Here is a 54631-nt window from a genome sequence, read left to right on the forward strand (position 1 = left end):
GGCTAATTACATAATATGCATTGAAATCCCAGCCACAGAACTGAGAGTCCTATAGGTTAACTTCATTCCCTTGAACATTAACAGTATGTCTACACTGCACAGCTATTTTGGGATCCTGGAGGTATCCTGAAATAGCTTCTCCACATCTACACAAGCTGCCCGTTATTTCAAAAAAAATTCAAAATAATGGGTGCGCTATTTTGCCATCCCAGTAAACCTCATTGCATGAGTGTTAATTGATGGCTCAAAATAGTGCGATATTTCAAAATCTGGAACTGTGCAGATGTGCCATATTTCAAAACAAGGTATTTTGAAATAGATTCAAAATAAGATATGCAATTTGTGTAGCGCAAATTGGGTATCTTATTTCAAGTTTAGGGTGCTGTGTAGATGCACTGAAACTAGGTTCTGCTAGTAGAGATCCTGAAGGCAATGGACCCCCCCCCCCCCCCCCAGTTTTACAAAACAATTAGAATACTCAGGCCTGTAGACAGGAATTTCTGTGTGTGGGGGAGGGGTGCTTTTTTTTGTAAATGTGGACCACATTATTTTTAAATATAAAGGAGTACAAAATAGTCATGCAATGAGTGTGCATAAGAGAGGTTAATGAAAAATGTGAGTGGAAACAGTGATTGGTAAAATGATTTTGTTATAAGATACTAAAAATTTATACAGTAATAAAGGTTTTTTGAAATTACCTTTTGGGATCTTTCTGTAATATCATAAGTGAAAAACAATATTCTAAAATATTCCAGTCTTCATCTTCAGAGTTTTTCACTTAAGACTGTATATATAAATGGACAACGAGTTGGGTCCAGAGTTGAGCAGGAGGAGGAGGTCGGGCTGGATTGCCTTTGGGAGTCTGCATAGTGTTTTTGTCGATCCTAAACTTTCCACCACCGTGAAAGCCTTTCTTTTTAACACCAGTATCCTTCTGGTAACGCTCTATGGCTGCGAAACCTGGAACACGACACTTACAGAAGAATTAAAGCTGCAAATCACCCAAAGAGCAATGGAAAGATGCATGGTGGGTGTAGGTAGGCTACAGCATGTTACTATCTATGATCTGCGCACAAGAAGCAGTGTCAATGATATCATCCAAGTTATGTATGATCAGAAAAGGAGGTGGGTTGGCCCTGTAGCACGACTGAGAGACAACAGATGGACAGCATGTATACTTCATTGGTATTCATGAGACATAAAAAGAACAAGAGGAAGGCCTCCAGCATGTTGGATGGATCCTTTCTGGAAGATTTATGGAGGGACATGGACAAGAACTGCTCAAAATAGGATGGTGTGGAAAAGTTGTGATCTGCATCAGTGGCGAGACTATTCACAACGATGAAATCACGGATCTTCCAAGTATCTATCTATCTATCTATCTATCTATCTATCTATCTATCTATCTATCTATCTATCTATCTATCTATCTATCTATCTATCTATCTAGGATAGAAGCAGTGACATAGATTTTAGGTCACCCAATGTCTGTGAGATGCCCTGCAGGGGCCAATTATATCCTATATCTGGGGTGTCCAAAATGTTGATCGCGGTCGACCAGTTGATTGCAAGCAGTCAACTGGTGGATCATGAAGCAGTCTGGTAGCTGCTTCCCCAATCTCCCAGGAAGGCTGGGGGCAGAATCAGCCCCTGTCTGGCTGGGCTGCAGCTGCATAGCCTGCCCTGAGACATGGGAGAGGCTGATGGCTGCTCTGCTCCTGCCACAGCAGCTTGGCCCTACCCTAGCCCATGGTCATGCTCCTGGGATGGGGAGGCGAATGAAATCAGCCCCAGCCTTCCCCTGGCTGGGTGCAGCATGGGGGAGGGAACCTTGGGCAGTGCGCTGCTCCTGCCTTCCCTCAGCCAGCCGGAGAATGGGGGAGGGAGGTTGTAGCCAGACAGGAACCCCCCCCCCCCCCCGTAACATCCATCTTTGCTTGCCTGGAAGCATACAGGGCACACAGAGCAGTAAGATCAGCATAGTCTTTGAAGCCCTGACAGGAAGCCCGGATATGCTGGCTGCTGTAACCCTGGATGGCTGTAAACAGATACGCCAATTGTTGACCTCGAGGCTGTGAGAACTGCCTTGACTGAAACCCATACTGATACGAACACACACTCGTCCAGGGGGAGGAATCTCTCACCCAGTAAAGAATGTCCAGTACTCACAATTTAGTTATCTTTCTTACAAGTGTAAATTAAGTTGAAACTCCCTTGTAAGAACTGGTGTCACAAAGACAGACCAACACAATTTGGCATCTTAGATAAGAAAGAGGATACGGGCCCCTATGAGTATAAAGATGGGTCCGGCAGCATACTTACTCTGAGCGTCAATCTACCATCTATCTGCTGGTTGGGTTAGGTGATTGGCCTCCCGAGGTTCCACGGGGACGCCCACCTCGTATTCGTCTTTCCTAAGAATTGAGGGACCGGACCTGGCCTGGTACACTGGAGTCGAGAGGCACAGAAGGGGGTAAAAACTGTACCTGGATGTGTCCTTTGTCTTAAGTGTACACATAGACTTAGAGCTCTTTAAAGATTAAGCTGTCACTTGGTACCATTATTTCTATTTTCTATCTTTATTTTCTTTGTAACCATTTTTTAAAGATCTATACAGTATTTGCTAGCAGTTAAGAAATAGAGCAATAGCCATTGTAGCCATATAATTTATAAGTTTCTTTAATAAACCTGTAACTGTTTAAACTTTAACCTGACTCCTTGGCTGTGTCTAGATTGCACCCCTTTTCCGTAAAAGGGATGCAAATTACACACAGCGCAATTGCAAATGAAGCGGGGATTTAAATCTTCCCCGCTTCATTTGCATAAACATGGCTGCCGCTTTTTTCCAGCTTGGGGCTTTGCCGGCAAAAAGCGCCAGTCTAGACGGGGATCTTTCGGAAAATTAAGCCTTTTCCGAAAGATCCCTTATTCCTCTTAAAATCAGGGATAAAGGATCTTTCGGAAAAGGCTTTATTTTCTGAAAGATCCCCATCTAGACTGGCGCTTTTTGCCGGCAAAGCCCCGAGCCGGAAAAAAGCAGCAGCCATATTTATGCAAATGAAGCGGGTAAGATTCAAATCCCAGCTTCATTTGCAATTGCGCTGTGTCTAATTTGCATCCCTTTTACGGAAAAGGGGTGCAATCTAGACACATCCCTTCAGTTGCTGTAACAGAACCAAGCACAATTTAAAAGAACTCCAGCTGGTCATAAGGGACAGATACAGACAGAGCTGGGCATTTGGATCGTGTCGCTTCCAGGGGACAGATCCGTAGGGGCATCTCTCAGCCTTCCCTAGGCTGCCCTCTGCGAAGGGATCATGTTTCCTAGCAGTCAAAATCTGAGGTGTAATAAGCTCTCCCTGTAAACTCTGGGGCATCTGTCAGCCTGTTGGCTGCCCACTGCGAAGGGACCTGGTCCTAGTGGTCAAAGACACGGACATTAAACTTCTCGGGGTGCCCGTCAGCCTTCCCTAGGCTGCCCGCTGCGACGGGACCTTGTGTCCCAGCAGTCGAAAACTCGGGTGTAACACCCACACATACGCACTGCCCTGACCATCGGCTTACAGAGGTTTGGGCAGCACACCACCCCAGTCTTCTCCAGTCCATCCAGAATTGGTCTCATGGGGGACCATGGAGGACCACGGGGGTTGCATTTGCACCCTTCACACCCCCCCATGTATGGGCCTGATATTACATCAGTATAGTCTACACAGCTATGCAAATAGTAGGGGGATCATTTGCATAAATTACAGAGTAAAAGTGTAAAGCTTTTAGACTGCTATGATGTAATGCTGGCTCCTCTGATGTCAATGTCAAAAAATCTGTTGACTTTAGTGAGCTACTATTTCATCCTTAGATTTGGGGAACATAATAATTGGAAGTAGATGAGGGTTTTGCAAGGATCTAAGCCCAAATTTCCAGTCAATGTTCATGAAAGTGGCAAAAGATATGTAGCCTAACTGATCAAATTCTGATCTTATTTATGCCAGTGTAATGCTAGTCTAAATCTTTTGATTTCAGAGAAGTTAGCTGGTGAAAAAAGTAGGACCAGATTTTAAAACTCAGTGAATTGCAGAAAAACACCTGCAAAGATTCATTCAAAATAGAATGCAAAATGACTTTTGTTCATACACTCGAGTGCTTGTCTAAAGTGAATATCAAATAGCTTATCTGTCTATAAACATTTAACAAAGAAAAAAGAGCAAAAGTTTACATATAAATTGTTTGTTGCAAATATCTTGCTCAATGAATAATAAGTCAGAATAAAAGAACAGGTTAAAATCTTCTGTTCTTTTGTGTCAAGAAATATTATTGGCTTCAGATCCCTTTCTATTCTTCACTCATTTAGTCTCTACGCAAATTGTTTGAAGAGAAAGAGAGGAACAGTTCAGATCCTGATGTCCAGGCACTCTCTGATTGGAAAAAAAGTGTGACAGATGTAAATGTATAGTCCACGCAGCTATGCAAATATTGGGGAGATAATTTGCATAAATATTGTTTGCAAAGAGCAATTAGCACTTCATTTACATGCAGTGAAGTAGCAATTTGCACATTTTCAGGAAACAATTTCTTTGCCCATATGTGTAAATTTGGTGCATTGCAATTGACATGCTAATAAAAGGATGTTAATAGACCAATGTTTTTAGTTTATACTCGCAGTGTGATGAAATATTGATTTCATGTGCTATTTGTAAAAAGAAAAAAACTACAAATTTGAATTTGTTAAACTCCCTCTTTTTAAAATACCCCACCAGAATTCATTTCAGATACATGCTGTTTGCATGCTCTTAAAGTGGTGTTTTAATGGACATTTTTATCAGATAAATATAATCAGCATTACTAAATAGCATTAATAAATCCAGTCTCCTGATCTTCAGTTAAAATAAGTATATCTGCCCATGGCAGTGTGAACATAAATAGTCTCTTTTGGTTTTAATCTGGCCTTACATTCACAGTAAAAGGTTAATCAAAATAATAGCTTTCATTTATGTAGCGCCATTTGTGTCCAGAAAGCTCTCTGAGAGCCAGACTCTTCTATTGGGTGGGTCCAAGTTCTCACTGAAATCAATGGAAGCTGTAAATAGACATTTGAATGGGGAAAAAAATTGTCCTGAATATAAAAGAAGCACTTAATCCCTCACCTATGTGCAGCTACTCTGGAATGGAACCTGAAATTTTTAATCAGTCCATAAGAGTGGAACATCGGAAACATACTATATCCATTTGAGACAACTCACAGAATGAAGAAATTGGGTAAATCCTGACCTCATGGAAGCCAATTGGATTTTTTCCACAGATTTCAGAAGTCCCAGGATTTTGCCCATTGATCCATACAAATAGAAAATCATACATGTTAAAAAAAAATCGATTTCAAGTTAGTTGCCACATGTCACTTCTGCATTCTCTTTCTCAGGGCTATTTTAGATTAAAGTCTATTACTGTTTCGCCATCGGTGATGAAAGTAACATATCAAATGTAGAGTTAGATGTGATGCAGTTATTTAGGGCGGAAAGCCTTTGTCTCCTATTACCAATTTCTCTGAGCTCGCCAGGCCCAAAGTTTTATACATTAAGTTTTCTTCAGAACATAACCCAGAGTCAGAAAACAGTGACACAACACAAAGGTTATAATAAGGAAACACAAAGGAAACTATGAAATGAGACAATCACAGTACTCAGCCTGAAAAATGATAAAAGACAAAAACACCTTATCACATGTGGCAAACACTTTCCCAAAACGATCACTTCATATCTGACTTCTCAGTCTTTGTCTTCGACACTTTTAAAAGATGAGCCTAGGAGTTTAAATTAATAATTGCGACACTAAAAATCATGAACTCCATGGAAACACTGGGTTTATATAGCTCATTACAACAATCTTTAATCACTAAGGGCACGTCTACACTATACCACTTTTAGGGTATTTCTACACTGCACAGTTATTTTGGGATACTGGAGGTATCCTGAAATAGCTACTCTGCATCTACACAAGCCTCCCATTATTTTGAAATATCTTTTGAAATAACAGGCACGCTATTTCACCATCCTGGTAAACCTCGTTGCGCGAGGGATAAAGGATGTAGTTGTTCCAAATTTCAAAATAAGCTATTTCGAAATAGTTTTGAGATAAGATGCAATTAGCAGAGCTCAAATTGTATATCTTATTTCAAGTTTAGGGTTCTGTGTAGATGCATCCTTAGTGACCAGGCTGTGTTGATACAGCCCTGTTGCTAAAGGTCAGTGTGTGTAAATGCTTTTTGTTGGCACCTTTGTCAATAAAATACTTCTACCCCCAACGAGTGGGTTTTGCTTTGTAGGCAGGAGAGTGCTCCTGCTGACCAAGCAGCATTCACTCATGTACGTACTGTGGCAAAACTGTTGTTAATGATGGGAGGGGTTAAGCACTGGTGAACATCAAAAGTTTTATTGAGCAAATGCAACTCTAGACATACCCTCGCGCTCTCTTGTATTAATTGCCCACTTCATTCTGAATGGTTTCTTGCAACATATGTTAACTCCTTATGTTTAACAAGCTATCCCATCTTTATACATAGTTGGGATTGGTCCTGCCTTGGACAAGGGGCTGGACTTGATGACCTCCTGAGGTCTCTTCCAGCTCTATGATTCTATATTTAATTGTGAAACTCTGATTAACTTTCCCAGGGCTGAAGAACTCAGTAGAATTGATAGCCTTTCTCTCTCACCAACAGAAGCAGATCCAATTAAAGATATACTGTCTTGTTTCTCTCTCATATCCTGACTCCAACACAGCCACAACGCCATTGCATACAGACATGTGAAAAGGCATTTTTTGTCTTCCTCACAAGGTGTGCTGTTCTTCCGCTCCTTTGTTAATCCATCAGGACAAATAATAAAAAACATGGTATGGCCAAGATTTTCCAAACTAACTAGTGATTTGGGGGCCCTGCTTGCAACTCCTTTAAGAAGACCTCTTTGCAAGAGGGCAGGTGCTCAGTGGGCACTTAAAAAAACCAGGCACTCAAAATCAATAGTCACTGAAGTGCGTCATTAGTAACCTGAAGACGAGCTCTATTTAAGAACAAAGCTTGTCTCTGGGCAAGATGAAAAGCTTGCCTCTCTCTCACCAACAGAAGCTGGTCTAATAAAAGATATTGCCTCACCCATCTTGTCTCCCATTTCACATGCCTGTTAAAGTAATTGTCCAAAAAATGAGCTCTCGCTGTTCCTATTTTTTTAGTCTTTGTCTCTGTCACATGATAAGACATCTCAGAACTGTACTGTCTGTGACACTGCAATCCATTCTCATTATTCCAGTTGTTGTCGCTGGTGCTTTACTTTGTAGACCATGGATCTAGAACTCATCTCTAAGCCAAAGAAAATCACTTTTTCAAAGTTTTTGCATTGATCAGTGCAAAATGAATGTCCCCTTGTCATAAGACAAAACCTTCACCTGGGAACACGAACACTGATTTTCGGCTCAGGCATGAATGACTGATTCACTGATGTATTATTAATTATTATTATTCAACTTATTTTTAAAAGGCCCCACAAAACTTCTAAGCTGTCTGACACTATTTAGACTAACAATAACAATGATGTCTCTTACAGTAGCTGATTATCAGATTCACCTAATTAGGTTGTGCATGTAGCCTAATCTGTAACTGGTATTGTTTCTGTTTGTTCTCCCATGGTTAAATATATTTTAGCATGTCGTGAGCTCTCAGGGTTCAGCTCCCAGATCACCTACAGCAGGGAGGCTGTCAGCAGAAGGAGGCTCGCAACACACACAAGTGGGACAATGCACACTTCTGTTGCTTCCTTACTAGCCTTGATAAGCAAGCCAAGCCCAAATGCACAAACTCCAGTCTTGCAAAGAAAAGAGAAGTAATACAGAACATCCAGCTGTTGCATTACTTAAACCACCATTTGTGGGGCTACCTTGGAATGTGGCTCTCTTCCTGGTGTCTCCCCCAGTGCTTATGTCAGGTAAAATCTTGTATACAGGCAGTCCCCGAGTTACGCGGATCCGACTTATGTCAGATCCGTACTTACGAACGGGGCTTTTCTCGCCCTGGAGGACGCGGGCGACGGGATCCCCCAGATGCGCCGAGGTCCCGCTGCCCGCATCCTCCGGGGCGAGAAAAGCTGCTCCGCGTCTCCCTGAAACTGACCAGCGGCTGACTACAGGAAGCCCGAGGCAGAGTTTCTCTGCCCCGGGCTTCCTGGAATCAGCCACTGATCAGTTTCAACAGCAGCTGAATCTGGACGCCTGGGACAGAGCAGCTGGGGTGCTGCCGGGTAGGTCTCCACAGCGCCGCACCTCAGCACTGCGGGGACCAACCTGGCAGCATCACAGATGCTCTACCCCAGGTGTCCCCAAGTCAGCTGCTGCTGAAACTGATCAGCGGCTGATTCCAGGAAACCCTGAGCAGAGCAACTCTGCCTCAGGCTTCCTGTAGTCAGCCGCTGGTCAGTATCAGCAGCGGCTGACTTGGGGACGCCTGGGGCATAGCAGCAGGGGTGCTGCTGGGTTGGTCCAGTAGCGCCGCTCCAGGGAGACACGCCCAGCAGACCAGGGAGACACGCGGTAAAGCCACGGAGGACCCGGGCAGCGGGACCGCAGCGCGTCTCGGTCCCACCGCCCGCGTCTCCATGGTCTGCTGGGGGCGAGGGGGTGCAGCTTGTGCGCCCCCCCCCCCCAGCAGACCAGGCTTTTCTTGCGGATGCCTGTGGTAGAGCAGCTGGGGCGCTGCCGGTTGTCCTGCAGCGCCGCTCCTCGGCGCTACTGGACCGACCTGGCAGCACCCCAGCTGCTCTGCCCCAAGAGTCCTGATTCAGCCACTGCTGGTCAGTTTCAGCAGCGGATGAATCAGGACGCCTGGGGCAGAGCAGCTGGGGTGCTGCTGGGTTGGTCCGGTAGCGCCGAGGAGCGGCGCTACTGGACCAACCCAGCAGCACCCCTGCTGCTCTACCCCAGGTGTCCCCAAGTCAGCCGCTGCTGAAACTGACCAGCGGCTGACTACAGGAAGCCCGAGGCAGAGTTGCTCTGCTCAGGGTTTCCTGGAATCAGCCGCTGATCAGTTTCAGCAGCAGCTGACTTGGGGACACCTGGGGTAGAGCACCTGGGGTGCTGCCGGGTTGGTCCCCGCAGTGCTGAGGTGCGGCGCTGCGGAGACCTACACGGCAGCACCCCAGCTGCTCTGTCCCAGGCGTCCAGATTCAGCTGCTGTTGAAACTGATCAGCGGCTGATTCCAGGAAGCCCGGGGCAGAGAAACTCTGCCTCGGGCTTCCTGTAGTCAGCCGCTGGTCAGTTTCAGCAGCGGCTGAATCTGGATGCCAGTTCCAACTTCAGTACAAATTCGACTTAAGTACAAACCTACAGTCCCTATCTTGTACGTAACCCGGGGACTGCCTGTAATGTGTTACACTAATGCACACTGTATCTTATGTATTCACAATGGCTTCAACCCACTTTTCCTTGTCTGCGCACCTCACGTCTTTTAGAGTCCCTACTTTTTACAGGTTAATTATCCATTCACTTCATGTGCATTAGCATGTACATCAATTATGGCTATAGCATTGGTGCAGTCAATATTTGTGAGTTTTGGTGTTCCTTAAAATATCCTAAAATACTAATATTACAAAGATTAGAATTTGCAGTTCCTTATTTCATACCAGTCAACTGGCTTACTGCACTGGTTCATTACTATATACTTGATCCTCCATGCTCCAGGTGTAACTACACCTGAGGTATGGACCCTGGCAGGGGGAAGAGGAAGCTGCTCTGTGTGCTACCACTTCCCCTCCCCGCAGCTGGAGGAACAGCAGTGCAGAGAAGTGCTTCAATGGAGGCTTTTCCCTGCTGCTCCCACGATGGTGGGGGCAGTGCAAGGGAGAAGCAGGGGACAGAAAGCTATGTGTGCCCCTAGGAGCGGGGTGCCAGGTAAGTGCCCCACACTCATCTCCTTTATGCATTCTCCTTCCTTCCCAGACCCTGCCCCAATACCCTCCATGGTCCACAAACCTTCCTTAATCTGGCATACCCTGTTTCCCACAGTTGTCAGATTAAAGAGGTTCAAGTGTATTTCATCTTGTGATATAACACCCACTTATTTGCCATTTGTTTATGACAACTTCCAAATGAAGACTCGATTAGTCATGCTAAGCTATTACTTTACAGACCGTTCGCCTGCTGGTCTTCTACTTGCATTACAGCAATAATCAATATTACCTTACCTGTGTGTGTTACCTTACATTGTGCAGAGAATTAAATATGTGACCCTTAATATAATATATTGATTGACCTTCCCTACACTGCAAATTAATAATTCTCAGACAAGATGGGGAATACGTGACAAAACCCTTCCTTTTCAGAAATGCAATAAGATAGCATTTTTGCAAACACCCCACAATGCTGCAAGGGAGGCTAATGATAAGAAAACAATAATGACATGAGACATTTGGGAGTTATTTGACCTTCAGAAAGCCTATGGTCTTATTGATTTCAAAACTAAATAGGTCTAGGCAATTTTCTGTTGATTACCAATAACTGAATTCAGTGACAGAGGCTGATGCATATCCAATGACCACAGCTGATGAGCTATTGGATAATTTGGGGCCAGCTGACATGTGCCAGCTATCAAACTCACCAAAGTATACTGGTAGGTCCATTTAGCAAAGGGTGCAAAAATCAGGCTTTGCAATGTAGAGGGCTTTATAATTTCCCAGACTTTGTCACTGGGATGAAAATTGTATCAACCACATTTCAAAGGATGGACAGTAAACTATAATCAGGTCCTTTTTCTTATATAATGGCCTAAAGAAATGGGATACTGACCAATGCAGATTGTGGAATAGCCCCAAATGGGTTTGGAAGGAACGTAGAAGGACACAGATGAACTTCAGCACACAGACCAGTTAGTCCTAGCCCTCGTGTTCCCTGAATGCAAGGCCATCAGAGTCGAGCACTGATGGAGATGGGAAAAATTTCATAAAGGTATATAGAAGGGATAGAGTGATGCTGTGCCCTGGTGACGTGGTGCCCTGGAGAGTCTGCTGGCCCAGCAGACGGGGGCACACATGCTCCTACAGGTTATTTCTGACGTGTCTTCCACGACAGCACCCAGAGGCATCCTGTCTGCTTCAGGTCCAACAGAAGCTGCCACGGGGACCGTTCATTGGCTGTTCCCAGTGAAGTCCATCCTGTGGGCATCTGGAACATAGATCCTCCCCAGCCTCTAGACTTGCCCTTTTAAACCCCTAGTACCCAGAATTTCTCACAGCTTTCTGTGCTACTCTCCTCACTCTTTTCTCTCTCCTCCCCCATTAAGGGATAAGCCCTCTCCTTCCTATTGTCCCTGCAACCTATCCCCCGATGCACAGGACAAGAGTGAGCAGAGTCCAGTGTTACTATTATGGATTCCTTCTTGCTTTTATCCTCTCCTTAGGCCAAAGCCTCAGCTGGGGTAAATTAGCATAATGGAGCAACTCCTCTCTACAGGAGTGGAGGATTCCCTCCCCCCCCCCCCGCTTCTGAATTATGCACTTTTAGACAGAGTTTAATTTTGCAAACCAGCTCTCTTCTTGTTCTTTGCATTTATTTTTGGCAGGAAATGTTGCCTACGGCATGAGCAATGAAGACTAGCTCAGTGTTAATAATTGTCAGGGAAAATGAAGAGGCTATTTCTCACATCAGACTTTCACCCTGCATGACAAATGCTAGTTTGGGCAGATTAAAAATCAATGCATGGCACAATATGTCACACATAGAGCAAGTACACCGCACAGTAATTGGCACACTATCCATTAGCTACTGTTAGTGTTGTATCTCTGTAAATGGAACAGGAACTACTAACGACAGACAGGTCAGGTCTGCAGGTGGTGTAAACGAGCAATGCTCCACTGATGTCAGGGCAATAAGCTGATTTACACCACTGGAGGATATGGCCTCAGCTTTTGATGCAAATTTTTTTAAAGTATCATTCAGGCTCCATATAATTATAATGAACAGAGCAGGCATCTTTTGATATCCCTCCTCCCTTGCATCCTCAAACATACTTAATAGTGATGATAAATATTTCAGCACTCATTTGAAAACATTACACAGTTTACTTAAGAAAGATTGTCTTTGCTATTTTTCAGCTCACTTGATGATGGGCCTTTGATTACTGACCTTGAGACTCTCCTGGGGAAATGATTTGACCTTAAGATACAAATTAGTCAGTAGCTGTGCGTGAAGTGGATTAAAGGAGAAAGCCAAAGGCATTCTTTTTCAAAGTCCTATGAGGACTAGACAGCACCCTACTAATCTTCTGAAAAACACTAGCCTGATGGTTCAAGCCAGCCAATGAGCATTGTGTTTGCTCAACACCTCTGAAAATCAGGTCTGTGAGTTCAATCCTCAGCTGCTGTAAATCACTGGCACTCCGTTTAAGTTGATGGAGCCATGCTAATTTTACACCGGCTGTTAAGCAGGTGCTATATGACTAAAATTAACAAATTTCAACATGTGAAAAGTGCAGTATTTTTACTAAGGGTAAAGCTGGCTCCTTCCATATGGTGAAAACATCTTCTCACTATAGAAAAGCTACCATCCCAAAGTGCTTGATAAATTTTGTGTTTCACAGGCAACATCCACTATGGAAGTGAACCTACCTGTGAGGCTTGCCATTGACCTGAAAGGGGTTGGAATGTCAACCATAATATTTATTAAGTGACAATAACACTGTGCTATATTGTCTAGACACCACTACTGTAACTTTACTTTTGGGGAATTCGGTGCCACTGCACACACATGGAATTCATGCCTCCTGCAAATTTCTTTGCTTCCCTGCAGAAAAATGGCTTCTGATGGGGAAGCAGAAGGAAGCCGCACAAGTGGTCACGTGATCTTTCTGAGAAACACAGCTGTCTCATTTCAGGTGTCTGGAGCAGCTGGCAGAGAGATAAATCACCATGGAAGGGCAGGGCTGGGGACACCCCACCAGGGGCTCTTACCTTGCTCCAGACTCAGTTGCTAGTTCTGGGTAGGCTGGGCGGGGCACAAGATTGCCTCTTTTCCTGCAAGGAGTGGCCAGGGATGGGGACAGGTCAGACCCACCTCCCAGAAACCTCCCTCAGCTACAAGAAGTGCTGCATTACTTCCCCTTTCACTTCCTGTCCCCATCACTTTTCAGCTGCAAGAGCCGAAGTCATTGCATGGGCAGCTGCTCCTTCATCTGTCCAGTCCCTGTGCATCCGACCTACCTTCATACCAAGACTCCACTGTCAAGCCTCACTACCCTATACCCAGACCCCCGCACTGAGACCTCTGCATCCAATCCCCACCATGCTGAGCCTCATCTTCCTGTATTCAGAGTCCCCTGCACCTATACCTCCCTGATGAGCCCTACCCTCTACACCCAGATCCCTCTACCAAGTCTCATCCTACCTGCACCCAAAACCCCTCAATAAACTCCTGTGCATCCAAATCCCCTGCACCTGGACACCTCCCCCCTCCATGAGCCATACCTAGATGGCCCCACACAGAACCTTCTCACCCAACACTTGGATATCCCCACACTAAGTCCCTTCACACTTGGATCCTTCTGGGCTGAGCATGCCTTTCCCAAAATTGGATTGGGGAACGGAGCTGGGTGTGCATGTGAGACTCTGTCCCTCTCACTTGCTAGCTTGATGTGGCTGGTAGAGAGGGGCAGAACCCTGGGACTATGTCTACTTTATGGGGTTATGTCTACCTCCGGTATCCCAGAAAAACTCCATCGCGTCTAGGGGATGCATCTACTCTTCCACTTTTTTTTTTGAGGAAGAGCAGATGCGCTTTTTCAGAAGCCCTGTCTTCCTCTTTCCATGAGGAAGAAGGGCTCTTCCAAAAGAGGAGGCATTTCCAAAACTAAGCCCAGTGTGGATGGGCCAAATTTCAGAAAAGCCTCTTCCAAAAAAACTACCAGAAAAAGGTACGCAAATTGCGGAGCACAATTTGCGTACTTTTCCCCAATAGATCAGTGTAGTGTAGACATAGACTGGGGTATTTCTGGGGCAACCCTGGGCCTTGTACTGTGTGCAATGTCTGGGTACAACCTCACTGCCAAGTCCAGGTTGTGATCTCCCACCTCCATGCAGACAGTGGCATGCATTCCCCATAGCCATGCTGGAGCCTCCACATTTCTTTATTGACAAGTAAGATAAGCAGAATTTGCAGAATTGTAATATGTGCACAGAATTTTTAGTTTTTGGTGCATAAATCCCTCAGAAGTAATAATACAAATAGTTTGCTAGAGGGATATGGCAAATACTTTATCTAATTGAAAGTGCAAGGAAAATTTAGGAAGAAAAGAGTTACTTTCCAAAAAGCTGGAATACGACTGGAAGGCAGACACTTATGCAAAGGGCCATACAATGTTTGATGACCAGAAGGAGCTAAGATCTCACATTTAAGTCTCATCTGACAGCACCTAGAGATGCACAGAAATGTGTGAGTATTGATTAGTTCAAAGTCAGAACAAAACCTAGGGAAACATCACTGATGTTTTCAGCCTCTGTGTTTGCCTTGTCCATCTCCCACACATGTATTGACCAGATTGAGTATGTGGTACTGCTTATGGAACTGAATGTGATTTCATTGACTGCGTGACTTTGGCATGATGTTTTAGATTGAGCAGAACAAGTAAAGCTCCAGGTGCAAGATAAAGGTTGGATAATGTTCTGTTTTCATCTACAATGGGTTCTTTAATTATAAGAGCTGCAGATTTATGACTTCACTCTATCCTCAGGTTTGCCCAGTCAGAGCCAATGGTTTTACCTTCTACTGCTCTCACCTCAATTCTCCTCTCCTTCATTTTGTCCCTGTCTTCGACATTCTCTACAGATTGTCTTCAACTCTGTGATGCTGGCCTATCATTTTTCCTGAGGCCAGGAGACTCTTGGGGGTACATCAAGTACAGTGCTTGGATTTTAGTTCCATCCAGACATCCACTGGAAGACTTTGGCACTGAAAATTGACTGTTCTTGCCAGTGACCCAGCCTCCCCTGAGGCTACATTACAGAAGCATCAACATAATATGCCATTTTGGGCATGCATGTGATAGGCTCACCGTCATTCCCATGTTATTTTTAGGATACTAAAAATGTTGTTTTCCTTTACTGCAACCAGAAGCTTTAGTGTCATCCTCATTTTAGTGTGCAATGTTTGAAGTCTGTCAGTCACTCATAGCTTTTGTTTGAAAAGCTAAGAAAATGACAGAGTTTTTTAAAAAGACATTTACTCTCAGCTCAGTCTTGACTTCAATTCAGCTGTGAGTGGAATGGAAAATGTTTGTTTTCCTCACGATATCAAAACACAGTGGTCAATGCATTTGGACATGTTAATGACATTCAGTTATCTTGTGATAACAGATCCATTAATGTCAATCACCACTGCACCTTCTTAGTCTGTAATCTCCTAGAAGACAAGACAGATTTGGTTCTAGAATGGAGGGTTTTTTTCCCCCCACAAAAAGTGCAAAATGTCAAGACACTCCTAGATGAGATGTGCTGAGAGATTCATCCTATTGCAGGTAGTTGCAAAGAAAGGCATATCTGACAGGCTGGTGACAGTTAGGGTATTTTGTCTATCGACCCTCTGAACTAGTGGCTGTCACCTTCTTAAATATAGTGATTACCATAGGAACCCTATTCCAAAATGTGGCACTTATGGTAATGACACCGGTGTCAGCACTGAATGCTTGATGCTGGGATGCTTATCATAGTTATCGGAGGACAGCATTCCTGGGGCAATACTTGTCAAATGATTATTATTGTTAATAAATTAATAATATAAAAACCAGAGCAGAATCTTTATCTGTTGTGTAGCATCTAATGGGAAGGCTGAGCATTTGTGCAGTATGGTAGTGAAATGGGCAGTCCCTGTGGCTGCAGATGTTATGAGCTGTTGTGACAGCAGCAATTCTAACTCGCTCTATTTGTCTAGAATGGCATGCCCTTTCTAGATGTGCCTCTGTGTCTGATTCAACAAAACATTTCTGACCCTGAGGTGGTGTACATCTTTTAAGTGTACTGTAATTAGTTGTTTGGGCTGCAGCAACCATGTTAGGAAGAAAAAAAATGCTCACAAAAATTTACCTGATTAATTAAGTCATCAGCAATTTTTTCTGTAATAAAACATGTCTTAATGAGCTATCCGGAGGAGAGGAAATTAATCACTTATCTTACAAATACCAACTTGAGAGCACTGCTTATGTCAGATAGAATAGTTAATGACTTTAGAGGGAGCATGGAGGTGCACAGCCAAAAACGCACTCACCCATCAGTCACACTGTCAGTCCAGTTTGTACACAGTTACTTGCCCCCTAGGGATTTAGACAGGAGCAATATGGGGAAAGGGGGAATACATCCAGACCTGGCATATCTGATCTTGATTTATCCTTGTTGTTTTCTGCTTATCAAAAAGGCTTCAGCAGCAAGTGATCTCACAGCATCTTTTGTTCATGTACATTTTCTTCCAGGTAAGTGAAATGGAAATTAGAAGCTTTGGTCTTTGGTCTGAATACACCATCACCATTCCCCAGCTAAAGTTCCTCTGGAGTTTATTGCTGTTTTTAGGCAAAATTCACTTCATCTACCTAAAGTCTACATATGATTTCTTTATGTGGTTACAGAATGGAGGCGCTGGCAAGGGTTTGGCTACACAGTGCCTCGGAGCTGTAATTCTCAGTATGGGTACATGTACACAATCTAGCTCATCTTGAGCTAATGCACAAAAAGAGCATTCTGGGTGGGGGTTCAGGCTAGCCATCTGAGTACAATTCTGCCTAACCCTCTGGCGATGTCCTTGGGCAGCTAACCTGAGCCACTGTCCATGTCATGATAGCCACACTTTTATTTTCAGGTACTAGCTTGAGCTGAGACACCAAGTGTATGTCTAACCAGCTGCTGTGCAGACAAAAGCCTCGGTGCTCAGGGCTGGAATGCTGAATCCTGGTGTCCCAGTGACTACTAAGGATATGTATACACAGCAGGGCTAAAATTGAATTAAGTTACGCAACTTCAGCTACAAGGTCGAAATAGCTTAATTTGGCTTTTGGTGCTATCTACTCTTCCTTCGACTTCCCTTTCTCCTTGGAGTAAGAAGTCCACCAGCTTGACATTATTTAGAAATAAAGGCGTGTAGTGTAGATGCGCACTATGTTATTCTGGAATAACGTTAGTTATTCCGAAATACCACTGCTGTGTAGATGCACCCTCAGGGTATGTCTAGACTACATGCCTCTGCTGACAGAGGCATGTAAATTAGACTTACCGACATAGTCAATGAAGCGGAGATTTAAATATCCCCTGCTTCATTAGAATAAAAATGGCTGCCACGTTGTGCAGGCTCAGCTGTTTGTCGGCACAAAGCAGCAGTCAAGATGGGGATCGGTCGGCAAGGAAAGCATAAGGGATCAGTCGGCAAAGGCTTTCCTTGCCGATCAATCCCCATCTTGACTGCTGCTTTGTGCCGACAAACAGCTGAGCCGGCACATCGTGGCAGCCATTTTTATTCTAATGAAGCGGGGGACATTTAAATCCCTGCTTCATTGACTATGTCGGTATGTCTAATTTACATGCCTCCGTTGGCAGAGGCATGTAGTCTAGACATACCCTCAGTGTCTAGGCTGAAAAAGAAGCCATAACCTTGCTGCATTATTCGAATAGGCTGTTTGTGCCACTGAGGTTGAATAAATATGCATTCAATGCCTGCTTCTTGAGTAGTTTCCCATTGCTTCCCTCCTTGCTAACAATGCATGGGAGTTATTGTAGTGTCATCCCCCATAGTGCACAAGCAAAGTGGAGGTATATGGCATACCTGCTTCAATGGTAGCTGCCACATGGAACCCCAGATCCCTGTTAAAGTATCACAAGACTCTTTCTAAAGCAGGTAAGGAAGCAGTGCAGAAGGAACCTTGGGCAGAAGTGCTTTGTCAACCTCCCAAAGCTGGAACATGGAGCACAAGAAAAATACTAGGTTAGGAGGTTTACAACAGTGTAGATGTCTTTATTCCAATGAAACAGCATTGTTTTATTATCTCATCTTCATGTGGCAAAGTTTCAGACAGACTCTGCTTCTGCTTACAAGGAAATAATTTACACTGATGAAATGCAGATGTTCATTAGGAATTACATGGGAGCGGTGTATAAAAAAATCCAGACACCCTGCTGAATGAGTGACAATGGAAAAATCTTGTTTTGATTCTAAGTTTTTCTGCACTATATTATGTATGCCTTTGTGACGGAGAACCGGGGCTCCGCACTGGGACTACCCCGGCCTCTTGGTACAGGGGAGGAGGTGGGGACATGCCACAAAAACCCGGCCGGGGAGCAGAGGGGAGCGCAGCGGCCATAAGTGCAGGGATGCCAGATTACAGCGTCACGCAGCATGCACCGCCGAGCGAGAGGGGGTGGGGCAAGAGAGTCCGGGGGCGTGGCAGCCTCAGCAGATGTTGTGCGGCCAGTTTTAAAAGCCGGCCGGCTCCCGGAGGAGAGGGAGGAGGCTTGGGACGTCCGGGGATGGAGGGCCCAAGAGCGTGCATGGAGGAGCCCGCAAAGGGGGAGTCCCAACTGCCTGTGTCGCCCACAGCTCCAAGAGGACTTGTGGAGGGTAGGAAGTGACACAGGGCAGGGTGACGGATAGCCTGTGGGTCAGCGTGTTACAGGTGGCTGCCCCATCGACCACAGGGGAGAGAATGAGGCCGTTCTCCTCCCCTTAGGGTCCTGGGTCGGGACCTGGTTGTGAGGGTGTGCCCGGGTCACCCAACCCCCAACCCCTTTGCAATTGCATGTGAGGGGGAAATCTCACTACCCTGGGGTACAGAGCCCCCAGAAGGGTTCGAGGCCGGAGGTCAAATCAAATCAATGAGGCATGAGAGAAACCTAGAAGGGAAAACTTTATTATGCATGCATGCAGTCTGACAACTACTAGAGAACAATAGCAGTCAGCCCTGAGTTACAGGTTTTTGGATCCTTTATACAGAATGCTTAGACAGTTCAGTTGTTGATTGTTTTCCTTAACATATCAAAGTCTCAGCAGAAGTACTCTGAGACTTCTGTTCACACCAGGAGTGCTAGAAGTAAGTTTTACAAAACAAAGGCACATGAGAATGTGGAGTGAGTAGTCTTAGAAGGCAAACTGTGACAAAGATAAGAGTTTACATGATAATTTGTGACAGACTAGGAGTATCCATGAATTTGAGATAAGCATTTGTAAGAGTCTTTGATTAGAGTTTAGATGATTCCACTCTGATACAGGGAGAGAGGTCTGGAAAACTTTTAACCCTTACAGCAGTTTTCTTTTAGAGAGTTTTGATTTCCTCCAGTGTCCCCCCTTAGACACAATTGGAGTTATTTGAATTTCCCCACAGGTACTCTCACAAGGGGAAGGGGGGGAGGAACATCCCATCGTATACATTAGCCGCAAGTTAATACCGAGGGAACAGAATTACTCAACAATAGAGAAAGAGGCATTAGCAGTAAAATGGGCCGTTAACAGACAAAAGTATAACAAGGTCCAATGGCTAGAAGTTGAATCTAGACATATTCTGGCTGGAAAGATGGTGCACCTTTTTGAACAGTGAGGATAATTAATCATTGGAGCTCTTTACAAAGGGTCAGGGTGGATTCTCCATCACTGGTAATTTTAAAATCAAAATTAGATGATTTTCTAAAAGATATACTCTACTTTGAATAGTGATTTAATTCAGAGATTCAGGCCTTAGAAGCCTATGGAAATTCTCTGTGAACCTAGTTCTACGTGAAATAGAAGTTAGCAACAATAAACTTTCTGAAATATCAACCAGTTCTCTTCTATTAAGAGACCTCTTTGAAATATATGTTCCTGAGTGGCCAGTCCAGGGCTCCATAATTCATTGTGCAAAACTGAAATAAAATATTTGAAGGTCAGAAACTGTTACTGGTCAGAAAAAATGGTCTAACATGAGTCTCATCAAATAGAGACTTTTCGGACAAAGTTTCTATTCTACAACCAGGGTATTGGGGCCTAGACAAGAAATAGTCTTTCCCTGCAAGTACAAAGTAAACGATTTTAAGGTAATACTGCCTGGATATGATTCACAATATGAATGAATTAATTTATTCAATGGAAACTCAGTCAGAATGCACCTCTACTCAAAACTGATACTGTCATACACACCTAAGTAAGTAGTGGATGTATTTGCCAACAAATTCACCAGTGCTGCTTTAGGTCTGTATCAGCAGCTGAGTAAGAATAGAGAAATAACTGTATTTTGGCAAAATGGCTGCTGCATACCTATATTTGAAATTCCAAATCCCTCATCTAGTATAAGGAGGCCCACTCTTAGGCTATGTCTAGACTGCAGAGCTTTTCTGGGATACCAGAGGTATGCCAGAAAAGCTGTGTCGCATCCAAGGAATGCGTCCGCTTTTTCAGAACAATTTCAGAAAAAGCATACACATTCTTTCACCATCCCTGTAATCCTCATTGTATGAGGAAGAAGGGATGTGTCAAAAGAGGAGGTTTTTCTGAAATTTGGCCCCATGTAGATGGGCCAAATTTTGGAAAAGCCTCTTTCGAAAGAAAAGCGGAAAAAGAAAAGATACGGAAATTGCGGTTTGCAATTTGTGTATCTTTTCTTTGTAGTGTAGATGTAGCCTTAGTCTTTCCCTCCACCAAACACAAGTGACATGATGCATTGCTGTGGTGGTGCTGCTGAGATTTGCAATGAGATGGGATTAGAGATAATATGTGTTTTAGGGATGAACTGGTATTAGTGATGATCTGTGATTTGTGAGGAGTCAGGATTGGGATGGTCTGTGTTGTGGGGATGTGTGGAGATTAATAGAGGAGTTGAGATGGAGGATGAGGTGTTACCTGTGATTTGGGATGCACTGGGATTGGGGTGACCTGGGGATTCAGAAGTGAGCTCCGATGAGGGACGGGTGGGAGTGAGAAGGTAAGTAGAATGTGTACAAAGGACAGCAATGTTCTGAAGAAGAATGAAATCTCTTTACCTGTGGTGTCTCTTTGCAGCCCTAATGAGCTGTGCACTGCCCTGGCCCTCCCACTTTTGCTGGCCCAGACTTTTGCAGACTGGGTTCTCATCTGATGTTCATGGAAGCCAATGAAATTCTTTCCAAATAGGTTTTGGACACTTTCTTATGGGCTCACTTATGATTAATGGTTGCATGCCCATGCAAAGGTATGAGGAAGCCTCCTGCATGTGGTTTACTGCACTGCCAGAACCTGCATAGCAGGATGGGGGAAGGGGGGAGAGTAACTGATGCTAAGATGCTACCCGCCCCCTTTATGGATGACCAGGGGAGTGGTCAAGCAGGAGTAAAGGGCCAGTGGAGCTAATGTTTCATTCAGTGCAACTGAGCTGTCCCACAGAGGACAGTATGCTGTGTGAGGAAAGGCACTTGTACAGACAACTACCTCTCTCTGCCCAGCGAGAAGGAAGCAAGGACCAGTCAGAGTCCAGCCCTGTTCCTGAGGCAGCACAGCTGTACACTGGGTCTAAGTACCATCCCCTTCAGACTGAATTACCAAGGTACAGCCCAGAGCCCCTTCCAGTGTTTATGGTCACACTGAAGACACTTTCCTCTCATCTTAATTTTTTTTGCGTTTTTAAATTTTTTCCCCCTGGCCAGTGGTTGGGAAAGCACCTTCTATGCAACAGGGATTTATTTGGAAATCAATAGGTAATAATTCACATAATAGAATGGAGGTGCGCTGAAAAGCCATAGAGCTAGGCCCCGTTCTCTCTCACACCAATGTTGATCTGGAGTAAATCCCCTGGTGATGAGGAAACTAATTATGGGACCAGCTTCTCCTCTCCCCCACCCTACAGGGGCAGATCCTGTACCTTACTTACATCCATGTCGTTCTGCAGTAAATCGACTGGTGCGATTTCGAGTGAGCACACCCAGGACAAAGGACTGCAGAATCTAGCCTGTGATACAGGCTTGTGTCCTCTTTAATCTCTCCCTTCAAGAGCTGGCACTTTAGATGTCTGTAAGCCCCAGGACTGGTCGCTTGGCTGCCATGGCTTTGCACGCAGAGCAGTGGAGCTGTCCGGGGTGCTGATCTGAGCTTGCCCGAGAGCCGAGGCAGGGTTTCTCCTTTTCCCCCAAAGCAGCTCCCCTGTCACCAAAACGCTTCACACCCCCGGCCCTTCCTGGCAGATCAGCAACGCCAGCAGCGGGATCCTGCCAATTTTTTGGTCTTAACCCTCACCCCCAACCAGTTCCACTCTCTAACCAGAAAACAAGCGTAGCTGCTCCGTCTGGGCTACACGTCTGCCCCCGGTGCATCCCCCTGCTGACAAAGTACCACTAAAGCTCCCGTCAGGTACCTGGCTCCTGCTTGGTCCGGTACGTTTTTCTATCGCTCAGCCCCAGATGCCTGCAGCTAAATAAAGCGAAGGGGCGGCTGCCCTATGGCCCGTCCCCTGATGAAACTGCAAAACACGGTTTAAGATTTTGCTGGAGTTTTCAAGGCGAGGATGTAGCGGGGGCTGGGCTTTTGCAGCGGATCAGGAGTGTGTATTTAGGCCGTACAAAGCAGTGGCTTGTGGCCAAGATATCCGCCCCACCCATCACGGCCCCGGTGTCACCTGTTGGTATTTGCCCTTGCAATGGGATGTCTCCTGGCCAAGGGCAAGCGTGCCCTAGTGTTGCCTATTTTAGCCTGGTTACTAAAGGCCCGAGCCTGGCAAGCTTCAGCAGGCTGTGGGGGCAGAACATACGCTCTGGACGGGTCGGGGGGGGGGAGCTGGATTTTTGCTGCGGAGCAATTTCCCCCTTTGCAACTGTCAGACCCAGGGGGGGGGGAGGGGGAAGCGAGGGATGGAAACCAGAGCAAAAGTCCGCGGCGGGTCCCAAGACTTTGCGCGGGCGCGCAGGCAGCGGCGGGCCCCGCTCTCCAAGTGCAGAGCAGGGCTGGGGGCGGGCGCGGCTGGGCCAAGCTTTGCTAGGCGGCAGGCGCTGGGGGCAGGGTCCAGCGGGGCCCGAGGCTCCTGTCAGCCACAGGGGCCTGCAGGGCGGCGTGCAGACACGGGGAGGGGCGGCTGGTTGCAGCCCCGTTGCCCAGGGCTGCCCCGCTCACGTCCCAGGCCTGGAGTCTGGCGGGTGGGGGCGGCTGCGCCATCGCCGCCGTGCGCCCTATCCGAGAGGCTGGGCTGGCGCCGGCTGCGGCCTCCCGCGCTCAGCCCGGAGGAGGGGAGCCCAGCGCGCATCCTCCCGCTGCTCCCCGCCCCCCGGCCGGCTGCGGCAGGCTCCCGCCCCCGTGCCCGGCCGCCGCCATGGCGCTGAGCAACCTGCTCTTCGCCCAGTGCGTCGGCTACTTCCTGGCCTTCCTGTGCAGCTTCGTGGTGGTGGTGCCGCTGTCCGAGAACAGCAACGACTGCCACGGCCGCTGCCTGCTCTTCACCGAGGGCATGTGGCTCAGCGCCAACCTGACGGCGGAGCGGCAGCGCTTCACCGTGCAGGAGTGGGGGCCGCCGGCCGCCTGCCGCTTCAGCGTCTTCGCCGGGCTGCTCTCCCTGCTGCTGGCCGCCGCGCAGGCCTGGCGGACGCTCTTCTTCCTCTGCAAGGGCCACGAGGAGTAAGTAGCGGGGAGGGGGGAACCCCCAGAGCCTGCCCCACAAAACCTACCAGAGCCTTGCTCCTCCCCTCCTCCCCCCGAGCCTGTCTGGCCTCCTGCCAGAGCCTGCCCCCCCAAATCTTGCCTCCCTGCCAAAGCCTGCCCCCCCAAGCCAGAGCCTGCCCCCCCAAATCTTGCCTGGCCTCCTGCCAGAGCCTGCCCCCCCAAATCTTGTCTCCCTGCCAGACCCTGCCCCCCAAATCTTGCCTGGCCTCCTGCCAGAGCCTGCCCCCCCAAGCCAGAGCCTGCCCCCCCAAATCTTGCCTCCCTACCAGAGCCTGTCCCCCCAAATCTTGTCTCCCTGCCAGAGCTTGCCCCCCAAATCTTGTCTCCCTGCCAGAGTCTGCCCCCCAAATCTTGCCTGGCCCCCTGCCAGAGCCTGCCCCCCAAATCTTGCGTCCCTGCCAAAGCCTGCCCCCCAAATCTTGCCTCCCTGCCAGAGCCTGCTCTGTAGAATCTGCCCTGCAGAATCTGCCTACCCACCAGAGCCTGGCCCTCAAACCTGCCAGTTTTCCCCCCAGAGCTTGCCTGGCCCCCTGCCAGAACTGGCCCCCTAGAATCTGCCTCTTTGTCAGAGCCTGGCCCTAAATCCTGCCTCCCTGACAGAGCCTCCCCAAAGATTGCCTTCCCTCAGAATCTGCCTGCCTCCTACAAGAGCCTGGACCCCAGAATCTGCCTATCCCCAAATTCTGCCTGCCTGCCAGAATCTCTGCCCCAAAGCCTGTCTTCTCCACTAGAGACTGTCCTCCCAGAGCTGTGTTCCCTAGAACCTGTCCCCGCATTTGCCCTTGCCCATCCCTTGATGGCTGCTCCAGATCCGTGGGGCCCACCACAGAGAGGGGCTGCTCTGGCTGTCTGCTGCTTGGGGTGAGCCTGGGTATGCGCAGGCAGGGGCTGCTCCGGACACTTGGAACAGCCCTTGCCTGGGGTGGGCCCCAATGTGTCACAGACAGGGGCTGGCGCAGCCCCCTCCTTTTAATTGGTTAACCCGTTAAACATCATGTTTAACCAATTAACCAATTAAATGGGATTTTACATCCCTACCACAGACTAGAGATGTTAAAAAGTAGTTAATTAGATAAGTGTGTAACTGCTGGAAATGTCTTCTGAAAATACATGCTGCAGGCAGTGCACGCTGGGAGCCAGCTCCTGGCTGCTAGCCCCACTCCCAGGGAGCCAGCCGACTGCACTGCGGGTTCTGCTGTATAAGATTTATTCTTCAGAGCCCTCAGTGCACAGTAGCAGCCAGCTCCCCAGGAGCCAGTGTGTGCCGGAAACTAGCTTTTAAGCCAGCTCCTGCCATGAACTGGCTCCCACCTCCGACTTCGCTCCTGGGGAGCCGACTGCCACCCCAAGCTCCTGCCTCTGTATCAGAGGCAGCAGCTGGCTCCCGGGGAACCGGTGTACGATGGGAGTCGGCTTTTAAGCCCAGTGCATACATGCTTATCCGTTAACTGTTTAAACAGTTATACTGTTACATCTCTACATCAGACCCACCTCTTGCATCTGAGGCTCCACCCTTTCCAGGGCCCAGAGCTCCCCTACTTGCCAAGGAAACCGGACTTAGTGCAGGGCGTAGCAGTAAGTCCTGGCATTTACTTTCACCTCTGGTAGGTATAACTTCAGTACCAGGAAAATTGGTTAAGTTGGCACTTGATAATGGGGAATAAGAAATACATAAAGGCTATGTCTAGACTGCCCCCTCTTGCACAAAAAAATGCAAATGAGGCAAAGCGTGGAATATTGCCACACCTCATTTGCATAATTAATGAGGCGCCATTTTTGCGCAAGAGGCTTTTGTGCAAAAAGGAGCTGTCTACACAGCTCCTTTTTGCACAAACCCCTCCCTTGCACAAGAGCTGTTCTTCCTGAAACAAAGAGGAAGAACGGCTCTTGCACAAGAGGGGGTTTTTGCGCAAAAGCCTCTTGTGCAAAAACGGAGCCTCATTAACTATGCAAATGAGGCACAGCTATATTCCATGCTTCATCTCATTTGCATATTTTTTTGTGCACTAGGGGCAGTCTAGAAATAATAAAAGGGTAGTGGAAACAATAGTTAGTTATGGAGTAAATTAAGATGTACAGAGTAAGGCGAAGGCTGTGAGCTCCTGTGGCTAGGGCACTGGACTGGGAGTCAGGAGAGTGGGGTGCTGCTCCCCACTTGCTGGTGACCTGTTGTGTGACTTTGGATAAATAAATTTTTGCTTCTATCTTCCCTTCTATCCTTTTCCTTACAATCTAAGTAGACAAGATCACTGGGGCAGGGACTGTCCTGCTATGTATTGGCTGAGGGGGCTCATGGGCTGCCCACCACTGCCTTAGACTATCCAATATTAAAAAGTGCCATAACAGATCTACAATCAAACAATAGCTCGCTTTCTTAGAACTGAAGCTTATCCTATAATACAATCCTAATGTAAGAGGTTTTTAATGCACTTTGGGGAAAAAAAGTGTGTTTTTAAACAAATATCATAAACCTCAATTAACTATACATGATCACTTCCAGATGCATTTTATTGTTTATCGTTTAAAAACAGCTTATTTTGAAGAAACAGAACTAATACGATTTTTAATGGTGTATTTTGTACAAGACTTTTATGATTTTTGATCTATTTCCAAACTTGGGTATTTATTTTGTTGTGCAGTTTCTTTGTTGGGATTTTTTTTTTATGAGTAGCTGTTGAGATTCTTCCATTTCAGCTGAGCATTATCCTTTGAGTAACACTATTCATAGTTAATGAAATGTTAATCTGGGTAAGAAAGGATTTGGAAGGCTGCTATGTGTTGAAAGCCAAGATCAGACATGTTATAATAAAATACACAAGTAATAGAACCACATAATGTCAAAATGTAGTCTAATAAAACAGAAAAAGGGAAGCTCCGTGCCACACCCACATTTGTCATTGCGAAAAGCAAATGTAGCATCCAAAGTGAGTTATGCTGTGCTAACACTGAGCAAACGTCCATGAACATTTCAAACATGACTGAGCCACTGACCCTGAAAAAGGCCCTTCATCGATGTAGAAGAATTTGTTCTCTTTGGGAATCATAAACAATGATGGAAGGTCGTTCAGTAGAAGACGTGATTTAGTGATCTGAGAGCAGGCCAGAGAACCAGGGACCTCTTCATTCTAACCCTAGCTGTGTCATTGGCTTTTGTGGCTTGGTCAAGTCACTTAAATTCTTTCCCTTATTCTGCTTCGTCTCCCCCCCAGTTTCCTTCTCTGAAAGATAGGTATAAATTTGTTTATCTGCTTAACAGGAATTTCATGGGGATTAATTGACTTGCTCTTTAAAGACAAAAAGCAGTTTGTGAATGCTAAATGTAATTTATATTTTATTTTCTCATTATCACGAGTTAAAACATTTGACAATGTACATGTCCAATGACAGCTGGAGGCTCCTCCAGCCAAACTCAGTGTAAAAAGGAGTAGAAACTGGCTATAAATGTGAATGCTTCAGGAGACAGATCTTGTGTTTCTGGAAGACTTGCTATGCTGAAGTCCTTCTCCTGAAAAACCTAAAATAGCTAGAAAATATGGTGGCTCTATATCAGTGTTTCTTAAACTTTTTAAGGCTGAGGAACACCAAACAATAATTTTTTTTATGAGGGACACTGAGGATTTTTTGTTGGGGGGGAAGGAGGGAAGTTTGCCTGCCCCTTTAAGAGTGGCCATTTTGAATTCTGTAGTTCTCCGCGGCACACCTCTGACTGCCTCACGGCACACTGGTGTGCCATGGAACACAGTTTAAGAAACACTGCTCTATATTGTCCTTGATCCTCACAGACACCTGGTACTGAAAGCAATAGGAATTGCCTTTGATCTCATGGGTGAAAAATGTCATTGGTGGCAGGATTTTATCCATGGTATTGTAAAGGGCCCAGTATTTCCTAACCAATTGTTAAGGTTCACCGCCTGCAACAGCAGCAAATAGCTCATAAGGATGAAGAATCTGTCATCATTTTTTCTCAAGTGTTTTAGTATCAGTGTATGTTCTGGCAAGGACTGTCCTCGTTTCTGCAAATATGATGGGAAATAAGACACACATAGCATCGCGCAGGTCTCTGTAAAACAGCGAGAGTGGGAAAACCTGACATTTGGTCAAGTCAAGGGTGTTTGCACACACAGTGCTTGGGTGTGGGTGCAGATTTTATCACTGGATCAGGGGAGAGTTAGAAGGCTTTTATCAGCTAAATTTCATGAACTAGAAGGGAGGGATAAACAAATCAAAGGATTTCCCCTGGTTCATTTTTAAGTATGATGGGGAAGTTCCAGCGCCCATCAGCTTGGCAGGTACTGGATGCTTGCTTGGAGAATATGTTGATGTACTGCAGTCCCCCAAAGTGAAGGACCCCTATCCAAAGCATGTGCCTAGAACTGGCCATGGATTCTAAATTGTGTCATATCTGTATTCTGAAAGTGCTAACCTGCAATGTTAACCCAGATCATCAGCTGGTATAAACTGATATAGATACATTGAAGTCAACAGAGCTATGCCAGTTTACACCAGGTCCTCACCTGGCCTGGTATGCACATTGCACATATATGCAATGAGCCCTTTCCCATGCTGCTAACAGTATGGCTACATCTACACTGGCATGATTTTCCGGAAATGCTTTTAACAGAAAAGTTTTCCGTTAAAAGCATTTTCGGAAAAGCGCGTCTAGATTGGCAGGACGCTTTTCCGCAAAAGCACTTTTTGCGGAAAAGCGTCCGTGGCCAATCTAGATGCGCTTTTCCACAAAAAAGCCCCGATTACCATTTTCGCGATCGGGGCTTTTTTGAGGAAAGCAAATCTCTGCTGTCTACACTGGCCCTTTTGCGCAAAAGTTTTTCGGAAAAAGACTTTTGCCCGAACGGGAGCAGCATAGTATTTCCACAAAAGCACTGACAATCTTACATGAGATCGTCAGTGCTTTTGCGGAAATTCAAGCGGCTAGTGTACACAGCTGGCAAGTTTTTCCGCAAAAGCAGATGATTTTGCGGAAAAACTTGCCAGTCTAGACACAGCCTATAAGTTTAGCTGATTAAAATAATTATGGTTATCAGTAGTATTTTGTTTTATTTTTAGTTTTCTTTTTGTAGGCAATTTTTGTCCCAATTATCACTATAGTCATAAAATAATTTTAGCTCCAGTTACTATATAATTTAAGTTAATGACATTTATTTTAACAATGGTGATTTTCATCATTAGAGCTAATGAAAGACGTGCTGTGTGTGAGCAATCACACAACTTAGTATTTATGATTCAGGATAGGCCTCCTACATTTAAAAAAACCCCGCAAGAGCTTAAGTGATAGGCATAATAAGAACCAACATCATAATCCTTAGCCTGTCAATAGTATTAGGCGTTCTTAATTAAAGCAGATGTGTTTCAATTGGAGACTAGTATCTTTCATATGTGCCCAGTGCATGCTACTTACAGAGACTGCTGATGCTGTGTTTCAGCTGTTTATGTGTTACATTTTTCTTCCCTTTTATTGCAGCTCTTTCTTTTATGCCTTCCTGAATCTGCTGATCAGCGTCTTTGTGGTTTTTGTCATCTTTATTGCTAGCACTATAGTGACTGTAGGATTTAACATGTGGTGTGATGCTGTTACTGAAAAAGGAAGCATGCCAAATAGGTTAGTATTGAAGAAAAAATTTCCTGATTCACATATGCACAAATAAATGGAGATATTACCAAATATAGCTATTAAATGCACAGAAAGCAGATAAGGAAAGGTATTTTATACCTAAAAGTCTTTTTATAAAGGTATGGTTATTAGTTTGTGATCAAAATAATGAATAAACCTTTTGCTGATTGTCCGCATGAGAGAAAAGGACGCTATAGTTATTACATTGATGTTTCACTGCCTATTAGAGACAGAGTTGTATGGAATAGCACAAGAAAGATTTAAAAAAAAAACCCACACACATGCAACTTTTATAGACTGTTGCGGGGATGTGATAACTTTCTAGTGAGGGAGGGAATGTGGTCTTTTGATCAGAGCAGGGGACTGGGAATCAGGGCTCCTGGATTCTGAATCCTACTTCTGCCACTGACTCAGTATATAACCCTAATCAAGTTGTTTAGCCTCTCTGTGCCTCAGTCTACCATCTACAAAATTAGTATAAAATTTTGGCCTTATAGTGGCATTTACACCCAGAGATTCTCAGGTAAAAAGCATTGTATAAGTGCAGTGTTCTGAGGTCCAATATTATCTTCAGAGTTATAGAATATATAGTTAACAAAATAATATTTGGCTTCAGTGTAGGAGGCAAATGAATTTTTCAAATCAAACTAATATCAGTAAAGAGATAAGAAAAAGTGACATTTTATGTCATATGATATTGAATAACGCTACTACTAGAGCATTCATTTATGTTTCATGTGGTCATATGTTGTAAAATGCCATAGTAAATGTTCTGTTTAGGGCTGCAACGATTAATCGAATTATTCGAATATTCGGTTAAAAATTCTATCTCAATTACCACAAAAAAGCGTAATCGAATATTCGGATAAGAATCCAAGATGGTCGACACCACTGAAAAGGACAGAGAAGAGCCTTCAGAAATCAGCCAAGATATAGAAAGACATCCTCAAAATCCTGGGATTTTTTTCACAGCACCAATAAAAGTCCGAGTTATTTATAAAATCGGTAGTCAGCCTCTCTTTTATCATCACTGTATCTTCTCCTTGCTGGAGCTTCTGAAACAAAAACACCCACACAATCCCTTCTCCTGAAGCCTTCCTTGATGATGTCAAAAGGTAATGGAGGCTCGTACACTTTGTTGTGTTTAAGTGTGAAACAAACAGCTGGGGCAAATACAAATGTCTGTGCTTGTGCAGGAGGTCGTGGGGTGGGCGGTGGAAATAGAGGGTTTTAAAGCATATTATTTGCATAATGAAGGTTATGCTACACATTTCAGAAAATCAATGTTGTTCATTTACATAATTAAATATAGATTTAAAGAAATGAAATCTCTTACCTTAATGTTAGAAGAAATTGGCAAGCAGCCCAGTTCTGGCAATAATTGAAAGCTTATTTGATAGAATATTCAGCTGCTTACTATTTGAAGCTTGCTGACTTTATTCTGATATTTCCATTTAGGATAATGGAAACTGATTAGGACTATTTAACAGTTTGTTCTGGGAGTGGACATAACAAAAGAAGCCTATACTTATTTCAAGGGTAGAGGAATAATCTTTTTAATGGCAACACAGTTATATGTATGTTGTTTATAGCTATGAGCTTGCGCTATTACCTAGAAAACCATTCTAGCCATGGCAGTTCTTAAGCGGCTTTTTCATCTATACGCTTGGTCTGGTTATTTGGAATCTCTAAAGTAATTTTCTTTTCTCTCTTTCCCTGCAATGCCTTCTCATGTAGCTGTGAAGAACTACAGGATATAGATCTTGAACTGAACTTAGAAACTTCTGCCTTCTATGATCAGTTTGCTATTGCACAGGTAGGTCAGAACAAGATACAAGAATGTTTCAGTTAATTTGCCATTTGGACATGGACATTGTTGCTCAGCCAGTATCCACTGGAATCATTGGGAATGTTTCCAATGACTTCAGTAGGTGCTGGGTTGTGCCCATAGTGATGGGCAGGTTTCTTGTGTAAAAATTAAAAATAGATGGTTTCAGCTGCTGCACGGACTGCTTTTATTGCTCATTCCTGAAATGTAACTGTGTTAGCAAGGGTCAATCTTGCGAAGTGCTGAGCAGTCAGATCTAAATCCAACAAAATATTTAGTCTGGGAGGTTTTCAAGGAGCCTATGGGAACTAGGAACCTAACTTCCCCTGACTTGTGTTGGCATTTGGCTTGTGTTGGCATCTTACCTTCCTTCCCCCCACCCCTTAAACATTTCAGCCTTAAGCAATGCTTAATTTAAAGCATGTGAACAGTCCCATTGACCTGATTGAGATTTCTCTTGTGCTTAAAGTTAAGCATGTGCTCAAGTGTTTGTGCTGGATTGGACCAGGGTACTTAGCACCTTGCAGAGTCAAACCCTTAATAGCATAGGACAAGAACATATGAATGGCTATAGCAGGGGTTGGCAATCATTTTTGATGAGGGGCCACTCCAAGATTTTTGAAAGTGGTCAAGGGCCACACTCTTCCATGAACGGAGGTTGGGTGCAGAAGGGAGCTTGGGGTAAGGGACTGGGGTGCGGGACGGAGACTGGTGTCTGGGACGGAGTTGGGATGAAGCAGGCGGTTGTGACCTAGGGCAGAGGACTGGAGTTCAGGGGTTTGGGATGTGACCTATGGTAGGAAGGGATCGTGATCTGGGGCAGGAGATTGGGGTGCCAGATCTGGGAGGGAGTATGGGTGTAAGAGGGGACACAGGGTTTGGGTATGTTGAGTGGTGGTTGGGGCGGGGGGACAAAAGAGAGTTGGGGCAGGAAAGGGCTGGGGTTCCAAAAGCAAGCTGTGGCCAAGAGATTTACTTACCAGCTGCCAAACTAGCCTGCCTGCCTGCAGAGCTTAAAATGTTTCCCAGCCAGCCTGCCTGCCTGGCCATGTACTTCATGAATAATTGAGCCGAGGAGAGGGGGTTTGATTCTTCTTAGCTGTCTGTTATTCTAACAAGCAGCTCCCATTGTCTGGTTTCTGCCAGAAACCGGCCAAGGGAATGTGCTGGGGGTGGGGAGGTTCCTAAAACTCCCCCCCCTCTCCAGTTTTAAAACAGAAATGGAGCCCTACAGCTGTGTTTCTGCACTGTGGCTCCCTGCTGCCTCCGCAAGCCAAATCCGGTGGCTTGGTGGGCTGGATGTTGCTCACGGGCCATATTTTGCCCAGGCCTGGCCTATATTGTGTTAAACCAATGGTCCGTCTAGTCCAGTGTCCTGTCTTTGAAAAGCAGTTCCAGACGCTTCAGAAGGAATTAACTGAATAGGGCAATTTCAAGTTATCCATCCTCAGTCGTCCATTCCCAGCTTCTGGAACACCCAGAGCATGAAATTAAATCCTTGACCATCTTGATTAATGACTGCTAGTGGACCTATCTTCCATGAACGTACTTAATTCTTTTTAGAAATTCTTTTTAGTTATACTTTGGGCCTTCCTAACAACTTCCACAGGTTGACTGCATTGTGTGAAGACGTACTTCCTTTTGTTAGTGTATGCAAATGGTTTGCATGCTCCTGGATCAGAGATGCAGACTGCTGAGTGGAATGGACCCTGTCCAGGAGCATGTGAGCTGCTTGCATACAGTACTGCATGATTAGGGACAACTGCAGATGAGCCTGGTACCTGCCCCAGTGGGCAGGACTGGGGGCAGTACAGCAATGCAGGAGAAGCTGCCCAGCTGGTCATTGGCTCCTGAGAGCAGCAGCCCAACATCTGGCTGCTTTTGTTCCTACGGTTCCTGGTGTCCCTCTTTTCCAACATAATTGTACCCAAACTTTCAGAGGACTGGGCCTTTGAGACTGAGATTGGCCTCTTTGTCCTGCGCATATCCTAATCAGTAGTCCAAGAAAGCTCTTTAGCCATTAAATACCTCTCTAGGGCTATGTCTAGACTGCAGGCTTCTTTCGAAAGAGGCTCTTTCGAAAGCATCTTTCGAAAGAGCCTCTTTCGAAAGATCGCGTCTAGACTGCAGGCGGATCTTTCGAAAGAGCAATCCGCTTTTTCGAAAGAGAGCACCCAGCGAGTCTGGATGCTCTCTTTCGAAGACGCCCTATTTACATTGAAGAACGCCTTCTTTCGAAAGAGGAACTTTCGAAAGAAGGCGTTCTTCCTCGTAAATTGAGGTTTACCGCCATCGAAAGAAAAGCCGCGTTCTTTCGAATTAATTTCGAAAGAACGCGGCTTGAGTCTGGACGCAGGGGAAGTTTTTTCGGGAAAAGGCTACTTTTCCCAAAAAAAACCCTGAGTCTGGACACAGCCTAGGAATGTGACCAAATTATCATAAAAGGAAGGATCATTTTGGCCAGCCCACTCTTATAGTCATCTCATGAATCTGCAAAACCAAGAGTACTCTTCTGTACTGTGGGTTTTGTGACACAGCCACGTCTATATTAGATGGATCAGGTTGAACATTTTGATCTTACTGCTTTGCTATATTGATACCTCCACTTATGGAATCTGTGGGCGCTTAATAGTTGTAGTCACTCAGAATCATGCGAGTATTTCACTTTTCAACTGGGAAGATTCTTCAGCAGCTTCCTCTGCTGTGTCATAGTAGGCCTTATGGGCTTCCCCACACAAGAAAGGAACAAGGATACTGGCTCACTGATCCCTGGAGTAGGCCTCACTTTGGGTTCTTTCAAATATGCTTCATCATCACCTGTGTCATCATCTTCTGCAGACAACTGCTGGCCTTTAGGGATTGTGTTCCATCCTAGCCACCTCCCAGAGGCTATGTCTACACTGGCAGGTTCTTGCGCATGAACATCTTGCGCAAGAACTCTTGCACAAGAGTATGTCCACACTGCCATGTGCTTTTGCACAAGAGTGTCCATGGCAGTGTGGATGCTCTCTTGCGCAAGAAACCCCTGCCGTGCGTCCACTTGTTAGAAAAGAGCGTAGTTCTTGCTCAAGAAGCACTGTCTTCCGACGCTGTACTGTAAAGCAAGAGTGGGCCGGCCATGTGGACACTCTGTGGGTTCTTGCGCAAGAAAGGCTGTTCTTGCGCAAGAACCCACCAGTGTCAACATAGCCAGAGTGTCCAAGGCTTTCAGTTGTCTTACTACCTCTTGTAGGGTTGCTTAGTCCTGTGCCTCCTGGATCATCAGTATTTGATTTGTTTCTTGTTGTATTCGTATAGATTTCTGCTGAGTGGCCATTTGGACTCTGGTAGCCATTGGTTTTACCACAGTGGCTAATACCACTGCCATCTGATGAGGGCACCCATTCTTAGGAATTATTGTCTCAGCCTCTGGGTAGTCTTCTATGTCAAATCTCACTCTGACACCATGTGTGGCCAGGCACCTTCCTTGCTTTGTCAGCTTCAGAATTTCTCCATCTGGTGATGAGGGCCTGGAGTAAATCAGTCCTGCTCCAGAGGTTATTAATTCTTCGTTTTGGTTTATTTTTCCAGTATTTACAAGGTGGTCATTAGGGAAGGGCTCTTAAGCAAAAAACAATCACAAAAGAAATACATTTCCTTACCCCTTTCCTGGGGCTGTTCCCTTTTTACATTGTGGTTTACTTGTGGTTGCCACACCTTCCCCAAACAGAAGTTAATTTGGTTGTTTTCCCTATAGGAAGGAGAGCAGCCTATGACTTAGGAGAAGCCTTTTCTCCATTCTGCTCCTAACCTTGCTATAGCTTGGTTTTCATCCCTTCTGCCTCTTTCTCACTAGAAGAGGGGTTTTTAGAGGTCCCCGCCAGGCTCAGGGGTGTCTCATTAACCTGAGATAACCTCTTTTCAATTCACAGAGAAAGGATCATTCACCATTCTGGGGCTGACATGCCTGCCTTCCACCACTCTCTTATAGCTACCAGGTCTGACTTTGTCACAGGCTATAACCTATTTAAGAAAAGTGGTTAAGAAACTTGAAAGACATTCTGCCCGGCTATTGGCCTGATTCACCATTGCATTACTCAAGCATAGGCAATGCTAGACTGAACCCAACTCAAGGTCCATCTTATTCAGGATCCAGCCTCTGACAGTGACCGATATCAGATGCTTTAGAGAAAGATGTAAGAACTCCACAGTAGCTGATATACGGTAAAGTGACCTCCCACAAAATCTCCTCCTGGTGTGTAAATAGTTAGATTGATTGAAGCCCTGAAACACAAGGTTTAATATCCCTTTCAAAATGCCCATTGACATGAACTATGGTAACTCTGGATACAGTATTCTTGGCTTCCATATAAATGCCCATTCCCTTTCTGAATCTTGTCAAGGTTTTGGCCTCAATGACTTTCTGTGACAGTGGTTCCAGTTTAACCTAGACTTGTTGAATCACAGGTTAAGAAGAACAATTTTTTTCTCCCTCCTTGTAACAAGCACTTGAAAATGGTTATCATGTCCACTTGTGTTATCTTCTCCAAACTAAACAAACCCAATTCTTTCAATCTTCCTTCACAGATTGTTTTTTAGACCTTCAATGATTTTTGTTGCTTTTCTCTGGACTTTCTCCAATTTGTCCACATCTTTCCTGAAATTTGGTGCTTAGAACTGTAGACTACTGTGCAGTTGAGGCTTAATCAGCATGGAGTAGATTAGAATCACTTGTGTCTTGTTTACAACATTCCTGCTAGCACATCCCAGAGTGTTTGCTTTTTTGTTTTGCAACAGTGTTACACTGTTGACTCATATTTAGCTAGTTTTTCACAATGGCCCCCAGATCTTTTTCCGCTGTATTCCTTTCTAGGTAATCATTTCCCATTTTGCGTGTGTTCATCTGCTTCTCCTTAAGTGACATACATTGGATTTGTCCTTATTAAATTTCATCCCATTTGTCCACATCATGTGTTTTGTGAGAAACTGTTTTCTGTTCTTAGTTTTGAATTTTCCACCTTTTAATTTCACTGACTATCCTCTTGTTATTGTGCCAGATCTGCCTTCTATAGACAATTTATTAATTTACATATCCTCTCTGGGTCTTTTGTAAGAGAACAATCCCAATCTTTTCAGTCTCATTTAATGACTAGTTTCATGCCCTTGATCATTCTCCTTTCAATTTTTATGCAGAATAATTGTGTTGAAATCAATCAAGTTATGTGGGCCTAAAAGAGAAGTAAAGCAATGGGGAATCAAACCCTACATGTTTATAAAAGCGACGAGGAGTCCTGTGGCACCTTATAGACTAACTGAAGTGTAGGAGCATAAGCTTTCGTGGGCAAAGACCCACTTCGTCAGATGCATGTGCATCTGACGAAGTGGGTCTTTGCCCACGAAAGCTTATGCTCCTACACTTCAGTTAGTCTATAAGGTGCCACAGGACTCCTCGTCGCTTTTGCAGATTCAGACTAACACGGCTACCCCTCTGATACATGTTTATAATTTTCATTTAATTGTAGTAGCCTCTTAAAAGCTCATAAAAGAGTTTCTCTCTTTGCCAACTTTATCATTCATTTTTGGCCAGTATTTTATTTTGCCGTGGTTCCAGTGCAGGAAAAACAAGTGCAGGCTAGCTGCTATTATGTCACATTTATTTATTTGTTCTGTGTTCACTGCCATAGTATATGACTGGCCACTCAGGCAAAATGTCATAAATCCTGCTTCCAGGAAAGTCAGTGGGATGAGCACAGTTATGAGAACAGTGTGTGTGTGTGTTAATTTCTCAGTCAGGGATTAAAAACCACCCAAGTTGTTTATTGCTCTCAAATGGTTACTATGTTAACATAGTACAAAGTCTGATCCTATAAATACAGATTGTGCTTCATCACTGTTTCCCCTATGTAGGTGTAATTTCATCGTGTTTCCTTTGCTATATATTAGTGTCTTTACCACAGTCATGTCCAGCTTTTATGGTGTGTAGTGTTCCCCTCTCTGGCAGTGGGAGGGTTGTGAAAAAATACATGGTAGGATATCACTAAGCTAGAATTATATACCCACCTGCAGACACTGGGGGCATTATGGACAGATTATGTGCATTTGGCTATAATAGAGAACGATGCAACAAAAAATTCTGCTTCATACAGTGTTTGCCAACGTATACAGAGTTTCTGTGGGAGGAAAGTTTACTTTGGGGCTTGTTCTCCTATGCATATTACAAACAGTCTGGTCCCAATACCACTACTGACCTATCATGTTCAGCCTGTGCTGCTTAATTACTGCTCATACATTAGTGAAGAGTGAAGGTGCATTTGCCAGATTCTTTTATGCCAATGAAAGGAAAGACAGTTCCAGCCCACAGGACACAGACCTGCTAGAGTGTAAGGGAACCCTGAAGCAGAATATGTGAAAAAAGATCCAAGTGGGGAACAAAATCCTTCAGTGCTGTCTGTTAGTATCATAAGATGCATTAAACAGAGCTGGCAGGTGGGATTTTCTTTGTCCGCAGTGATAATGGTTTTAATTGTCCGGGAAAACATGGCCTGGTATAATACACTGGTGGCCCAACACAGCTGTCGTACCCAAGCACCACTTTCAGTGAATACATTGGGAATGATTCCTGAATAAGAATTACAGAGCTGGGCCCCGGGTAAACTTTGCATGAAGAAACTAACCAGTTGGATAACAATACCATTCATCTGGTTTCGCAGAACTTTCCTTTGATAATCTCTCATTAACGGAAATATGCTAGATTTATCTGGAGTCTTTCATGTTGAGTAACTCCCAAAAGACATAGAAAAGCCATTTCATGCAAATTTCAGCCTATACCAAGGCCATTTAAGAGAGAGCTGCAATTTTGATCTTGCATTAATGAAACGTATGCAGATGTGAGTCATTACTAATTAGACCAAATGAGTGTGATTTTAATATTTTCTTAATCCATATTCTTTTTATATAACTTACTGCTATTTTTAAAGACATTTTATATTGGTGGACTGAGATGCAAATAAGGATAAGAACATGCGAAAGATTTTCAAAAAGGATTTAAGAGTGTAATGTCTTTAATAAGATGAGATTATTATTATTTTTATTTGGATTATTAGGGATTAATACAGCATAATACAGAAAGAAAAGATTAATACATTGCTAATGAATCTGGAAGATAGAAGTGCAGTTGGTGAGACTCTTAAAGATCTTGTGCTTACCATGCTTGTATTTATACCTGACTCAGAGAAGTTTCACAATTTTCCCTGTATTAATTTATCCCTGTATTTAATTCATTTCTTATTTGTCTTTTCTGACACATTTTTGAAGACACCAACATGCCAATAATAGATTATATCTAGACATATTTGTAAGTTTTAATGTGAAATACACCTTAAATTCTGAAAAGTTTTACACAGCCCCTCTACAAAAACAGGACAGACATTTGCAACAGTTTCTTTGTTTTAACCATAGCATTCCAAAAGTCAGCAAGTAAAGTATCAAGAAAGTTGTTTGCCTTGCCCTGTCTCTCTAAAATGTCTCTGTATCTAACACTTCATATTTCATTTTGATTTAACATAAGTAAAGAACATTTTGAAAGAAGCTTAACTTTAATGCAATTCATACAAAAACATGTGTTTATTTTTATATATAAATGTGGTATATACTACTAATGTTGTGTATATGATACAGGGTGCACCTCTAAAATCCGGGATTTTCTGGTCTGGCAACATCCGTGGTCTGGCATAACCATGGGTGTTGCAGGATCAGAGAGTCCCAGTGCACTGCAGGTAGGTGGGGACCCAGGAGCCTGTACGCATCTCAGTTGGGCTGTGAGGAGGGAGCCCAGAGCCAGCGCGTGGCCACGGCTCAGTTGAGCTTCGAGGGAGGCTGGAGCTGGCACAGCTCAGTTGGACTTTGACGGGGGTCAGAGCCATGCATCTCAGTTGGGCTTCAAGGTGGCCCAGGCCATGTGGCTCATCTGGTCTGTGAGGGAGCCGGCACATGGCTCAGCTGGGATGGGGAGGGGCCATAAGCTAGCAGATGGCTCAGCTGAGCTGCAGGGAGAGCCAGGAAGCCGGCAGGGGCGGGGGCTGAAATGACCTCCCCTGATCTGGAAAAATCCCTTATCTGGGACCAGTCAGGTCCCAAGGTTGCCAGACCAGGGAGGTCCAACCTGTATAACACTGTAGTCTCTACAGACTTTCTCTTAGCTCCATACAGACTTTATTAGACACAGAGGGATACTAGCCGCCAAACACAGCAAAAATGCCTGAAGGCTTAGTGGACTGAGAGTATTTCACAAGCTATGGTAGTAATCCTATTACATATGCTCATCGTTGTTACCGTGAATATTTTTTCACTTTTAATTTTATAATAAATGAAAATGGGATCACTAAACTGAAAAGACCGAGAAACAATGGGTTAGATCATATGGTGTGAACTGGCAAAGTTCCATTGAAGTCCATCCAGATGAGGCTCTGGCCTTATAAGGGTTGGTTTTATCTCAACACAGCATTAACCTCTCTACCATCTCTTTTCTTGCCTAGTTTGGTCTCTGGGCTGCCTGGCTGACTTGGCTGGGAATTACCATTTTGGCCTTCTTGAAGGTTTATCACAACTACAGGCAGGAAGACCTGCTAGACAGCCTGATCCACGAGAAGGAGCTGCTGCTAGGACGCTCCTCTTCACGAACCTTTTTGCAGGATGAGAAAAGTGGCATGATCTAATGTGTAAGCCACTCAACAGCACAGGTTGTTAATTTTGTAGTTCATTGCCACTAGCTGAAATCAAGAGAATTGGTGAGTGTGTGAAATCATTGCTTTCCCAAACAGAAATTTAGTTTAGAATTACACAATCCTTCAATGAAAAATTGTCAGAAGACATATTTCTGTTAGGATATTTACTTTCCTGTACATATTGGGAGCAGAACTAAGGCTGTGAATAAAGATGGCTGTTACTATTGGGATTCTATCATGCATAAGAACGGTGCTAGCAAAACCTTGCTTAAGACCACAAGTTTAATATGGGTGATTTTAACATCGTTCTAGCTAGCACTGCTTTAGTCCACATAGTGATAGGACCTTTTCTACCCCAACGTTTTCTGTATATGTACAAAATATTGAGAACAGTGTTATAACCCCAGCTCCTCTTTGATTTGATCACTTTAGAACATGTAGAGCAATGTACCTGACTATATACTTAACATTAGAGTGACATTCATACAATGATAAGTTATTACAGTATCTTATAAAATATGCTGTATATTTTTGGAGGGATCATAGAGCCTATTTTTGTTTTTGTTTTATCTTAGACTTCAGCATGGCCAGCATTTATTACCGTGTAGTAAAATGTTATTTAACTAGCAGTAACTGTAGCTTGCATAGTAAGAGATTAATCTTAATATATTATATTAATGCTTGCTCATTCATATATGCAATTTGATCTCTAGGACTATATACTATTCAACTTCAAGCATTAGAGTTTACTTGTGCTATTTATCTCAAACAGGATATGTGAAATTATTATGAATAGCTGCTTATTAGCTGTATGAATGTCTCTATTAGTATAGTAAATGCAAAAACAGCTCAGTAATCATATAGTTGATTCTTTTATGAACTGGGTTATTCTCTCCTCCCCTTCCATTGGCCAGAAGCCTTTAATAATTGCTCTAGGGGTCAGTATTGCTACCCTGTAAAGGGAGCAGAGCTGTTAACTTTATGAAGTCCATGAGGGATTTGCGATTGCTCTTGATTTTACCTGGAAAGTGCTCAGATGCTAGGATAATGGGTGAGCTTGTAAAAACCCTAAAATAGATAAAACAATTAGGAATATAGATAACTCAGATGGCAGTGGAATTATTAATGCTTGAGGATGAATGCCTTGTTAGTATAGAGAGAAACAAGGTAGATGAGGTCATATCTTTTATTGGGCCAACTTCTGTTGGAGAAGAGACAATCTTTTGCGCTTACAAAGAACTCTTCCTCAGGTCTGAAGAAAGCTGAAGATGTGCTCTGTGTAAGCTTGAAAGAACCAACAGAAACTGATTCGATAAAAGAGTTAGCTCTCAAATATCCTGAGACCAATATGGCTACAACAACACTTCAAACCATAATTGTTAGTGTACATTTCTAGTCATCAGGTACAATAGGAATCTGAGGCCCCAGTGTAGCAAAGTGCTTAATTTTAAGTATGTGACTAATCTCACTGATTTCTGTAAACTGCTGAATCACAGTCACAAAAATCACCCAGACTTACAACAGTTCTCTTGCAAAGATTTTGTTGTATTTGAGAATCTAAGAGTCTGTGTATAGACTAATGATCGAATTGTTCCCATATGAGAGAAAAACCTATGTAGGGGATGTGAGGCTCCATGAAGTGTTCAGTCAAAGAACCCACATCTTTCAGAGCTCCAATAATTACCAAAGATCAGATCTGTTTTCACAAGGTTTCCAGAAGCAAGATCCATCTGCCCAGAGGCCCTGTGACCACGTTCTGGGTTCCTAGCCACAAAGGAACACAGTTCCTGCAAGAGCTGCACTGCCGTAGCATTCTCCAGTTGTGAATGCATATTCCCACAGGTGCTGACTGCCTTGCACCAATCCACTGTTTCCCAAAAAGAAGGGAACACTTGGCCCACAATTTTTAGTCTGGTTTTGTAGAGCATTTTTATTCTAGGAATTAATGCTCTATCGCTGTCCCATTTATTCTTCATCTCAGTAGACTAAATCTGGGATTTTCAAAAGAGACTAAGGGAGTTGCAAACCCAGTAGGATTCGGGCATCTAACTCCCTAAATTCCTTTTGACAACCCCAGCCCAAATTAATATTATACAAACAGATGAGCAAATGTCTCTATTCAACTGAAGCTTCCTGCTTTCAAAACTTATTTTTGATACTTAATTTCTCCAGGATCTTAATTTATCCTCAGTTGCCTGTTGCCAACAGTTCACTGAGTACAATAAAAGAGAAATTTTGGGTCAGAAACATTTAAGCTAGCTTGTTAAATGTGAAAAAATGCAGAAGACCACTCTAAAGCCAGCGGGCAGAGTTAATTCACATCTAAATTACTCTGGTTTCCACTCTGGACCAGGTGGAATAAATTGATGTAGCTAGTTAAGATGGTTCATTAAGGAGGGGTTTAAAAGCAAGGCACTTTTCAAGGAAAGCTCCCTAGTAGTTGGAAGGACGAGGACAGAGATAAGCAGCTATGAAGCTAGTTTATAGAAGGCAAACTTCTGAGCTAGATTATCAGAAGTAGTTTAGTTTTAATCTAGCTGAGCTTGCCTTTTTGCTTGAGAACAATTTTGCTCTAGTTTTCAGCCTGAGAGAGTTCTCTGTCAGCTCATATTCTAAAGATGAAATACCCATGCCAAACTAGTTGTGCCAAAGTGAGAGTTAGGGCAGAAAATGTAGCCTTGGAAGAGCATGCAAACTTACTCTTTTACATTTTGCAGTATCCAATTTAAACTCTTTCCAGCTGTAAATTATCAGGGCACTGTTGAGTTAGGCTTTGATAGTAATGCTCCATTATTTATGCATCACCATTCTTTGTCCTTTCAAATTCTTCTTTAATTTATATTATCCAAACCCATGCCTGAGAACCCTAGGGCTGCGTCCAGACTGGCAAGTTTTTCCATTAAAAGCATTTGCGGAAAATCATGCCAGTCTAGACATAGCCTAGTTGTTTAAGGAGGTTGTACAGTGAATGTAAACGAACTCAGTACTTTTTGGAAGGATTGTAAGGAGGAAGTGCTTCAGTTTATTTTATGTATTTATGTATTTAATTTTGCTATTCCCTTCCCCTAGATGGCTACTGCGACTGCCCATAACAAATATGTAGATACCTGTCAGGGGCTTAAAAGACCTTAAAAATACCTTGCCTTTATAAGTTTTTGCTTAAAAGCTCCCCAAGGCCATAGATGCCCTGGCCTTGGGAGGTAGCTGCCATCACCAAGTGAAACAAAAGAGACCCCTTTCTTCTTGAACCCAGGAAGGAAGCACTTGGACTTCTTCCAGAGGGGTATCCCCAAGCTCTTTTACCACAAGAGAGCTTGGAAAAAAGAGAAAACAAACTGTAGTCTCTGGTAGCTGACGTCTCAGCCTTAGGCACTCATACACAGACACAGACCTGTTTCCTTCCAGGACACACAAATCAAATCATTGCCTTAAAAAAGGTGAGTTTATTAACAAAACCAAAAAGATATACTTGCTAAAGCATACTTGGCTGCTAGATGTTACAGAGCAACTAAGAAAAGAGCAGATTATAACATAGAGAAAAAATTATATCTCTGGGCACAGCTTAAATAGTAAATGGTGGGTGGAGGCAGAGCATGTGGATTTTACGTAGAGAAGTTTTACCAAACATAAAATAGAGAAAAATAACCTGATCATGACTAAATATACATTTTCCCTCTACTCATGGATCAGCATACTTCAAGGTCCAGTTCACTCCCATGTCCAATATTTTTATAGGCATGGTAATTTTGATTACTGCATCTGCTCCCTCAAGCCCTTAGTTTGGAATTTTTACACAAAGAGAGCAGGCAAAGTATCTATATGCAATTCACATTTCAGCACTGTATCCCATTGGTTCTTCTGGCCCCCTACCAATGCCCTTACTAGCTACCTAAGTTTAACCCTGACCAGCACTCCTATTCATCACAATACCCTATTTCAGAATGTAGTTTGCATTTATTTTTCAAATAGATATTCTGATGCTTAAATCAGATTCAAAAGACCAGACCACCTTTTCGGCCTACAGAAAATGGCTGATAGTAACACAGGTAGAGTTTACAGGGAGCCTTATTTATTAAAATGTAAATAGACACTGTTCAGTTGTATTTCTACAATACCAAGAAGATATTGACACACAAGTAACCTGCCATACCAGATCCATTCCAGATGCTCTGGCTTCTACCGGTATCCTTTTTCTGTTAGCTCCTTGGTCCAAATGGTTTTGCAATGTCCATTGCTGTCAGAGGACATTGTGCTAGGTAATTTAACTGATGTCATTGATAAACTGTAAACACGTGGTTTTGTTTTTTTTTTAAACCAAAACTTTTTTTTTTCAAAGAGAACTCAAGTAACACAATAGTTTGGAGCAAAGTGTTTTTTAAAAGGTCATAAAAGCTTATAAAGTCCTGTTCCTTAAGTATTCAAAGCATTATATAGTGTCTCATCCCTGAATAGTCTCCCTTGGGCATCTCATAGTTTAAAATTTTGCAGCTTTGCTTTGGGAATTTAGGGGTGTGTATTGGTTTATGATGCTGCTGAGAGAAATAGATACTACAACAAATGAAAGCTCAGATGAGCATGCATTTACTGATGAAGATGCTCAGTATCAGAGAGGTGGGGTTGGTAAGTGTATGTGGGAGAGAACCCGTGTGTTTATCTATAAAGCCACGCTAAAGGGGTTGTTAGGATAATCCCCATAGTTAAACCATGATATTGATGTAAAATATCCTGTAGGCAGAGTGCGTGTCAGAATAGTTTAAATTTCTACACCACCTTTTTTCTTTCTTATTTATCTGCACGATGCCACTTAAGATATAGATACCTCTATGCTTTGTCAAACAACATCACTGTTAGGCACTAGTAGTCACACTATCCCTCATGGTTTATCCTCATTTACAGAGCATTAGGGATTACTGTTTACACTTTGTATAATCTTCAGCAAGATAGCATAGTTAGAGGAGAAGGTAGGAGAAGTGTTGCATTCTGTAGATTGAAATACATTGAAATCTTGCATGACTGGAGGATGACATTCCCTTAGAACAAAGTTCCTAATGTAACAAATGTGCCTTGACTCATTGCAAAGTAACCCTTTGTTGGAAATATTGTTAATTGGGACATACTTAGTAATTCTTCTTCAAAATAGCTACAAATATCTTATAGTATATTTTCTTAAAAACTTTAACCCTTCATTTCAGAACTGATTCTTCTTCTGCAATAGCCTAGCATACGACGTAAGGCCCAAAGCAGTTAGCTCATTTTTTAACCAATGATCTATCACTGAAGAAGAAAAATGTATGTAAACTATGATTACACAATGGGACTATAGAGAGGAGAACTTATTTTTAACCCCAGGGATTATTGAATTTAGATGAGAGAATCAGAAGCCAGATCTACAGCTGGTGTAAATTAGATTGCTCCATTGAAATCAACAGAGCTATACTGATTTACACCTGCTGAGAATCTGACAACTTGTATTTAAAAGCATTTGATTACTGATTTCCCCCTTCAGAGCTAAATATGCAAATATGAGGTTAAATTGACAGGAGGCTTTGGTACATGTTGAACCTCTCCAGTTTAGTACCTTTGGGACCTGATCAGTGCCGAACCAGAGAATTTGCTGAACCTTGGGAGGTCAATATTGTCTAGCAGCATTACCAATACTTCCACTACTTACTGGTCTCCTAGAAGACATTTAGGGGTAAATTACAGCTACATAAAAGCACAGAACATTGAGAGTCAGGACTGGTGGCTGTAAACAAACTTTATGGGGCTGTGGGACATTTGGCCACACCCATGATAAGTCGACATCCAGCTAACTAAAATTATCCTGGACCACAGATGTTGCTGGACTAGAGAGGTTCAACCTGTACTAAGTCACTGAAATGGATGACAAAGCTGGTCAGTCTCTAGTGTCCAGTTATATGGTATCTGGGCCATCAGAACCTTTCTGAATATTTGTTTTTCTTATAGAACGAGGTGTACCGGTAGTTCAGAATAGGAAGTCTAATCCGAACTACCTACTCCGTGCTGCGTGTAGCCGCGGGCACGGAGTCTGAACTAGCGGGGCTTTAAAAATGGCGGCGCCCGGCAAGATGCAAATGAAGCCTGGGAAATTCAAATCCCGGGCTTCATTTGCAACTTCGGTTGCCTACATTAACCACCCTAGTTCGAACTAGGGTGGTAGTGTAGACATACCCTCAGTTACTCAGCCTCTGTTGAATTTATAGTCATAGAACTTCTTGCTTCTTTATACAGATTTACTATGCCCGTTTCCTGGTGCTGCTGCAGTTAGCCTCTGCTGATTTTTGAGATGCTAGAAATCAATGACACACTGACATTGTGTGAAAAATTGATTTTTTTGCATTGTCTTTAAATACATCAATCCACGCAACTGTTTTGTTAAGTATAATTTAAAATGAGAACCCGCCAAACCAGAATGATCTGCAGACTATTTAATACAAATTACAAGCATTTTGGTGGCTGTGGTGTTACGCTGTAAACAAACACATTGTTCATAATTCCTCTCCTCCGATGTTTGCATCCCAATCATTCTATGTAAATCACTCACAGTTGCTTGAATGGATCCTCTATTATGTATAACAAGCCAATTTGACTGACCATACAAAAAGGTCAGAATTACATTCTCTGATGAAGATTCAGCTTGGAGTTTGATTCAACTTTTGTTTCTACTTCCTAATAAGAATGAACACCCTTAAACCTTGAGGAAAGATAATATTGAGATGCAGATATGAAATCTGCATGTAAGACTGGCCGATCCCTGATGGAAATGTTCTTTTTAGTCTAATTAGGATGTTTGTTCTGCAGGCAAAGACCCTGGAGACTGCAGTGCCCTTTTTAAAGTTTGTCCTAGGACGAATACTAGTTAATGTACGTCTAGTTTCTATTTTGCACACAATGAGAAAAGGCTTATGTAACTAACAGTTTGGGAAATCTTGTTTTAAAGTGAGTCTATCCCTGATTTCCCCAAGGCCAAAATACACTGCTTTCCCATTCTTCTCCGCCTTTAGAAAGAGTAAACTTTTCCTGCATTATATTTCAACCTTCATGGACAGCCACACATATAGCTACACAGCAATATGTGTGACCATACCATGATAAATTATTTTTAATCCTTATGCTTTATGGAGAAGGATAGCTCTCTCATTTACTCCAGGCACAAAATGATCAGGCAACCATTTCAGTCTCTCAAAAACTCTAATCGTGGTGTCCAAAAAGAGTAAACTTCAATGTATAGCCACCTAACTTATTGCACAACATATGAAATGCAATGTATCCACGAAGCTGGTTGATTAATAATGCCTCTTTGTTCTAATATTGGGCAATGTATTTGTACAATAGTGCTTTCTTGTGGGATTCTGTTAAATGAAGCTCTTGAGTGTCTTATGTCTGAACAAAAGATTGTTTGAAGTGATACTACAAAAATATTGCATTAATGTGAATGTAAATACCCCACTTTTAAACATGTCTACCTCTAATAGCTACAGTAACTGTTCAAAGCATTGTGCCTCCAATTTTCAAAAATATCTAGCTGACTTCGGCATCTAAGCCCCATTTTCAAAGGGAACTTAAGCACTTAAATCTCATTGACTTCCAATGTACCTTTGGCTCCTAAGCTAAAGTCAGTTTTGAAAAATGAGGTGTAGACTCCTGATTCACTTAGCCTCTTTTAAAACTCCCTGCAGGTCTTGTTTCACACAAGCCCCAAACCTTACTCCCATTGACTCTAATTGTAAAAAGCACGTTCATAGAGACAAGTTCTCTGCTGGCATACTTCCAAGCAAGGGAGTGGAATATTTGACTCATGTATTTTGGTTATGTCTACACTATCAGCTAGTGGTAAGATTCCTCTGCTTGTGTACATGTGACCCAAACACCTAGTGGGTGTGGTTCACTGTTCCATGTAGTGGCACTGAGACCACTTACAGAGAGAGAGAGAGAGAATGAGAGTGCTCTACTGCCTTAGCTGAGAGCAGGCTGACTTTTAGCTCAAGCTGTAGAGGCCCATGCACAAAGGTCCAGAGCATTACATACACATCAGCAATCTAGCATGAGCATACAATAGCAGTGTAGGCTGCAGTAGCACGGGTAGCAGGAGTGGAGGCACAGCTAAGATGGGCTGAGTACCCAGCCACCTGAAACCAGTGTCATGTACTGGCACGGATAAGCCATGTGGCATACGCTGTCACTGTTGCTACTTGCGCTATCATGGTTACACTGTTATTAATATGCTCACTAGCTCAATGAGCAGTGGAACCACACCCCTGGTATAGACACAGAAAGTACCCTTACGAATCATCTAGTGTGACCGCCTTTATCACAAAGTCCATAGAATTTCACCCTGTAATTCCTGCAGGGGATTGAATTATTCTTCCTTACGATGTGCATGAACCTTATCAAGTCCAATAATTTGTGCATGAAATAGAGCATGTCTTTTAGAATGATATCTGGTCTTGATCTAAAGTGATGATGAATTAGCCACTTCCCTTGGGAAAGTGTTCCAGTGGTTTTAACCCTCACTGTTAAACATTGACTTCCCTGGTGCATGATCAAGCCCCCAGAGTGGAGTATACTCTTCTTGTTATACCATGGTCATCAAGATTATAATTTAACAAAACGCTTTTGTAAATGACCTTGAACAATTGCTGAATAGCATCTCTAGGGAAGAAAAGACTGCACTGGTGCTCACAACCATCGCAGAATGATGGTATTGTAAAGGAAACCCATTTTAAATAGGATAGGAAAACAAAAAGGGTTTGGCTGCTGTTCCTGTGGATACCTTATGTGTTTTAGGCTGCAAACATTTGGCTCTAATGTCATCTAATTAATGTAACTCTAATCAGTGAACCAAATTTATATTCTGTTTCCCTATCCAAACTGTGCTTTAGAAATTGATAGTGTGAGTTACAGCATGGGGCTAAAAGTTTTCTACAGATTTCTTTACAAAAAATGCAATTGCCATCTCTTTGCCTGGCTCATTCTTCCTAAAAAAAATCCTGGAAAATTCAGAGTGCCCCAAGAGTTTTACTAACACTGTAGAACCACTTACTCCTTATTCCTTATGTCTCTATTTGGGTATGTCTACACTACAATGTTAGTTCGAACTAACGGACGTTAGTTCGAACTAACATTCATAGGCGCTACACTAGCGCTCCGCTAGTTCGAATTTAAATCGAACTAGCGGAGCGCTTAGTTCGAACTAGGAAAACCTCATTTTACGAGGATTAAGCCTAGTTCAAACTTACTAGTTCGAATTAAGGGGTGTGTAGCCCCTTAATTCGAACTAGTGGGAGGCTAGCCCTCCCCAGGTTTCCCTGGTGGCCACTCTGGCCAACACCAGGGAAACTCGTCTGCCCCCCTCCCGGCCCCGGACCCCTTAAAGGGGCACGGGCTGGCTACGGTGCCCGTGCCAGGTGCAAGCCTGCCAGCACCCAGCCAGCAGACCCTGCACCTGGCACGGCACAGAGCCACCCACCCGATGTCCCCCAGCCCACCCCCTCTTCCCGGGACCAGGCTGGTGGCTCACAGGAGCTTGCCCGGGACCGCAAGAGGCGGGCACCTTCCTGGGCTAGTGCAGACATCGTGGACCTCGTCCACGATCTCCGCACTAGGCACAGGAAAGTGGCCGTCTAGGGCAGGAGAGCTGCCAGCCTGGCCACCCAGGAGCAGGTGTGCATGAAAATCAAGGGGGTCCACTGAGACCCCCGACCCTGAGCCCTGAGCTTACAATGGCCGTCCTGGGTCAGACCAAAGATCCATCTAGCCCAGTAGCCTGTCTGCCGACAGCGGCCAACCCTAGGGACCCTGGAGAGGATGGACCGAAGACAGTGACCAAGCCATTTGTCTCGTGCCATCCCTCTCCAGCCTTCCACAAACTTTGGGCAGGGACACCACTCCTATCCCCTGGCTAAGACTACTCCATGGACCCAACCTCCATGACTTGATCTCACTTCCCTTTAAACTCTGTTCTAGTTGTAACCTTCACAGCCTCCTGCAGCAAGGAGTTCCACAGGTTGACTCTTTGCTTTGTGAAGAACAACTTTCTCTTACTAGTTTGAAGCTTGCTACCCATTCCTTTCCTTTGGTGTCCTCTAGTCCTTCTTTATGGGAACTCATGAAGAACTTTTCTGTATGGACCCTCTCCACCCAACCCCTGCTTTTAGAGACCTCTATCCTGTCCCCGCTCCATCTCCTCTTTTCTAAGCTGAACAGTCCCAGTCTCTGTAGCCTCTCTTCATCTGGGACCTGTTCCCAACCCCTGATCATGTTAGTTGCCCTCCCCTCTTCCAGCCTTTCTCTTCCCCTCTCCCACCTCCTTTTCCCAGTCTCCCCCAGTTTTGTTCAATAAAGACAGAGTCAGTGTTGGAAGAAACGTTATCTTTATTTTGTACATCAGGAAGGGGGGCTAGGGAAGGGTAAGTGGAAGGAGGTGAGGGAGGAATGGGGTACGAGCCCCCGATGGGGAGGACTGGGCTGGCTCTGCAGGCTTCTGGGGGTGGAAGCTCCCCTGCAGCCCCCCAATTGTCCCCTCTCCCCAGATGGCAGCCTGCGGCAAGTGCAGCCGGTCTGATGGCCGAGTGGTGTGATGTGCCCAGTGTGGGCACTCCGGGCACTCCAAGCCAGGACTGGTTTTCAAGCGGGGCACCCCTGAGAACTGTCTGTCCGGGGTGGGGGTCGGGTCCCTTTAAGCGCAGCCCTCGGCTAGCCTGAGACAGCATCTCCACGCTCTAAGTCCTCCTCTGATGCCCTGCCGGCACTGCTTCCGGCCATCCTTAAGCCCTGTTCAGGGTCCATTCAATGTGGACTTGCTAGTTCGAATTAGCAAAACGCTAATTCGAACTAGTTTTTAGTTCTAGACGCGTTAGTTCGAATTAGCTTAGTTCGAATTAACTAATTCGAACTAAGTTAGTTCGAACTAACTCTGTAGTGTAGACATACCCTTTGAGACAAGAACTGCAAATAGGAACTGGAGAACACAGCATCCACCTAAACCTGAATTTAAATGGATAGCAAAGACAGTGAATGCATTTGACATGAGAGATTTAAACATTCATATTCAAAGCATGATGGTCCAAGTTCTTCAGTCCTTATGTAGGCAAAACTGGCAGTCTCTTTAGTCTTCATGTTGCTCATGTGGTCAGTGCAGGGTCAAGTGCTATAGCTTTTATATAATGCAGGTTAAACAAATCTTTTTGAAGACCGTACTGGTCCACACTTAGCTTTTGTAGGGATTTAACTACATCAGTGTGACCCTACCCCCAATATAGACACAATTATACTGGTATAAAGGTGCTTAGATTGGTATAGCACACTTTTTACCTGAGTGGACAAATTGAAATATCTCTCTGTCTCTGAAAGCTGTGCCTTTAACACCTGCATTTCAAAGTATAAGAAATAACACTGAGTCTTTCCCCTATCTATGTAGCTGGTGATCTGTATAGTAAAAACAGAGTGGGTGCATCTAGACTGGCAAGATTTTGCACAAAAGCGGCTGCTTTTGCACAAAAACTAGCCGCCTGTCTTCACTGGTCGCGAGAATTTGCGCAAGAACACTGACTTTGTAATGTACAAAATCAGTGCTTCTTGCGCAAATACTTTGATGCTTCCGCTCAGGCATAAGCTCTATTACACAAGAATACTTGCGCAAGAGGGCCAGTGTAGACAGGAGCATTAATTTCTTGCGCAAGAAAGCCCGATGGCTAAAATGGCCATCGGAGCTTTCTTGTGCAAGAGAGCGTCTATACTGGGCACGGATGCTTTTGCTCAAAAGCAAATCTTTTGCACAAAGGCACATGCCACTATAGACGCTCTCTTGCACAAATACTTTTAACGGAAAAACTTTTCCGTTAAAAGTATTTGCGCGAAATCATGCCAGTCTAGATGTAGCCAGTGAGTATTCCAAAATCACAGTACAGTTGCTATTATTAAAAGGAGATCATTAACAAGGTCATTGTAGATGTAAAGGGTGTGTCTTTCATATGTTATTGCCTGCAGAGATTTAAAGTGTACCTTTGCTGTTTGTTTAATGCAGAGCCTGAATGCATCTGAACCTCTTCTGGATGTTCCATGATTTATATATTTGTGAACTGTTGTCTTTTCTTTTCTTGTAACCATTTGGAAAAAGCTTTATGAGAGCCTAGATTAACATTATTTAATCCTGCTGAAATGATCTGTGCAATAGAGTCTTTAGGGCACAATTTTAACAGTTTTCATAATTTTTTTAATTTCTAAAACCAAAAGTGGGCCAGATCCTTAACTGGGATATTTGGTGTAGCTCCACTGACATTATTGGAGCCATGCCTGTTTACTCTGATTGAGGATATGTCCCTGTGTATTTTCAGTGTTAGCACTCATCCATAGTGCTGTTTCTGTTGGTTGAATACTGGGGATAAACTACATGCAATTTCACAGAATTGCCAAGTCTGAATGTTTATTATTGTGTATATACAATAATGAAGGGGATGCAGTTTACTTACCTGGGGAAAATCAGTTAGTAGAATCTTAACAGAACACTTTGTAAACACCTGGCAAAATGGAAATTGTGAGCCTGAGCTTCTGCCAGAACTTGCACTGGCTTTAAGGGGAGCAGGATTGAGTTCAGTGTAACTAATGTACCCTAGTATTATTGATATTGAATGAATGTGTTTTTATATTGAATGCTTTTTGCTGGACAGTGCATTGTGCTTTTATGATTTGAAACTAGACACAAATAAATTATTTGAAAATTCAGTGTTTTTATGCCTGTCTTTTGAATTTCAAATGGAATAATTTTGGGCCTTATTCTCATCTAGTGAGCTGCTAGAATGATGAGAGAGAGGCTTCAAACATTGCAGTCTCACCTAGCGTCAACAAGGACAAAATGATCTTCACTAGCAGTAAATGTTTTAGATCCCTATTACAAAATGAGTACAATTTTAGTATGTTCCATTTCCACTGTCTGGCTCTCTGCCCTCCTCCCTGGGAAGCTGCAATATAACAAACATGCTGGTGACTCCTGTGACACCTTCATTCCCCCTGCGATGTGTTGGACAACACTGCAAACTGTATGATCTTCCACCAGGACCCATTTCAGCTGAGCAAAACTTGCATCTCCGTCATAAGGCCAAGGTAGAAATGCCATGTCCAATGGGGTGAGGCTATAGTTACAAAAAACTACAACAGCATCCAGGAGTCTATCCTCCATCGTCCATCAAGTGTGGGTCCTTTTGGTTCCAACTCCAATCATGGGTGTCCTATAACTAAGCTGATGGAGAAAAAAGCTGTGATTTCTATATACCGCAGAGGACCAGCCTGTTACCAAGTACCATAGTATCACCTGCCTACTTGAGGCAGGCCCAGAATTTGAACCATGAACAATTTGATTTTCTCTTTGCAGCACCTATAAAATTAATAAATAGGTATGCTCCCCTGCATGGTGACAATTCTAGGGCAGTGAATTAATAAGGAAGTAGTCCATTTATAGCATGTGCAGAACTGAAGCTGGAACTTCTACAGCTTAGTGCATGATCATCTACCTCGGGTGGGAAACCTTTTTTGGGTCAGGGCTTCTGACCCATAGAAAAATCAGTCAGGGGCTGCACACAAGTTTGAAACAACAACTAAAAACCGCAAACCCACCCCTCACCAGCATAGGCTCCCCAATGCTGGGGGGAACTCAGAGTCTCAAGTGCTGAACCTAGGCAAGCCACGGGCTGCATCTGACCCCCAGGCCTTAGGTTCCCCACCCTTACTCTACCACATGAACTAAAAGCCAGCTGGCTCTCAGCTAAGACTTAGAGCAAACTCATTATTCTCTCTGTAAGTGTCACTAGATGGGACAGTGCACCACACCCAAAAAGGTGTGTGCATTACACAAGCTTGTTATTTACCTCAGAAATTCCTCAACTGCTAGTCACTGAACACTTAGGCCATATCTACACTGCCCCTTTCTTGCGAAAAACATATGCAAATGAGGCTAAGCGTGGAATATTGCCGTGCCTTATTTGCATAATTAGGCTCCGTTTTTGCGCAAGAGGCTTTTGCGCAAAAAGGAGCCATCTACATAGCTCCTTTTTGCACAAAACCCCCCCCTCTTGTGCAAGAGCTGTTCTTCTGGAATAAAATGCGGAAGAACGGCTCTTGTACAAGAGGGGGTTTTTGCGCAAAAGCCTCTTGTGCAAAAACAGAGCCTCATTAATTATGTAAATGAGAAGCAACGATATTCCTCACTTAGCCTCATTTTCATATGTTTTTCTACAAGAGAGGTGCAGTGTAGACATAGCCCTGGATTCATAGGGTTGGAAGTGACCTCAGGAGATCACTGAGTCCAACCCTCTGCTAAAAGCAGGACCAATCCTAACTAAATCATCCCAGCCAGGGCTGTGTCAAGTCGGGACTTAAAAACCTCTAGGGATGGAGATTCCACCACCTGCCTGCCCCCAGTAGCTTGGCTGTGGTTTGAAAGAAAATATGAAGGACTAGGATTAAAACCAAATGTTTGTTTGGTGGATGGGATTGCCTGTTACCAGCTTTGGGGCAGACGTTGCTGTGTTAGGGCTTGTCATACATTAAAGGGCTGTTGGATTTTTAGACAATGTGGTCTCATCTTATTCTTGTGGATATTCTTGAGGTCACGGTCCATACGTGTTCTCCGAGGATTATTTTTCTAGGTAAGCAAGTGCTATAGTTGTGACACGGGATATGCATCCATGAAGTGCTATAGGTGTGACACAGGGGAGATGAGAATTCACACAGTTGCAAACAGAAAGCCTGCTACTCAATGACTCTACTAATATGTGGGGGTATGTCTACACTACCCCGCTAGTTCGAACTAG

General features: G+C 43.9%; 1 protein-coding gene across 1 annotated transcript; it reads left to right on the plus strand.

Annotated features, from left to right (window-relative positions):
• Nucleotides 1-22874: 22874 nt before the first annotated feature.
• TMEM179 (transmembrane protein 179) lies at nt 22875-49020 on the plus strand. The gene is made up of 4 exons (XM_075926461.1): nt 22875-23596; nt 29124-29261; nt 31011-31089; nt 39615-49020. The coding sequence occupies exons 1-4, from the start codon at nt 23295-23297 to the stop codon at nt 39792-39794; spliced, it is 699 nt and encodes a 232-aa protein (XP_075782576.1). The 5' UTR covers nt 22875-23294; the 3' UTR covers nt 39795-49020.
• The last annotated feature ends 5611 nt before the right edge of the window (nt 49021-54631 follow it).

This window comes from Pelodiscus sinensis, chromosome 4 (genome assembly GCF_049634645.1).
Source record: "Pelodiscus sinensis isolate JC-2024 chromosome 4, ASM4963464v1, whole genome shotgun sequence".
Taxonomy (NCBI): domain Eukaryota; kingdom Metazoa; phylum Chordata; order Testudines; family Trionychidae; genus Pelodiscus; species Pelodiscus sinensis.

Excerpts from the sequence above, each read along its gene's own strand:
- TMEM179 (XM_075926461.1), top strand. The coding sequence starts at position 23,295 with ATGGCGCTGAGCAACCTGCTCTTCGCCCAGTGCGTCGGCTACTTCCTG. Across the intron at positions 23,597-29,123 it reads CTCTGCAAGGGCCACGAGGA|CTCTTTCTTTTATGCCTTCC; the intron begins GTAAGTAGCGGG and ends CTTTTATTGCAG. Across the intron at positions 29,262-31,010 it reads AAAGGAAGCATGCCAAATAG|CTGTGAAGAACTACAGGATA; the intron begins GTTAGTATTGAA and ends CTTCTCATGTAG.